We start from the raw sequence: 72,089 nt of genomic DNA, 5'->3' as shown, positions 1-72,089 counted from the left end.
TACATCAACATATATTCATGTATATTATGTAACAGATACCATAACCCCTATCACACATATATCATATCATGCACACATCATATCACAAATCATACACATATATCACATACATTGTTCTCATATCACCAAGACATATATGCACTTCTACCATGTCACGAGAAATACACATATCATTACATCAAATTATGTTCTCTTTTCAAAGCCCATGTACATATGTGAGAACTATAGATATGTGAGTCTATAGAGGTTGTGCACTATGCTGTCACCACAGCTCGTATAATTGCACCGAAGTGCCACGTAGAATTGCACCGGAGTGCCGCGTAGAATTACACCGTAGTGCCATATAATAATGTCCATAAGGACTACATATCATTCCTTAAGAATTATATACATATACTAGGGATCAAATATGTGTCTCACCAGACTTCACACATGTTCCAAAGAATACATATATGTCCCGAAGGACCACATATCATTCCTTAAGAATCATATACATATGCCAAGGATCAAGTATGTGTCTCACCAGACTTCACACATATTCCAAAGAATACATATATGTCCCGAAGGACCACATATCATTCCTTAAGAATCATATACATATGCCAAGGATCAAGTATGTGTCTCACCAGACTTCACACATGTTCCAAAGAATACATATATGTCCCGAAGGACCGCGTAGACCCTCAACTCTTGGCATGCCAACTATACCCCTAGCTCTCAAGACACATAACATGGGCATTTTCTTTTATACTTATCATTTCACATAACACATAGTTCAATTACTAATAGAACATTTTCATATGAGTCACATTTACATGTCACATAGCTTATATACTTTCTCACGTAGTTACATAGATCCATATCATATAACATATATCCCAAAGTACACATAATCACATATATCATATCATATAGCTTAGATCATTTCTCAGATATTCATATAAACATACATATCATATCTTGTTCACATATGATCATATATGCTTCATATAACACATAGAAACACCTAGAACACTTTTCATAGCTTATATCAATTTTCGGAGTCCTTTCATATTACCTGATGACATATATCATATCATATATATAATAACGGATATCATATTATCTACCTTATGCTTCATTTCTTTGTATTCCCTTAGATTATAAATTATGTCGTATTTCTAAACATATATCATTTAATAGTATTTTTATTTAGGTACTAATTTAATCTCTTTACTTAATTCAATTTCATATATTCATTATAATCTTTTCATATAGCTCCATTATACTAATTCTCATAATAAATCATACCACTATGTACTTGTCCAACTCATGTTTCTATTATGCATATACTGTTACCCATGTTTACCTAGTTCATATCACTTCTTACAAACTCACTTTCATCATATTTTCCTATTATTGCATATTTTATCTCATAACCATGTATCCACATAGTCTTATATTTCATTATCATATTACATATATTTGTTCTCCTATGACTCTTAATAAACATCTATTTCTATTTCCCTACATCTCTCGACTTATCTTCTATATTCCTATAATTTCATAACTTATTATATATCATTTTCCCTTTTCACTCACATAAACCATCTATTTATTTAGTTCAATTTCTCATGACTTCCACAATACTCATTAATAAAACTTTGTAGCTCTTCACTTTAATACATAAACCATGGTTTCCTTTAATTTATCAATCTTCTCTATATAACTTATGTATCCTTATTTATGCCCTCGAATCATACTATTCTCTTAGAGTCTCCTAACATTTCTCGTATAATCACTTATACCATATCATAAGACTTATACTTGATTATCTTATTCTCTCATGTTCATTTCATTTCTTATGACTCTATCATATAACTTATTCCATGTTCTTCCATTATTACATAATAAAGTCTTACATAAATCATATAGCATATACAAAGCATATCATTATCTCTAGTCATGCATACATACAATCCATGTAATACATATAATCACATATAGTTATAACCAACACATAATCATGTCTATGACTTCATGCATATTACTCTAGGAAATAGACTCATCGCAAGTCTTATTTCCATTAAACACTACATGTCACTAGTATGCACTCACCTTGGCCTCACTAGTCAATTCCAATCTCTTATCTTTCCCTTGATCGATCTTACTTGCCAAATGTTCCGGAATTGCTTTACGCGCAGAATCTACATAAATGTACATTTTGAGGCAATCATTAGATACCTACACCTTGTAATTGGATACTAGCAACTTAAACGAACTTATTAAACTCATATTCACAATTTTCCTTTAGGGGGAATCGGTTCCCTTCTGTGGGGGTATCGGTTCCCCCTTGACATTCTGAAATTCTGTCGTTTGAGAGGGTATCGGTACCCCTTTGAATGGGTACCGATTCCTCCTAACCCAGAAATCATTTTTCAGCACGAAAATTACTTCATTTCCTCTCAAACACTTCAAATATCATCCCCTTTTTCATTCTTAACTCTAGTACACATACTTAAACCAATCTATATTCATTTATTTCATCTTAAACCTCAAAATCCTATCTTCCATATGTAATTCAATAATTACATCAATTTTGCAATATGTTTCAAATCCAATTCTATTACTCCAAATCTCTTAATTTAACCATTGACAAGTCAAATTTAACTTCCAATTTAAGAAATAAACTTTATTCCAAGATTTCATTTGTAAACTCTAAATCTTTAATCTCTTCTAACTCCACTATCCTTTGCTTTTAAGATGATTTAAGCTTTCCTTAAGCTTAGTTATCATCTAATAATCAAAACCCAACCTTAAAATCAACAATTCAATTATAAACAAAGAAACTTACCTTTGGCTCTTGGCTTCCTCGTGAAGAAGAAGAAGAAGAAGAAAGGAGAAGAGAACTCTGGAGAATTCTCTCCCTTTCCACGTGCATTTATCCTTACCAATCCCATTTTTAATTCATTTCTTGGTCAATTGACCCTTTTGCCCTTTATTTCCTTTAATAATTACTAAATAACCTTCATCATATATATCCAATAATCATTGAACAATTTCATTCTTATACTTTAGTCACCAAATTCTGAAACTTTACAATTTGGTCACTAACCCGGTATTGCGGATGTTACAGGAGGGGAGAAACTTTTGAAGAAATCGAGGGGATGGTGTTGAAGGTAAGGGGTGTAAGGTTTGAGTTCACGCCAAGAGTAAGCAATTACATGGCCAATCACCTTGCTATAATCGGTTCGAGAAGAAATGTTATATTTAAAGCAATTTGGTAAGTTAGCATGTTGAATTTTAATGTAAGTTTGTGGTTTGGTCATTGTTTTGTGTTTGAATGTATAGCAGGAGATGCTAATTCATAATATGGCTAGTTATTTTGGGGTTAGTCAGGAAGTTCTTATGCAGAGTATTGTTGGTAGAATATGTAGAAATGTGTCGTCAAATTAGCTCCTTGTCTTGTTGTGTTTTCTACAGTTTGGTTGTATTATTCCCTAATTATGGAGTACTCTTTTTCCCATTTAGGTTTAGGGTTTTTTTAATGAGGCTCCTAGTTGGGGATGTGTATGTTATCTCTTAGAGTAATAAAGTTATGATTTTTTTGCTGATAATGTTCTTAAAATGCATTTTGAATAGATAATTTAATTGCATCATCTAAATAAAATATAGATAAAAATTTTAGGGTAAATTCTATCACATATCACTCTATTATTAGTAAATTTATAAGTAGTCGGTCATTGAATAACTATTAATAATTAGTGAGTAAGAAATAACATATGTTTTGACAAAGTTAGGATATCAATTCATGAAATACATATGATTTTATATTTTGGAACGAATTTATGAAAAAAATTGAAGAAACGAACTTATAAAATTTTAGGCGAATGAAATATATTATTAATAGAAAATATCTATAATATACAAGAATTTAAAATTTAAGAAGAATGTATGCCTTCATCCATCTTTTCGGTCCATTCCTGGATAGATAATTGTAATAATTGTTTTTTTCCCATAGAGAAAACATGAAAGAAAACCAAATTAAACCAACCGACATAGAAGGCGAAGCATGTGTTGGAATTCCTTGGGTTGGCTTTGTAAGAGCGACATGAATAGGTTATGACAGTTACAAGCCACTCTGTACTCCTCGATATATTATATGTTTTCACGATTCATTACTCCCACGAAAACAAAAACAAAAATGGTTCACTTGTTATTTGGAACTCCTTTGGTTTTTGTAATAATAATCATTGATTGAACGGCGGCAGCACCCTTGCACCACCACGAGACGGCCGAAGAAAAAGCCTCTCAACCCTTTCCCCACCACTTGTCACCCACACTCCCACCAACCATTGCTATCACTAAAAACTAACAAGTCCCTCTTATTCACCCTCCATTATTGATTACTATACATTAACGTATACAAAACATTGTTCTTCGATCATTCATCGAAAGCCCAATTATTATCGTTTGATTTTCATGGTTCCATGGCTTTTATTACTGATCAACGATCGAGCTTTAAGCATTTTTGTAAGATTTGCAAGAAAGGGTTTGGGTGTGGGAGAGCGCTCGGCGGGCATATGAGGGCACACTGTATCAATGACGAGAGTGGGAGCATCGACGACGATGACGACGTCGCGAGAGATTGGGAGGAGAAGTTCGGAGGGAATTTGGGTCATAACAACAAGCGAATGTACTCATTGAGGACGAACCCTAATCGTTTGAAGAGTTGTAGGGTTTGTGAGAACTGCGGGAAGGAGTTCTCGTCTTGGAAATCGTTCCTCGAGCACGGTAAGTGCGGCTCCGATGATGCCGAATCGCTCTTGTCGACTCTGGCCGGGTCAGTCGACGTGGCGAGAGGATGCGATAACGGTTGGTCTAAAAGAAAGAGATCGTCGAGAGCCGAGACGTGTGGTTTCAATAGCGAAGAGGAGGATCTCGCTAATTGCCTTTTGATGTTATCGAATGCGGTGGTCGGTCCGTTTGTGACCGATGCCGAGGCGGAGGAGTCTTGTTCTTCGGCCAGTAAAGAAGAGGATACCAAAAGGAATACAATGAATTTCTTTGCCCCTATTGCATGTAGGATACCAATAGAGAAACCTAAAGGCCTTGCCAAAGGGGTATTCGAGTGCAAAGCATGCAAGAAAGTGTTTAATTCACATCAAGCATTGGGCGGACATAGAGCTAGCCACAAGAAAGTTAAGGGATGCTTCGCAGCCAGGCTCGATCATATCAATAACACCCAAGTCGACGAAGACCACGAAGTAATCACACAAGAAGAAATCATCCCGAAGAAATCCACATCCACTTTCCAATTTGATCAAGGAGCCAGCACTCCATTACCTGCCTCAACGTTGAAAAAGAAATCCAAAGTACACGAATGTTCGATCTGTCGTCGGGTTTTTTGGTCCGGACAAGCATTGGGAGGACATAAAAGGTGTCATTGGGTCACGTTAAATTCACCTAATACATCATCTTTGGCCAAGTTCCATAGGTTTCAAGATCATCAAACCAAGCACATCCACCAAAAACTGAAGTTCATCGATCACAACTCTAATCAATCCTTTGATCTTAATCTTCCCGCTCCGACCAATCTTGATCTCGCACAGCAGAACCACGTGAACCCATATCGGCAGCCATGGATAAGGATCGAACCCAAAGAAAAGGCAGCCATTGGCAATGATCTTAGTAGTTCATTGCAAAATGCAGATGATGAAGCTGACAGTAAGGTGAAGTTAGCAAAACTAAGTGAACTAAAGGGTATCAATATTGTGAGTGGAAGTTCTTCATCTCCATGGCTGCAAGTTGGGATTGGTTCAACAGCTAATGTTGGTTCTAACCCTTAAAAACATTATGACAAATATTGTTATTCATATTTTTTTATTTTTTTTTTGTAGAAACCATATATAATTTGTATTTATATGTATTTAAAAGTAAATTAAATTGTAATTACAAAATAAAACATGATTTTTCATGTTAACAAGTAATAGATACCACGAATCATGTATTTATATCATGTTCATATATTATTATCGTAGTATGAATATATAAATTTATTGCTATATATGAATATATAAATTTTTTCTCTATTCATCTTCATCTTTGTGATCTGCAACGTACTGGCTTTGATATTGATTATCGATATCGGTATTCATTGTTTTTCATGTTATTTATTATAGCTTATGTTTATTTATTTTTTAATAACTCTGCCTTTATGATACGTCTTCTTTTGTCTTTATGACATATTTTTCTTTATCTTTATGGCACGTTTTCGGTCGTTTGGTCGTTGTTTTCGGTCGTTTGGTCGTTGTTTTCGTTTATCATTTTTTTAGTGTTAGATGTGACATTGCCACAACTGATCAAGATGAAATTTATATCATGTTGATCTTCTCTGTTTTGGACCCACGAATTGGATTTGGATACGCGATTTACGTTTGTTGATAGTATTTTCACATCGCTTGATTCTGATTTGTGGTTTGTCTATGATCTTTCAATAGCTTCATCCATTTTTGTGGTTTATTTGTAGATACGATCAGATATGTTCATATCTACATCTTGTTCGAGTTTAATTGGTTAGGTTTTTTAACATTTTCCTTGTATAGTCCTTATGTGATCTTAAGTGGCTAGTTTCCTTGTGTTTAAGAAAATATATTTATTATATGTTTAGTTTACGATTGTGGTTGTAAACATTCATTGTAATTTGAATATTTTCTATTTTTAATAAAATTAACGACTTCTATAAAAAAAATTATTGTTATATATGTATACAAGCAGAGATGGACCGAGGGGGTGGGTGGGGGCAGTTGTCCCTTCAAAAATGTAAAATTAACATATATTTATTACTCACCATTAAAAATTTAACGACACCAATGACGTAAAATTTACATTGCAAGATGTGTGAAATATTAAAAAAGAAAAAATAATTTCACGTCTTCCTTGCCGCTAAGGTTTTAACGACATGGTGCCAAATTGATACCTAAACTAAATATTAAGTATTGTTTTGAAAAAAATAGATATTAAAATGAAATACAAGTGAATTAGATAGATATTAAAATAGAATAAAAGTGATAATTTATGATTTGTATTTATTTAAAAAAAATCAATAAATTTAAATATAACCAGATTAAATTGCATATTAAAGTGAAAATCAGAGCCATAATGCATAAAAAATCGAGAACCAAATTGTAATTCAAAACCAAAGACTAAGCTACACAAAATAGTGAAGGACCAAATTGGAAATTAAAGCTAAAACCAGAGGCTCAAAAGTAAATAAACCCTGTATCCGAGGTGTTCTTACAATATTTTTTTTTTATTTTTACTCATAAATAATAAAACTCTATTCCATTAAACTCATCTTTGAAAGGAAATTCTAAAATATAATTATTCATAAGGTTAAAAAACGAAAGAAATCGATTATAATTAAAAGTATTTTCAAAAATATAATTTTTTAAATTAAGTGGAGTAACTTTTCAGATTAAACATTTTACGATAAAAATATTATATTTTTATAATATTTTTTAATGTAAATCCTAAACTTTCATAATATCACTTTTCAATTGCAATGAAAAATATTATAAATTTATATAATTTATTAAATTAAATATGATAATATTTTAGATTAAAATAATCTTAAATTAGATTATAGCATGACTGAACTAACTATCTTTGAAGAAACTTCAAGAAATACGGGAATATCTCAGGAAAGGTGGGTTAATATACGGTTAATATACGGCGTTACCGGATACATTAAAAGATATTTAACAAATTCGATTTAGCGTTACCGGAAATGTTGTCTAATAATAATGTAGTAGGTCTAAGTCATGAAGAAATATTAAAAAATTGTGCAACCGGCAAACTTAACTTGTCGGTTCGTGTCGATCCAAATTAAAAATGTGTCGATCCAAAACGATATAACAGGTAAAACTATGACAAAACCAGTATTGAAATGATAAAACCGGTAAAGCGCTACCGGATACATTTAAAGTGTCGGTACTTTAATATAAGGATCGACACTTCGTGAATTTAAAAGAGAATCAGTTTTAAGTCCTATAAAGTGTCGATACTTTTAAAAAATGTATCGATCCACAACGATATACCAGGTAAAAATATGATAAAACCGGTAAGAAAATGATAAAACCGGTAAAACGTTACTGGATATATTGAAAGTGTCGATACTTTATATAAGGATCGACACTTTGTGAATTTAAAAGAGAATCAGTTTTAGCGCCTATAATGTGTCGATACTTTAAAAAAATATATCGATCCACAACGATATAACAGGTAAAAATATGATAAAACATGTATCAAAATGATAAAACCGGTAAAATGATACCGGATATATTGAAAGTGTCGATACTTTCGTAAGTACGTGTAATAAATTATCGACACTTTCAAAGAAATAGGTAATTATCCTTTCGAAAGTATCGACACCTGACATAAAAGTATCGACACTTTTGTATTTGTATCGATTAAATATAAATAACATATCCGATGAAAATATAAGCTAAATATCCTCTGAAAATAGATAGAACGGACGAGTTTTTGAAATCGAAGCGTAATTGTTGCTGCATTTCAGAAGGCGTTTCTAAAGCAAAGTTTGTTTGTTTGTTGCTGCAGTCGAATCGAAAAGTATGTTGTCGAAACCCTAATTTTTTATTATTACGGTAATCGTGATAGGGTTTTTATGTGTTGTTTGGGGTTTTGGAGTAAAGAAGCATTTGGGAACGATTGCAGGTAGAAAGTGATATTCAAGGAAAAATATAAATGTCGATACTTTTATTAAATATTATAGGTAGAAAATGATATTATAGGTTGTATAAATGTGCCGACAAATTTTGGTGTGGCCATTCAAATTCTTTTTGAAGAAAACCGTTTTACCACAAGAGTAGTTATCTATATTTGTAAATTGAATAAAGTGTATGTAACAAAATAATTTGATTTGCGTAAACTGATATATGAAGGAAAAATGGAGTCAATGGGTTGGAAAATTGTTGGTGGAGCAGATGACTTTGAAATTGAGGCCGAGACTCGAAAGCAACCAAAGGGTGGATATATGTACTTCTAGTAAGTATCAATGTCTTTTTTGTTATTATTGTTGAAATGGTAATTGGATTAAAGTATCGATAAACTTTAAATTGATTACAAATTTTAAATGTTGACAGTATGGCCGAATGCAAAAGGATGAAGGAAGATGGCACACAGAGCGGTTCGGTATGTAAAATGAAATTGACATTGAGTAGTATTTAGTGTTAATGTATTGATTAAGAAACGTTTTTGTTTAATATTAGGTGACAAAAGATGTGAGGTCCAAATGGAATTCAATGAGTAATGCTGAAAAGGAACCTTACATCACACAGTCAAGGAATGATAGTAAAGAATACAAAGAACGGAGGAAAGCACATGAAAATAAGGTATTCATTAAACTTGTAAATACGTTGATACAAAATATATAAGAACTATAACATTATATATTGTTAAAAAATGTAGGAAGTGTCGACAAGATGCAGCATTAAAAGGGTGAATTTATTAATTAAACACCTTAAGGAGAAGGGTCAATTGAATGTGCTGGGAGAAATAGGTTTTGGATCGTTGGTAGGAGTAAGGGATCGACCTATTCGGAGGGAATTGTGTCGATCCTTGATGGCTCAATTTGATGTCAGACAATGTATTGCTAAGTATGGTGATTTTTCATTTCCTCTCGAGATCCCATGTGCTGCAGCCGTATTGGGGGTAGAAAATGAAGGCAAAAGTGTTGTAGAAGTCTGTAAGAGTAAGGACTGGAAAGCACTTGCCTCCAAATATAGTTTGAAGCATAAGGTGACATATGCTGAAATTGAAGAGGAAATAAAAAGTGGATCTTACGTTGGGGATGAGCTGAAAGCCAGAGTTCTATTATACCTTGTCGGTATCTTTCTTTGTCCAACGGGTAATACGTCAACGAACAAGGAACATATGAAGCTCATTTGTGATGAAGGCTTGAAGGGTGAATTCAATTGGGCTGAATATATCCATTCGAGATTGATTGAATCAATAATCACCTTTAAAAAGGGCAGCCAGAGATACCTCAAAGGGTGCATAGCAATCTTAGAGGTAAATGAGTTGAAGAACTTTTTTGTGTTTTTATATAAAATATAAATTTTATTATAAATGCAGGTTGCACTGTTCGATTTTTGGTCGGGCTGTGAGGCAGTGCCGGCTTATGAAAGAACCGGAGTGGCACACATCCGTGCATGGGGGAAGGAAGAGGTGGTTAGAGTGATGGTGAAGTTGAAGTTGGATAGAGCGAAGAAGCAAGAAAGGGTAATAAATGTAATTAAATAATATTAAGAATATAATCAATGTCTTAATATTGTAATTTAATTTTGAAGGTTATTGGCAAGGATGTAGAGGAGGCAGTGGAGGCAGAGGAGAAGAAATGAGGGATGGTTGTATTGGGGGATGACGGTGAGTGGGACGACGGTGAGGGAAAACATAGTAACTTCGACATTTTGATGTCTGAATTGGCTGATATCAAAAAAATCCAATTTGATATCATGCAAAGACAATCAAGAGTCGAAGAGAAACTTGATAGAGTCGAAGAGAAACTTGAGAGAGTCGAAGATACACTTGAGAGGCATAAGGGGGTAGTGGAAGGAAAAATAGATGGAGTGGTGAAAGAAGTAGAGGTGTTGAGGGGTGAAGTGGTGAAAGAAGTTGGGGTGTTAAGGGGTGATATTAAGATGGTGACGGGTGAAAAATTTGAGGGAGTGGTGAAGGAGGTTGTGGAATTGAGGAGTGAACTTACGGGGGTGAAGGGGGTGGTTGATAAATACTTGGATGAAGGAGATCAATTGAAGGGTGAAATGAAAGAGATGAAGAGCTATGTAGAAAAAAAATACGATGAACTGAAAAAATATGAAGAAGAAAAGAGGGAGGAGGAAGAAGAAGATATGGAAGAAATGAGGAGGAAGGAAGTCGATGTCATTTATACACCGGAGAGTGTTATAGCAGCATATTTGGATTCGGAATGTCCTGTACCCCAGAAGAAGAAGCAGAAGGTAAGTTGAATAAAAGAAAACTTAATTTGATTTTTATTATGTTGTTGTGACAAAAATTTGTATGCAAAATTGTAGGTTAAAAAGCGGATATTCCAAGCGGAATTGATGACATCGAAGCTGCAATTTGTGATTATTTATGGAATAGTGAGTTAGAATCGGAGTAAGTGAAATATATTGCTTTGTGAGTTATATTTAAATATTTCATGACAACATATTAATCCTAATGATTCATACAGATATTCTGTAATCTCAATGGGAAATCAATTCGCTAGTGTATACGACGTTGCAACGTTGAAGCCTACGGAATGGGTTGGCGGTGTGGTAAGTAGAAAGTAGAAAATGTTAAAACTTATTGAATATGTTCTGATTGTGTAATTAATTTTGTTAGGTTATTGATTTGCTCGCCTGGACAGTATGCTACGATTCTCAGAAGTCACTCCGGAGGATTGGCTACCTTCCATACCACTTAGCGGTGAGTTAAATTAATAAATGGAGATAAGTAGTGTTATAGACGGTAAATTAATAATGTTTGTTGCGTAATTGCAGCAGCAGGCGTTGGATGCCAACAGCAAAGAAAGTGTTGAGAGTATTGCTACCTTCTGGGGTCCCATACTGAATAACTATGTGAAATTCACCGACTGTGAGAAGGTAAGACACCATACCAATTGCAAATGATGTTTTCGGATATAGAATGTTGAATTTTGTCAAATTGGGTGTGAAATTTGTTGCAGATCATGATCACAATAAACTACCATAATTCACATTGGTATATGTTGGTGTTGGATATGGTAGATCGTGTTGCAACAATATATGATAGTATGTTTACAACTGAAGCAGCTAAACAGAGAGTGAAGGATGCTAAGAGATTGGTATGTATGTATGTATGAAAGGACATTATGTAAATTATAATGCATAATTTTTTTGGATCATAACTTCTTCTATTTTAATGCAGATTAAAATATTAGATTCTTATAATAAGAAACGCATTTGGGTTGAATCCTGTGGATCTCTAGGAAAGTATCCATTGAAAAATTTCAAATTTGTGGAGCATAAGAAGAATAAGCATTTGAATGGGTATGAGATGTTATCACAAATAGAAAACTTAATTTATGCAGTATTCATCATAATTGACATGTGTGGTTTTCAAATTTTGTAACAGACATGATTACAATCTCAGGCATAACGTCGACCGTGTACTTGAGAAACTACCTGTATTTTCTGAGCATTTTCTATTCGTGTGGGTAAGATGAATGTCATTACAGTTTGCTGACTTTTCGTTGTCTATGATTCCTATATATTTATGTTCGACTGTTTGTGAACAGGATCAAAAAAAATACAAAACATACGATTCTGTTACCTACTGTAAAGATCTCAATGATGTTTGGAACGCGTGTCCAGATTTTAACGAGCTAAATACACTTTTGGTCGATGATTCAGCGGGAAAAATGATTTATAATCCGGTAAGTTGCATTTATGCAATATGTTTTTCCAGTTGAACAGGTGTTCAGACATTGATTATTTTAACAACTTATGTGTTTATATAGAAATACAATTACATATGTCTACATACCTTTGACGCTGCTTCCCATTCGAACGACAATGCTCTAGGTATGACACAAATTTATTCATGCTTATGCGAATTTAGTTTATTGTTAGTAAAATTGCACCTCATTAGTTTGATAATTGAAATTATTTATGTATGTCCTCAGAAAAAGGCGGAAACATACGAGAATATTTCAAAAATTTGTTGAAGGCCTCTAATGTTTCGGACTTCGTTAGAAATAACCCTTTTTCATCAGATTAATTTTGTTTGTCGGTACATTATTTGAACATTCTTGTGTATTTATATTTTGGTGTGATTATATTGTGTGTATATTTTCATTAATTATTCCATATTTGCTTCTATGTGTACATATACATTTGAGGATTGTTGAAATATCAATACTAATGTATTTTACATCTGCTTGCAAATGTATCGAAACACATGACTATAGCATTGTTTTCGATGATATCCACAACAAAGTTTTCACACTTTTTAATATTGTGTCTGTACTTTATGTCCAGAATGGAAGAAAAATGTGTCGACACCATTTAAAAAAGTGTCGATTGAAAAAACATCGGAACCAGAATTATAATGTAATAGATAATTTTGTAATATAACCGGTATAAATATACTGGTTTTATGAGCAAATAGGTCTACAACCTATATCGACACTTTTTAATATTGTGTCGGAACTTTATGTCCAGATTGGAAGAAATATGTGTCGATACCATTTAAAAAAGTGTCGACATTTACACATCGGAACCCAGAATTATAATGTAATAGATAATTTTGTAATATAACCGGTATAAATATACCGGTTTTATTAGCGAATAAGTCTACAACCTATATCGACACTTTTTAATATTGTGTCGGAACTTTATGTCCAGATTGGAAGAAAAATGTGTCGATGCCATTTAAAAAAGTGTCGACATTTATACATCGGAACCCAGATTTATAATGTAATAGATAATTTTGTAATATAACCAGTATAAATATACCATCAAATAATTTTTTGTGCAAATGAAATTATTAAATTAATATTGTAGGTGGAAAACATGAAACACTATTAAAAAAATTGAAACATAAATTACATAACTTTAAAAAAAGTATCGATCCTTTTTATAAAAAGTATAGACACTTTCAATATAATAGGTAAAAATATGATGTAATAGGTAGCGCTTATATAATGTAATAGGTAGCGTTTATATAATGTAATAGGTAGTGCTTATATTGTAAAGTATCTATCCTTTTTATAAAAGTGTCCATACTTTTTTCACTGTGGAAAACATTCATTTAATGTTATCTTTTGAAATGAGTTTTAAGATATTAATTTAGTAATTATATGTGTCTAATGATTTATTTTTTACGTTACGGTATATATTATTATTAAATTAAAAACAATAAACATATATATTACATATTTATTATTATCTTTGGTTAATATTGTTAAATTTAAATACTAAATAATATTTTATAAAATATCAAAACAATCAAATAATTTTTTGTGCAAATGAAATTATTAAATTAATATTGTAGGTGGAAAACATGAAACACTATTAAAAAAAATTGAAACATAAATTACATAACTTTAAAAAAGTATCGATCCTTTTTATAAAAAGTATAGACACTTTCAATATAATAGGTAAAAATATGATGTAATAGGTAGCGTTAATATAATGTAATAGGTAGCGTTTATATAATGTAATAGGTAGTGCTTATATTGTAAAGTATCTATCCTTTTTATAAAAGTGTCCATACTTTTTTCACTGTGGAAAACATTCATTTAAGGTTATCTTTTGAGTGAGTTTTAAGATATTAATTTAGTAATTATAGGCGTCAAATGATTTATTTTTTACGTTACGGTATATATTATTATTAAATTAAAAACAATAAACATATATATTACATATTTATTATTATCTTTAGTTAATATTGTTAAATTTAAATACTAAATAATATTTTATAAAATATCAAAATAATCAAATAATTTTTTGTGTAAATGAAATTGTTAAATTAATATTGTAGGTGGAAAACATGAAACACTATTAAAAAATTGAAATATAAATTACATAACTTTAAAAAAAATATCGATCTTTTTTATAAAAAAGTATAGACACTTTTAACATATTATAATGTAATAGGTAAATTTATAATGCTATCGGTATAAATATACCGGTTTACTTATAAAATATGTCAATATAAACGCTACTTATTACATTATATAAGCGCTACCTAGTATGTTATTATACTTTATAATATTTCCGGTTAAATAATATAACATAACCGATCTAAATTTTAACCAATCACTTATTTAACCGACCACATCATATATTAACCGTTTTTTAAGCGCCGCACCGCAAAACAACCCGAGAAATACACCAACCCCTGCCGCTTAAAATTCAATCTTTTGTCATGGAAGGTTAAAAAGACATTTATACCCTTAATTCGAACCACATAACTGTAAAATAGGAAAATGGGAATCAACCTACAAACAAACATCACTGTCCCACGTTTTTCCTTTTCTTTTCTTTCACCTCTTTCTCTCTTTCGAAGACCGTTCACCAGAAACCTCGCCGGAACCTGTCAACCGCTAATTTCTCCGGCGTTCCTCCGACGGATCCGATCACGATGAGCACCGGAGAACTTGTCAGCATCGAGTCTCAAGAGCTCCAGTTCCCCTGTAAGCATCTGAAAAGTTTCGCTTTGCTCTCCAGATCCGTATCTTTCTTCGATTTAAGTTCAAGTTTTCGAGTTCATTCAACTCTTTTCTAATTCTGAAACGTTTATTGTTTCTGAATTAGTTGAATTGAGAAAGCAGATCCCGTGTTCCCTAAACTTGTCCAACAAGACCGATAATTATGTGGCTTTTAAGGTAATTGTTATTTCTCAAAATTATTTTGGATTTTGTGCTAACATAAGTAAGCTTTGATTCTATATTGTGTGTGTGTGTTGTTTTCATTTTTGCAGGTCAAAACGACAAATCCAAAGAAGTACTGTGTGAGGCCAAATACTGGAGTTGTGATGCCTAGGTCTACGTGCAACGTTACTGGTCTCTCTCTTCCACAAATTTGAACTTATATATCATTATTTTAGTTGGTCACGGTTGATGTTGTATCTTATTAGTTTATTTTCTTTTTTTCCCCTTCTTTTGTTGTGTTAATTTTATTGCAATCGTTTGATTTATTTTCACATTATTAGTACTTCTTATCGTTGTAACTTATTGGTCTTTTTGTTGAATCAGTTACTATGCAAGCTCAAAAGGAAGCACCTCCTGATATGCAATGCAAAGACAAGTTTTTACTTCAGAGTGTGGTTGCCAGTCCTGGAGCTACCACAAAGGATATAACTCCAGAGATGGTATCTATAGGAACTCTACTGAAGCTGATTTGACAATTGGAGGTTTGTTTTTTGGACTAATGTTTGCATTTGAATGTGTTAGTTTAATAAGGAATCCGGGCATCATGTTGAAGAGTGCAAGTTGAGGGTTGTTTATATTGCACCTCCTCGACCTCCATCCCCTGTTCGAGAAGGATCTGAGGAAGGCTCTTCACCTAGGGCTTCAGTCTCAGACAATGGTAGCTTGAATGCAGCAGAATTTTCATCCGTGAGTATTGCTTGGATTTGTTTGACATTGAATAGGGTTTCGGTGTTGATCAATTTTTTCTTTACAAATATTAATGACGTGTGTTGTGGTTGTATGATTGGGCCTGCAGGTGTCAAGAGCTCATGTTGAGCGGCATGAACCTCAAGACAAGTCATCTGATGTAATTTCTCTCTTCATCTCTTACACTTTTATTTGCACTTTTAGTCTGGTTTGAAATTTTGTCGTTCCTTAACAGGAGTGTTGACAGGTTCCATCTAAGCCGATGAAGTGAATGGCATTCATGATAGCAGTTTTTTGTAGATACATATGGACATTTTTCATTTGCATAACTGGCATAATTTAGGCATGTCACGTGATTAGTTTTTTGAGTTATAAGTTGAAGGATGCATTGATGATACTGGTAATCATTCTTGCATTATGCATCTTTGGGTGGAAATTTTATTGACTTGTGTCCATTCTCTATATCACCTGTCATCAAGCATGATTCAGCTGACCTCACCAATTGTGAGTGTTAATTTACATGGTAGTTTATCATCATCATGCAATAACTGTGGGGTTCATTTCTTTTCTCTTGGAGGGATATCTGCTTTTTAAGTTCAAATACTTTTAGTTTTCAGTATCTTCTTTCAAGATTTGAGTAATTTTTTTTAATGAAAAATACCAACTTAGCAATGAGCATTCTCAATATTATGCCTGGAAGAGGACTCGAACCTCCACACTCTTTAGCACTAGATTATGATGTATCAATCTGTATTTGCAGGCTATACATATTTGGTGTGAATAGAACAATTTATTATAACTTTTTTGCGTTAAAGACATTTCTTTTTTTTGTTTAAACCCCATGGAATTCATATTGTTTGAACTTTTGTACTTGTTTTTTAAAGCACTTGAATTGGATATAATGTTGTTCTTGTTTTTTTTTTCTGTGCTGGTGGTAATAACCATAGCTTCTCCTAGATTTCTAAAAAAAATATCTCTTCTCATCACACCTCCAACATTTGGGTACTGGATCCGAAGCAGGATTCACTAATGCCCATGAATGCCAGCCTCCTCCAGTTAAAACTTATAGAAGCTTGTTCATTTAAGCTGAATACTTATGCTGGGTCCACCTTTTAAAATTCAACTATTATGCTACGTTTGGTAGGAGTGTTTTTCCCCTTATGTTTTAGTACATTAGTTAGCAATAAACTAACTCCACTTGGTAATCGTTAGCCACTCTTATAACTTAGATTGAACAAAGAGAATGAATAAATATTACTTATTTTGAATAGGTAATTAGGTATTACTTTTTACTTTTCATCATTTTAATTTCAAGTTTAGATTTGTATTAATTCTTCTTTATGTTATGACAAATTATTTTAAAACTCATGTAACAATTAAGCTTTTTCCTTATGTTATTAATTATTTACCAAACATGGCCTTAGTCTTGTCTTTTTAAATGCATTTGATGTGAGAAAAATGTATGGATGTAACATGGTTCGCTTCAAATGTGGCATTATCACCTTGTGAGGTTATCAATGCTATATCTTTTATCAATGCTCCTTTTTCCTCTATCACTGAAGCTATTCTAAAAATTTACTATTATATGAGAGGAAAAGAAAAAGGCCTTAAAAAAACATTTATGATTTTCTGTTGCATTTTTATTCAGAAAAATAATTTAATTGCAGGTAAGGTCTATCATTTCCAAGCTAATTGAGGAGAAAAACTCCGCCATTCAGCAAAATAACAAGCTTCAGCAAGAACTGGTAAGTTGTTCCCTATTTTCTAAGAGTTTCTGGCAGTTCACTTTGGAATTAAATCTTTGGGGTCCTCAACTAGTAACTAAAAGGTTAATGGAATTAAGGATCAATTGCTATTACACTAGTTTCTTAAGTGCATATCCATTCATTCTGCAACCTTAGCAAATAAAATAAAATCATCCGTGGGCATTGTCCTGTTGTCAATAACATATCATTGTCTTTTATTATTGAAACTGAGAATGAAAGTTAAAAGGACATGACATCTAAATTACAGAGTAATAATATAGACAATGCTGCCATTATGCTAATTGCTTTATTCTGTCTCGCGTTGAAATTCGATTTGCAGGAACTCCTGAGACGCGAAGCCAAAATAAATCAGGGTGGTATTCCCTTCGTTTATGTATTTCTTGTCGGCTTGATTGGCATCATTTTGGGATACCTATTGAAAAGAACATGATCCCCTCCGAGTTTCACAATCTTCGTTGTTCTTCAGTGCAACTTTCATGACTGGGAACAAAAATGAAATTTAGAAAATTGGAAAGGTAAGTGGTAGCATATTCTGTCGGAATGTAGTATTACTTATTGTTCTGTAATGGTATACTTGAAACAAAAGAACAAACAGTGGACATGGAAGGGCATTGTTTGTTCATTGTATTGCCGTGCATTGAGAGTATAGTAGGATCTTTGATCTTTCGACTGGGAATTACTGGATTTTATAATTGTTTGGCCGACACATATATTTAGGGAACAAACTCTTTATTTATGGTGTTGATGATAATGTTAAATTCTAGGGTTTTTTTAATTTGGTTCATGCGCTTTGGTGGGTTGGCTATAGGTAGTAATTGTTAAATTATGTGAACAGGTTTCGATTATAGGGTTGATTTTTTTTTGTAATTTGGGTTTGAAACGCGGGAGTATGTGAAGGAGAAAGTTGGGGTCCGATCAGGTTCAAGTTTAGGATAGAAAATGTTTTAGCCGACCTAGGATAATTATTATAATATTTATCTCTATGTATTTTAATTATTTTTTCTATCATGTCGAAAAAAAAATATATTTATTAGGTTGGGTTGAGTTGAGGGCATGTTTTATTTCAAAAAATTGAAGGTAAGCGGAGTGAAAAACATCCAACGTTATACACTACACTACAATTGTGGTATATGTGTATTAAAAAAATGCTATCAATTTGCCTTTGTTTTTCTAGATTTATGTACCAATGATGGCATTTCCCCTGTAAAATATATCTGCAGCTTTTTTTAATGACCATGAAAGTGTATAAAAAGCACCCTTTTGCTCGTGTGATTTATCTAGTTCACTTCTTTTATTATAAAGTGCTATTTCTATTAGAATGGAAGTGCTTGATTTTGTTTAATTATATCGTTTATTTAAAATCAAATTGAAATTATAGGGTGGCGTTTGGTTGGATGGAATCCCTTGGAATTGATGGAAATTGAAATCTAATTTCATCACTTTCTCATGTTTGGTTCAAGTTTTTTAAGGGAATTGGAATCTCTTATGGAATTCAATTCCATCAAATGAGGGAAAGTGAATTCCATCAAAAAAAATGTATGGAATTCAATTCTTTTGTTGAAGAGAATTGAAATTTGACCATACTTCCCTCATCAATCTTTTGGTAACTTATTCATATATTAAATAAAAATATTTTTTATTATTTCGAGTCTTGTCGGGTTTTTAATTCATATATTCGGGTCGGGGTCGGGTTTTTTTAAGTGTGATATTTGGGCCGGGTCGAGTTCGGGTTTAGGGTAAAAAAATCGGACCGACCCGAAAATATATATAATTTTACTTTATATATTTAGGAATAATTATAATAATACCCCTCTATATATATATTTTTTTTCAATTAAGTCATTGTTTTTATTAAATAAAAATACTTTTTTATTATTTCGGGTCGATTTCTAATTCATATATTCGGGTCGGGTCGGGTGAAATTTTATTTTGTTCGGGTCGGGTCGGGTTTTTTAAGTGTGATATTAGGGACGGGTCGGGTTGGGTTTAGGGTGAAAAAAATCAGACCCGAAAATATATATAATTTTATCTTATATATTTAGAAATAATTACAATAATACCCCTCTATATATAGTTTTTTTCAATTAAGTTACTGTTTTTATTAAATAAATTTTTTTTTTATTATTTCGGGTCGGGTCGAATTTCTAATTCATGTATTCGGATTGGGTCGGGTGAAACTTTATTTTGTTCGGGTCGGGTCTGGTTTTTTAAGTGTGATATTCAGGTCGAGTCGGGTCGAGTTTTTTTAAGTGTGATATTCGGGTCGGGTCGGATTGGGTTCGGGTTTAGGGTGAAAAAAACAGGACCGATCCGAAAAAAATATATAATTTTATCTTATATATTTAGGAATAATTACAATAATACCCCTCTATATATAGTTTTTTTCAATTAAGTCAATGTTTTTATTGAATAAAAATAATTTTTTTATTATTTTGAGTCGTGTCGGGTCGGGTTTCTAATTCATATATTGAATAAAAATAGTTTTTGGTATATTTTTTTGTAACTAATTAACATACTCCGATTGGAATATATCGAAATATTGCTCTATCTTTTGGTAACTTATTAACATATTTTAATTGTGATGATTTTAACTTATAATGTTTATTAGCATGATTTTTATAATTTATTGAAATAAATAATCAATCAATAAAATGAAAATTTAATATTTTTTAATTTTTTATAATATATTACTACATGTGAGTTGTAAAATAAACTAAAATAAAGAAAAAAAAACAAGAAGGGCAATTCTATCATTTTACATTACTGAAATCAAATTCATCTGACATGTCTGCGAACCAAATAAAATATGGAATTGGATTCCAATTCCATTTCCTGCCAACTAAACAGAATATGGAATTGGATTCCAATTCCTACAGATTCCAATTCCTTCACAGATTCCAATTCCCTCATAAACATTCCAGCGAACCAAACGCCACCTACGGGTAAATAAAATTAACATATTAATGATTTTTCTTAAATAAATGAAATTTAGATTTGTGCTTACTCGAGATCTTTAGAGATAATAATAATTTTTTAACCACTAAAGTCATTAGATTTGTGCTATCAAACAAAATAGAAATACAAGAACAAATGAGCTATTAGATAGGTAGTTTACTTTTTTTTAATTGAAGTATGGTCTAGTTTCCCAAACCAAATAAAGAAACAATAAAAGAAAAATAATACCGAGTTCAAAACTTAGGAGCTCGCGTAAATTGTTCACCTAGCCACGTTAAAATATTTATAAAAAATACAGGTTTGAATCAATCTCTAAAAACTTCATTGTTTATTCCCAAATTATGGTATTTTTTTCCTTTTTGAAAAAGAATTGAGTTTAATTTATATATATGTAAAATGTCATTATATTTGATTTTACGTTTTGTATTTTTAGTAGGTGATAACCCTTAATTTTAAATTATGGTTTGTCTATATTGTTTGTAAATCAACTATTGTATTTTTTATATTGAAATTTAAGGTTATATTTTATAATTTTAGATAATGTGAACTAAACGTTGTATTAAAATTTGAAGTGATTTATACATGTATTTTTTTAATAGTTTGGGGAAGTTATAAGGTAGTATATATTTAAAATCTTTCACAATCATTGATTACACACATTAAAGACGAAATTGTTCGAACCCGAAACCTCTAAAAAAATATTAACCTTTGGGACCACGTGATAAGTTGATTTATGCTTGTAATTGGTAACAATAACTAATGTTAACTTAACATGGAGGCTGCTTGAATTGATTTTCACATATTTGATCTGTATCGATGCATGATACAAAAGAAAAGCTTATACTTTGTGATCCCCAATATTTCTTCTATTGACATTTGCGAACGTTTCTTAGGTGATCGTGGAGAAGACTACATGATATGACATTACTAACATTGACAAGAAGTAAGCAACAATTTTGTTGATGTCAATAATGAGGTTATGCATATTATAAATGATATCTCTTTTAATTTGGATGAAAAGTCGTAATCAATTGTATGACTAGTTAGTAAAAAGTTCAATAAAGAGAGAGAAAAAAATAAGAATTAGAATCTTTCTTTTTACCTGACATAAGAATTTATACATTGATCTTGTGTGTGTGCTGGTATCAGATATATGATCATGGTTGTTATCAGTAGACCTAACAAAGTAAATAAATATGACTGTCAGTCAATAGATTTAATATTGATAGATCTTCTGAGTTTACTGATAGAGCTCTTCTATTTGAAAGCACTTTCCTTATTCCTCGGGTTTCTCTTCTCTGATAAAGTTTTAAAAAAACAATGTCGAAATCAACTAAAACAACAAGAATAAAAGAAAAAATAAGAAAAATAAAATAAAAGACTTAACTTGCAAAAAATCTCTCTTATTGGCTCACCTCTTTTTTTTTTCCTCCTCAATTACAATAGAAGAGTACCTATTTATATTTATAGACTCCAAAAAACTTATAAAGAAAACCCTAGTATCTTTTACATTTATATATTATAATTCTAAAAAATATGAACTAAACGTTGTGTTAAAAATTGAGGTGATTTAACCATGTAATTTTTTTTGACTAGTCTGAGGCAATTACATGGTAGTATTTGTTCAAAATCTTTCATAACTATTAATAACGTATATACAGCTTGCAGACAAAGCTGATCAGACCCAATACCTCTAAGGGAAAGAATAACATTTGAGATCACGTGATAGGTTGATTTATGCTTGTAATTGGTAACAATAACTAATGCTAACTTAACATGGAGGCTGCTTAAATTGGTTTTCACATATTTGATTCGTCTCCATGCGTGATACAAAAGAAAAACTTATACTTTGTGACCTCCAATATTTCTTTTATTGACATTTGCGTACGTTTCTTTTATGTGATCGTAGAGAAGTGTAAACGATATGACATTCTTAACATTGAGATGAATAAGTAAGCAACAATTTTTTTTATGTCTATAACGAGGTTATCCTAACTAACTATTCATCTCTTTTAATTTGGATGAAAAGTAATAATCAATTATATGACTATGAGTAGTGAGTAAAAAGTTCAATAAAGAGAGAAGAAGAAGAATTAGAATCTCTTTTTACCTTACAAAAGGATTTATACATTGATCATGTGTGTGTGCTGGTATCAGATATATAATTATGGTTGCTATCAGTAGATCTGACAGAGTAAATAAATATGATTGTCAATCAATAGATTTAATCTTGATAGATCTTATGAGTTTATTTATAATTATATTAAAAAGAAATAATCGACTGAAGGAAATCAAATATTGAAAGTTGATTTGTAGAATAGTACATCCGAAAGCTTCATTAAAAAGAAATAGCCGACAAAAGGAGATCAAATATTGAAGACTGTATAGATATATCGCATACCACTCAACTGCTGGCATGGAGGATATATTACGATATGTAGCACTCTACCACCAAACTAATTGATTAAAAATTTAATAGTGATGTTGATGTGTTACTATATGATAATGTCACGTTATTATTGAAAAAAATAAAAATATCACGTCATCAATTCTACTATTTCTTAACGGCGGGTACTAAAAATGAAATATAAACTAAAGGCTAGATATGATTTTAGAAAAAAAAAATTTTGAATACCAAAACAAAATAAAAATAATAATTTAGATACCGAGTAATTTACCCTATATTTTATTGAATTGTTAAGTTTTATTTCAATATCTTAATGACAAAGTTTAATAATATAATTCAATATTTAATTACCAACAAGATTTTGTTCAAGTAGTAAGCATCTTGATATAGTTTAAGCAATATCTTGAGTTCAAATCATTGTGTATGCAGAAAATTTTTATTGGGAGACTCATCACTAAAGTCAAGTGTACGATACGAGTCCGTCTGGATTAGTCAAGGTGAAATTTTAGAGTCGATAAGAAATATATATATAATTCAATTGAATTGACTTTTAACAACCAAATTTAATAATGATATTAGGGATATTTTATTAATGTTTATGAATAGAGTAAATTGAATTTAGAGTGTTGTCATCGTCTCTATAATATCTAATTTAAATTAATCAATTAATAAATTAGATATCGATGATTATACTAAAAAAATAAATGGGAACGATATTAGACATTTGATATTACAACATCATTAGATGTCATTGCATAAGATTGAGGATTAATCGCAATGATGAGATTTATCATAATGGATTATTGCATAACGACAAAATAAATTCTTAAATGTTATATTATTAGCAATGATTTTAAAATATAATTATATAATATAATTTTTTCATTATTATTTACAACCACACATGTATCGTCGTTAACTTTAAATTTAATTTAATAAAAATTTACCAAATGATTTTAGTAATAGAAAAAAATGTTTTTTTTAAGGTTTTAAATTTGAGCAGTTATTTTTATAAGGTATGCGTTGTCAATGACGAAGAAAGATTCTGAATAGATAATATTTTATAATCATCGATTTTTTTTAAATCTCTTAATCCAATATGTAATAAAAATAATATATTTTATTAGATATTATAATAACAACGATTTTAAAACATCCTTGCGTAATTTAATTTTCTAAATAATAATAATAATAATATAATTTTGTTATTATAGATTTTTTTTATTGTCCTTCCAATTTTCAAAACTTTATATATATATATATATATATTTGATATTGAGTAGCTATTTTACATGTAGTAATCGATACATGCTATTGGTTGTATCAGTCGTTTTGGCATATATCATAACCAAATAATTTAATCCGGTTTCGGTAAAAGTTGTGTATTTTCACTATTTTAGTGTGTTGGTTTATTTAGGTTAATAACGATCTATACTAATATGCATCTATATGTACCAATTGATACAATATTATAACATCTTGAATTAATTTTAAAATTATTTTTTAAATAATCATCTAATTAACTTAATAAACTTAATTTATACGTTGATATATATATATATACAATTGAGGTGTGCTTGCATGTATATATAGTATATATGAATAATACTAAAAAATATTGATAAATCTAAAAAGAGGAGAAAGTATCAGAAAAAAGCAGTCCATCAATGTGAGTGTTGAATCTAAATGTGTCCTACACTAATATATTTAATATTTTAAATATTAAAAAAATCATATTCATGTATTAAATATGATTAGACATGAATATCGAACACATTTAAAAAATAAAAAGGAGTTTAAAGCAATATTGATGAGAATTATGAAATAACTATGACTTCAGGAACATACATAAGATTTTATGATAGAAGTGACAAATTTATAAAAGCTTAAGGGAGATAAGCTTATAATTTTTGAAGATGAATGAAAATAAATTTTCAATAGAAATATAAAAAAATAAAAATTTAATTTTTTTTTAGAGAATGACTCCCTATGTCCATCTTTGACTATGAGGCCTAAACGAGAAAAAGAAACATATTTACCATATGGTCCCTCCGATTTGGCCAAGAGTCAGCACGCCTGAAGCAAAAATGGACCAACTGAGGAGCTGAGCATATCACTAAGAGCTACCTGGACTTCATTCGAGCCATGCTCACAACTTATCAAGCTCGAAAGAAGAGGGAAGAACTTAGCTAAGTTCTTCTCGAACAAAGCGTCTCCCACACTACATATGGTCTGGAGAGTCGCTACGACGAGCGGTGCACGCGTGGCCAGTTCTTTCCGTTTCCCCGAATCCAAAGGGATCGACCATTGGGTTTGGCAGTCAGGAGATGTTTCGGAAATCTGGTCCGAGCTTGCGGTTTCGATGTAAAACCGTAACACCTCCCTGCAAAGACGGACAAGATGGGACTCTACCTCATCCTCCTCGAAACTTGTTGGCCTATCTGTTATCAGATTATGCAAGAATGTAAGGCAATATTGATATGACTCGTTCTCGAGACGCAACAACGGGGGATCTTGCATCTGTGTCATCCGACTGAACTCTTGAAGCTTGGTACGTAATGTGGTATCGTTGTTGATCGCAAGAGCATGGGACGCTGCATCATGCATTGCATCAAAGAGGACTAAGATGTTCTTAGCCGAAAGGCGAGTCCGAAACATGTTATAAATTTCCATAGATGCCTGTCAAGAGAAAAAAGCACACCCAATATTTCAATTATCTTAATGACAATAGATTTCTAATTATATTTCAATATTAAGATGAGAAGTCTACCTGAACCAATAAAAGTTGAACGGCAGCTCGGCACTTCGCATCGGACAAAGAAGCACGAAGGTGCTGCATTCTCGGGCTCTCTGAATCGTCACAAGATGTGCTGGAACCATGAGAAGCCTCTTTACTTTAGGCGCTCGATGCATGTTCATTGCCTTCGAGTATGCTATCCCCATTAACAAAGTAGGAGAAATCAGGAAGTGTTGCATTAACTGCTTCTTTTAATGAAGAAACTACTTCCAGCCACTGCTCTTGGAGGAAATGATCACCGGCACTGCTCGTCAAGCGTACAAATGCAGCAATTCCGATACCAGCTAAGCTTTGGTGAGGACGCTTGATAAAACTTAAGAGTAAAGAGAGAACCTTCCTTAAAAGTGGATTGACGGTATGATAAAAACTCGCAAAAAGATCTACAAGTAATTGAAGTGCCAATGTACAAGTCTCGTACAGCCAAGCATCTCGATCCATCTCGCTCATGCCACCATCGATTCCCTGCTCAGGTAGGTCATCGCCTGATGGATTAATAGCATGGCGCACGTATTCGAATATTGGAAAAAGGACAGATTCGAACACTTTTTCCCATAAAGGTAGTGAGAAGAGGTGACTATGGTTGCGCAGAGTTTCGAACAGCACTTGTAAAGCACTCTCCCTGATTTCAGGTCTAGGGTCAAAGCCAAGTTTCGATAAACCTGCACAACGAAATGCAATGTACAGAATTAAGTGCATTTCTAGAGTATGAAGATAGCATCAAAACAACCAGTTCATTTTTCCTTACCGGCCAACAACGGTAACCAAAAATAGAGATGATCATCCTTATCCATCGGCTCTCCGTTTTCTTGCCTTCCATTATTTCCCTTGCTAGGTGAAGATTGAGAAGTATCCCCGGATTCCTTATCCTGATTCATAGATGAGGAGCCAAGATCTCCTTCAGCAAGTTTCATGGCGCAGAATCGAAGAAAAGCGATTGCATTGAGACTAATGTCTTTGCTGAACTTGGTGAATGCAATTAGGCAATTCACACAATCTGTGAAGGTGGTTGTTTCGGTTTCGGTTATGCATGGAAAATTGTCTCGAATAATCTTTTCTGTTATTTCAAAGGCTAGCAGTACAATGTTTTTGTGGTTGTCATAAGCTGCAGTAGTGAGAACCTGAAAAAAGATTCATCAGTTCAATGATAAATTTAATAAAGATTAAGGTATCGAAATTTAAAACTATGAATGTATATGATAGTTATAAACAAATTAAATACCATGAACATGCTCCTCCACCCTGATTTGACATGACGGACTCGAGATGATACCATCTGCGAGACACATCTGATGATTAATTCTAGGATTTCAACAGCACTACTCTTCTGCATGGCAATAACAAAAGGCTTCATAAACTCATTATGGAAATTGTAATTAGCCAACTCTTCTCGCTCCAAAAATTTCATTGATAGCTGCCGCAAAGAGTCCGTTGCAAATATTGCAATTGACAGGTTTTCGAAACAGCCAATGGTCACAAAAAAATCAGAGAGTACAAGCCAGATGCTTGACCATGCAAGTCGGATCCGGCTCATGTTGTAGTGCCTGTCAGTAGATCAACAATTTGGAGTCAAGAAACATAAAACGAATTAACTGCATTAAGATTAAGGCAAAGGAAGAGAAGTTGAATGATTCTTACGCGATCTCAACAATTTTTGTAAGGCTGAAAACCCGAGGATCAGATGTAGATCGCAACTCCTCCATGGACACCTTGCAAAGAGCCTTAACAAAGTCTATGATAGCCTCACTATTCAATTTTTGACTACATGTAAAAATCCGATTCATTTCAGAGCTTCCAACTTGTTCCAACATGTTGAGATTAGAGACTAAATTGTTCATCTCTTCAGATGTGATTGTCCAAGTTGTACCTCCGATACCAGCACAGTCATACGAGCCCCTCATCATGGCAGAAGAAACATACTTAATTCTTCCTGAACCCTTCTTCTTTAAAACAGGAAGGACGGCGGACTTGGCTTGCTTAGATTTTTCTGATTCATTCTGAGTAAAGGCAAAGAAAGTGGCATCTAGAGGAGCACCCTCTCCCAAGAGATGCAAATGTTCAAACCGTGACACGCATGTCAGAATATGCTCCCAGGCTTCTTGTAAATAATCTCCATCTTCATCTGCGATCGTAACTATTGCCTATTAACAATGTAAAAGGAAAATTCTATGTTAGGTCCACGAGCAAATGGAAATTTTAGCAGAGTTCAAATAATGGGTCTCACTAACAAAAATATTCACCGTAGAAGAAGCAGAATACTAACCTTGATTGCATCGATATTTTTCTGCTTTATATCTGCAGGAGAGTGAAGTGAACTTAGCAAATGAAGTCATAAATGCGTCTCTATGAGTCTTCATGGACATCACAGCAGTAACATGTATTGCACGGCGGAAGCCTTCAATACACAAAGCTATCACTACTTCATCATTGCTTTGGTCTAGAGGCACACTGAATGCAGCCAACATAGGAGCCCAGCATGCCTCAACCATGAATCTCAGAATCACCACATCTGTGGCTGCATAATAAACTGACCTACAAAATTACAGTACAATGGAAATCAAACGGTAATAAAAAACAAAGTTTCTATTTCAAACGTTAAATGCCACCAGAACAAGATTTTAAAAAAATGATCTAGTAAGATGGTTCAGCCATATACAGTCAAATAGGAATCTCTCCATGGTAGAGCACCAACATAAAAGCTCAAAAGCCGGTTGATCTTACTCGGATTTGCGAGCTTTCTCTTTAAATTGTTCTTGCATGTGCCTGATAAGATCATCACTGGTCTCCATATGCCGGTCTTCATCATGCTTGCGTATAACAAGATTCAAGATATTGTCTAGACCTAAACTTCTGTTGGAGTTCACCGACTGTTTCTGTTGCACAGACAAATCATCGTCTTTCATTTTTATCTCATTTCTTGAGATCCGTCCAAATAATGATCTTAAGTACTCTTCTGGCAAATCTTTTCCATCATCTATGCCACGATTGTTTGTTATGAAATCATCTGCTGACATCTGCACATGTCAATTTTGGAAAAGGGAGAACTTCATCAATTTTTAAGCACTAAATCGAAACAAGATCAGATAGAGAATGTATATACACCTTGTTCTTAACCATAGGGTTATGAGCATCAGTATTGAGCATTATGACCGAGTAAGCTAGGACATATGCTGTATCAGCGCTGATGAAAGCCTTTGGGTTACATTTGCAATAACGCCCAGCAAACTTTTCCATGATTCGATCAATCTTTTGTGCCTCACCTGGCAATCTGAAACCTTGCAAAAAGGCTCGGATTGCCTCATCAAACTCCATGGCTTGAAAGTCAAAGGAGTCAACATAGGCATGCATCACTTTCAGTGGTAAATCTTCCCTTTCTCCAAGATAATCGCCAATCAACGTTTTCTTCAGACCAGATGTATTTTTAAGAAAAGCAGCTATCTCCTCTGGGGAGTCACCAACCTTTTTTGCTTTGATAAGAAATTCAATTCCTCTTTCAGGCTTCCGATTAAAAAGAGATATACCTTCCTGCCAGGAATTTTATATTAGATTTCAAGAACCATGATCAGATAAAATGAAGACAGTCAGACCAGTTTACTAGACATCATCTGAAGACATACCAGAAGTTCAAGCTTGTTAGCTCGGCGTTGCTCGATTGTTAAGATGCCAGAAGTTTCATTTAGGGTTTCAGAATGAGAATCTGACCCTTCAACGGGCTCATCCACATTTCCATTTTCCATGGGGGCAGTTCCAGGTTCAAGACTGTTCTCAGCTGCTTCAAATCTCTTGGTAGAATAAGAATCTGGAATGCGCAACTGTCTGTTCATCCAGTCTCCCATTGATTTCAAAATAGCCACTAAACACTTTATAGCTTCAAGTTTCATGGTTTCTTGCTGGGGAGGCAATAGTGTCGTCTCTGTACCAGGAGGAACCCCTTGAGTTGTTTTCAGAAGTCCATTGACCATTCTGGAAACAACAATAATGAAAAAAATTGGGAAATATTCAAAAGGAATTAAATTCTGACAGAAGTAGTTTCTTAAGTTTGATAAAATTATAAAGGTAGGGAAAATACCTCTCAATTATGTTTGACGAGTTGACATCACAATCATAGTTAATAAAGATATCTACCAAGATCTGTGAATCAACACAAAGTTTATCCAGAAAGCGTAGAACTATCATCTTTTGCTTAAAATTAGGTTGAGCGACATTTTCCAGTACCCTCAGAACAATCATAGGAAAAAATACTCCAATCTCAGCTTTCAGACCAGTTCGAAACCTGGACACCAGACTAATGAAAATGGAGCAAGAAAGCTGGAAAACAAGCATAAGAGTTGAAGCACTGTTCTTCAAAAGTGACAGACACAAGTACTGCTTTATGGCACCTAAAAACCTGTACCACCAGAAGCATTTTCACTAGTAGGAAAAAATTAAATTCAGGACAGGAAATGTGAGCAAAAAAAAAAATTGGAAATGTGAGATAAAATAGAGTCAATTTTAATCAAGGAAATTGAAGATATTATATAGACTGTCTACTACCACCACCACCACCATGTTAAGGCATAAACAAAAAGTGATATTCTCGGTATAAACATAAAATGAAATCTCAAAGACAAAAAAAGAACTGAAGGTGGTACTGAATATGAATGCGAACAACAATGTTGAATGTTATTGAAATCAACAAGCAAATGCACCACCGTTTTCCAAAGGACATCACTATAACACCTAGAACAAGCTGCTAAATGCACAAAGGGTCCACACCGACAAAACAACTACGGCACAATATGGTTTAAAATATCAAGCAGAGTTTTACACCACCAAGATTTACTTCAATGCCACCTCGACAGAAAAAGACACCTCAGATGTTTCAAAATCTAAAAATATGTTATAATGATTTTGTCAATCCTTTGAGACTCATCATCTAACTGCCTACAACTCACTGTTATTTCTGAATATAACCTAAATTGAGCACATACTAAATCCTATTCAGCAAACTAATATTAAGAGGGCATATAAAAAATTACACATCATTTCCATGAACTTAAGAAAATACAGAACTAAAGCCCTACACCTAAGAAACTATTGGAAATGCAAATTAGATGATCAAATAACATCAAATGAATATGTAAAAATATGGAACACAAAAGATACCTTTCACTTGTTCTAAAAGCAGCTCCAGCATTCTCCAGAAAAATCTTCAACAACTCCAGGGCCAAAATCTTCCCTCTCAGCAACTGGGGATCCGCCAAAGCCTCTTTAGGTGGTGTCTTCATTGACAACTTACAAAGTGCTCTAAACACCAAAAATGCATCCCGTCTTTACTTATTCCCAATTTGAACCTCCAAATCATCATCTCTCTCCGTTTCATCATCCGCCAATTCCCCTTTCCTCCCTTCTAATGCCATCTTATACATACTAATCTCCCAATATTTTGCATCCAACATATCCTTATCAGTAGAATCCAGCAAATCAGCAGGATTCGTGGTTTCAACAGTAGTAGTGTCAAATGCGCCATCATGGACACCTAAAGAAACCTTACTTGGTGTCACTGGATTAAACACTCCATCAATGTCCTGCATAATTTTAGTTATAAAACCTTGAACAAAGTTAGTCGTTGATCCATCAACATCTGATTTCTCAACTGGTCCCATCAATTCAGCTACTACAATTGGCTGAACCGGAACTGTTGAAGAATCTGCCTCCATTCTCCTAAACACAACGACTAACATTTGAATCAAAGTAGCTTTCGCAGTCGTTTGATTAACGGAATTTTTGGTTTCTAAGTAAATATCATAACAAGTTCTCACAGTTTGCAACAAACAATCACCATGAATTCGCAATGAGAAGGAAGTTACCGCGGTTAAAAGCGTTTTCAATACCAGTAATTCAATGGCGTCATCGCCTAAAACGTGGCATTTGCATACCGAATCAATTAATTTGGCCAACAGCTTAGCCTCAGGGCCTCCAGTGGGGTCCGCTTCGCCACGCAGATACCCGTGTGCGATTAACTTCTGAATGCAATCAATGGAGGGATCGACGATCTTGTTGAAGGAGGTGGTACAACCGTTGATCAGAGGGCTGAGAAAGGACTCCGATTCAGCGAGGGAATACTCCACATGGTCTCCGTCGTTGATAGGGCCAGGGATCAAGTTTTCCGGCTCCGAATCAGACGGAGATAACGGAGTCTTCGACGGAGAAGTGAGTTCCTTGAGAAGAGATTTTCATTGGTGAGACAGTTACGAGTGCTTCCGCCACGAAGCGCTCTTGATGATCTTCTCTAAGGCCGGGACTAGCAATTTGCTAACGCGGGAATCGGCTTCCGCAGAAGTCATTCCCTAGTCGAATATAACTCGTCAATCACCAACTCAGAAGATCTAGGAAACGGTTAACAAGATGCTTCTACGTTTCATCTGATCTCCCTCTTTAGCTGTGGTGATTATCCGAGTGAGAAATGGAGTCGGGTTGACTCACTGAGCCTACACTACACCACCATTGTCATTGCTCTGATTGCATAAGAATTACAAAGAAATTACAATGCGAAGAGTTGAAGAGTGAGCTGATTTTTTTTTTTTTTGGCTAAACAGATTCAAAAGGATTGAGATTTAGATCGCATATTTATCAATCAAAATTTAAAGTTTGAAAACCAAAGTACTGAAATGCCCTTGCTTAGTAACGGCTTAACGAACGGACGGGAGGAGCAATAAAGTGGAAGGCTGGAAGCTAACAAGTAGAATGGTGAGGTGTAATTTTGTGATATTAATGAGGGCAATCAGGGCATTTCAAATTAAGTCTGGCGATCGGCGGGGAACTAGCGTCCCGGCTACTTCCAAGTTCCAACAAGATATAATTTGAATATTTATCTCAGTTCTTAGTTAAATTCTTGGGGAGTGAAATGTATTGGTAAAATTGTGCCATTAGTTCTTATATTACGTACAATTTTTAATTTAGTCTCTGCATTTTAATTTTGTTCATTTTAGTCCATATATTTTGAAATTTTAATCTTACCTTATAAATTACAAAAACATTAAGAGTAGAAATTGGATCTTACAAATTAGGTGGAGATCCAAATCAACATGTTTCGTCTTCGTATGTACTACGAGAGTAGTAGCATTACGATGGTATTAATATTATCGCACCATATTTTAGGATATCATTATGAAGTGATAATTACATATGTTAAATTTCTATACTCAATTTATGTGATAGAAAGAGATATTTGTTATTTTTAAAATTATTCTGATAACAAATGAGATCTTTTAAAGATATAATAATCAATCATAAATCGTCAATCATTTATATCACTTCTCTAGTAAGCATTGAAAAAAGTAATCCGCTCAAGAGTTGAGTGTTGTGGGAAAAACCAAAGTCCAAAATCAAATGTACCATGCAAATATCTGAGATTTCGTTGGATAGACGACTAGTGTAATAATGTGTAGTGGCGGATGCACAACTTTCTAAGAATGAATATTGAAATTCAAATTTTCTTCAATTAATTATATATTTTATTGATGATACATATTTTAAAATCTAATTTTTTTCTGATTATTTATTATTTGATTTATTTAAAAATAAAAATACAATCTTACTACTTTTCATAGGATCGAATAGTAAAAAAATTAATATACTTACGTAAGATCCTGAGTTTTGTGGACAGAAAAACAATACTTAGAAAATGTTCTCTCTACTTAAAATTTTGGTCCAACTTAAATACAAACATAATCGGAACACACAGAATCATCGGACAGTAGAAGTCTTAAAAGAAACATCATCTTTAAAAAAATACTTGTTACTCTTAATTTGCTTAGATGTAAATCATGATATTTTATTATGCTTTTAAGTGTAATTTTAATAAAAATTAGTACTTAATTAATTTTTACTTGATCAAAGTTTGATTTGTATTTATTATGAAAAATTATTTTAATTGAATTAAATTATGACCAAATTAATAGAATGTATAAATATTGAAGACTAAATATACAATTTTATCAATTTTTTTAAGAGAAAATAACCTCAGTGACCAAAAATCCCATATAATATACGATTTTAACCAACTTTTTCCGGATTTGCCAAAATGACCAACAAAATCGCAATGCGATCGCTAATTCGCAACGCGATCTCCATTATCGCAAATCAGTTTCCAGATTCGCAACGCGATTATGACTATCGCAATGCGATTTTCCAATTTCGCGTTGCGATACTGACTATCGCAACGCGATAATACAAAATCGCAACGCGATACTGACTTTCGCAACGCGATTCTGACTTTCGCAACGAGATTCTGACTATCGCAATGAGATAATACAAAATCGCAATGCGATTTTCAAAGTTCGCAACAGGTTTTAGTTTCGCAACACAAATTTTTTGTATATATATCTACGCAGCAGCAACAACTCATAACCTAAATCCCTAAATCGCAACTCATTCCATCTCCATCTATCACTCTCTCCGGCGACATCCGTTCCTATATTCGTTCATACATCCTTCCCCATCCGGCAACAGGTCTTAGTTTCGCAGCTCGTTTGTTTAGTAAATTAATTTACAACCATGAAATCATCTAATGTTGATCATGTTTGGATAGATTTGTGTTTTGGAGGGTCATGGGAGAATGTTCATGGTGTTTTACAATATATGTCTTTACCCATGAATCTTCAACTAAAATTGTCATTAAAAAAATTAACTTATGAAACTCTAATGTTACGTGTTTCAAAGAAATTGAATTTAGAGCCCCTAAGTGGATTTAGGCTATCTTATCAGATAAATGGTAAAGTTTATTTGTTAATCGACAATGAAGATGTTGAACGATTCATTGCTTACATTAGTGTTTCAAGTGATGATGTTACATTGTATGTTGTTGAACCTAGAAGTAGTATTGTTGGGTCAGTAGCGGGTAGTAATCAACTAAGTTTTTCTCAAAACCCACAACCTTTCTCTAATCCAAATCCCAATCAACTTTTAGCACCAAATTCTGGATTTCGTATTGACCAATTAGACTATGATGAGCCAACAGAAACAATTGTGAGTACTAGTCAGTATTCGAAATTTGATCTTGGTCAATACCCGGACTTTGATATTGGTCAATACTCGGATTTTGATGATGTTTCAGAAGAAGAAACAGACCCTGCGTGTAATGATTTTGATATTGGTCAATACCCGAATTTTGATGATGAAACAGCCATTGCCGAGGAAGATGTTGTTGATGATAATGAGGAGGAAGTTACGACTGTGAATGAACATGTTGAACATCCATTTTGTAATTCATATAATCCTGAAGAAGAAAAAGAAGAAGAAAAAGTCCCCGAAGAAAAGAAAATGCCACGGGAGTATAACTGGAATATGCCAGAATTACTTCAGATACCGGAAGAAGAGTTGGTAAAGAAAGCAGTTGATTGTTACACAAAAGTTATTCGTATCAAGAAAGATGATTGTTTTGATACAAAGGAAGACTTGAAGATAGCTTTGTATACGAAATGTGTGGAAGATGGCTATCAACTAAAAGTTAACAAATCAAGCAAAGATCGTTTCGAAACAAGGTGTATGATTGACAAAAATTGTACGTGGCGTATGATTGCAAAGAGGATAAAAGATTGCGAAATGTTTCAAGTTAGGACTTTTATTGATAAACATACATGTTCAAGAACCCAAGTTTTTCCTCACCATAGACAGGCAAACAAAAAGGTGTTGGGTGGTTTTCTGGCTGAGTTAATGTTTTTGAATGGCAGGGTATATCGGGGACATGAAATTATGACTGACATGAATGCTCGGTTCAAGATTAGTATATCATATTATCAAGCTTGGAGAGCCAAATGTTATGCCTTGAAATTGTTGAGGGGGTCGCCAGAAGCATCGTTTGCCCAACTGTCGGCTTATTGTCACAATTTAAAGCTGAAAAATCCTGGGTCGGTAACTCATATCAAAACAGATAGAGATAGACGCTTTGAGTTGCTGTTTATCGCCATTGGTGCTGCGATTAGTAAATCAATATAATTATGTTGACTCATTTTTGTTAGTTACATGCATTTCACATTTAAATGATTATATTTCTTGTGCATATTATTTTGTAGATTCATTCGTTTATTACTTGCATGCGCCCAGTTATTATAGTTGACGGAGCACATTTGAAAGGTCGATACCTTGGAGTAAACTTATTAGCAGTAGCCATGGATGCTAACAATGGGATATTGCCAATAGCTTACGGGGTTGGCAAATCTGAAACCTTTGATTCATGGACATGGTTTATGGGGCATCTTAGGGATTGCATAGGTCCTATTAACAATCTGACAATCATATCCGATAGGGCAAACTCAATTGACAACGCTGTTAGAAGGTGTTTCCCAGATGCTTTTCATGGACTTTGTGGTGTTCATTTGTATAGAAATCTAAAATCAAGGTCTGCTGGTATAAAAAATCACAAATGGACATACTAGAAGGCTGTAAAAGCTTATTGGGAAGTGGATTTTAATAAGCATATAAACTGTTTAAGACGTGTTTTGCCTCAGTGTGCTCAAACACTAGAAGATGTCGGGTTTGAAAGATGGTCAAGAGTACATCAACTTGGAGCAAGATATGGTTTCATGACGTCTAATAGTGCAGAATCAATCAACGCTCTAAGTCGTCATTCCCGGAAATTACCCATTACTATGTTAATGGAGTTTTTTCGAGCCTCTATTCAACAGTGGTACTACAAGAAAAGAAACCATGCAGGTATTATTTCTTTAAATTCGTAACTTATCATATATTTTACTAAGTATTATTTATTTAAATTTACAGGAACATTGGAACATCGTGTTACACCATGGACAGAAAAAAAGATAACGAAACGTGTTGTGAAGTCAACGTCATGGAGAGTTGAACCATGTTCAAACACTTTGTTTGAAGTACTGGATAATAACTTAAATGGGCTTGTCGATCTAAATGCAAAGACGTGTAGTTGTATGAAATGGCAAACATCTGGTTATCCGTGTGGCCATGTTATAAAAGTTTCTCTTCATCTAAACCAAGATGATTCAAGCGCATACGCTATGGATTGCTACACTACAGAAATATATCGACAGACTTATGGCGAGATTGTCTACCCTATTCCACATCCTTCTGAGTGGGACATACCAGATGACTTACAAATGGTTTTGCCACCAGCCATGGACAGAAGGCTACCTGGCCGACCAAAAAGTCACGATCGTATACCGTCTAAGGGTGAAGAGAAGAAGAGATCGACATGTAATCGGTGCAAGGAAAGTGGTCATACAAGGTTGACATGTGGATCACCAGTGCCATCACAATCATCTTTTCCTCTACCAAAATATGGATCCTCATCAAAATCCAAAGCTCATATGGTGTCAAGCAAAAGGCAATCAAAATCGCAATCATCTTTAAAATCCCAATCACAACTGGCTTCACCTTTTGGGACTGTTAACTTAGGTGATTTTTAAATGCAAACGTTGTATTATGTAGATTTTATGTGTGAACTTTTAACATTTTTAGTTAGGCATGTATTAGTAACTTGAGTTTGAAAATTGCTATGATATGTTCAGTTGTTATCACTTATTAGGCAATCATTTGACTATCGCAACACGGAAATGACGTTCGCAATAATCTTAATGTCTATCGCAACGCGGAAATGACTATCGCAATGCGAAATGAAAATCGCAACGAGAGAATCGTAATGCGAAATGAAAATCGCAACGAGGGAATCGCAAAGCGAAATGAAAATCGCAACGCGAATTTAGTTTCGCGTTGCGATTTTAGTTTCGCATTGTGATTTTGTCGTTGCGATTTTCATTTCGCGTTGCGATTCTCTCGTTGCGATTTTCATTTCGCATTGCGATAGCCATTTTTGCCTTCAACATAATGCAGATTGAAATCAACAAAATCAACCATTACATTTCAATTAATTAAACAAGCACAAATAAGAATTATGTTCACATCAATTAAACAAATCAACTTTTACAAATCATCTTTTACAAATCAATTAAACAATAAAAAAATAAGCAATAATTCTTATTTCCTCATCTACTATTGAATCAACTTTTGCAGCCATACATCATTTTCACGCAGCTCACTTCTGAGATTAACCTGCAGAAACCAAACATTTGCTCAAACAACACTTTCTATACATCTAAAACCTACAAACAACAAATTATTGAATTCTAGGTACTTAACCAAACATTTTCAAACCACAAGCCTATAAACTTACCAATTGTTTATGGACATTTTTATAACGCGGATGCAGGTAGGCAGCGTCTCGTATATATTGATCTAGCCATATAATACCGAAACCACAAGCCTACTGCAGCTCTATCTCTATCGGTGGGAGGTAGATACTTTATACTTCCTGTGATCAAACGCTCCAACGCCAAGCATACGAGAGGACCACAATCCCCTCTGGGTCCTTTCGTTTGTTGTGGTGCGGTCTCGTCTCTGCTAACTGTAATATTGAGCTTATTTGGCTTCTTATTTCCATAACGAGTCCAATAATTTATCGCATCCAAGAATTTAGCCAAATGAGAGCTCCATCCCTTAATAATATCTCTTAAATCAGCCAATGATATGTAATTTATCATGCTGTCATATACTATTGCCTTAAGGGATGGGAGCTGAAGCTCGACGAGAAGCCAATGTTTACGTTCCAAAACAGGGATAAACACCTGCAATCATAAGTAATAATTCATTCATTTGCGCACATATTTATGAATACCTTTAAACTCAATCTAAAATAAATACTAACCTTATCGACCTCCCACCATGCAGGATAAAGTTTAGCTTGTCCATTGCCCAACGCAAATGATTCATCTCGTTGATTCTTCAAGTGAACGGCGTTAAAAGACGTCAGCATAATTGTATATCGTGTATTTCTTTTATTTTCCTTAAGTTTCCTAATTATTAGAAAACGTGACACCCACGCATCGATATGCTGTTTTACAAAAAAAGACATATATTAGTAACTTACATAAATTTAAAAAAAAATCAAATTGAAATATAAGAAAAATATAAGACTTACCCCTCCATCGAAATAGCCATTGTCTTCGACCCCTAATAATACGCCCCACCAAGACCGATCAAGCAACAAATAGATATCATCGTTGAGCTTGCATATGTCAGTGAAACACCCTTGGCTCCGCTCATGTAGATAAAAATCAACTGCGGTCTTAGCCCAAAGGGTGTTATCCAGAATTGTGTCCGGTAGTTGTCTCCTCTCCACTTCAGATACCGGTATGGTACTGGCCGGTACGAGAGCCAACTTGAATCCATCATGTCCGGCACGTCAGAGGGTTTCTCAAGAATCCTACATATGACGCCATGTGAATCGGGCTCTTGAATGGTGGGAGGGACCTCTTCAAAGATGACAGTGGCCTCTTGAACGGTGGGAGGGGACTCTCGAGGAATGATAGGGGCCTCTTCAACGATAGGAGTGGACTCTTGAGGGATGACAGGCGATTCGGGCTTCTTCTTGCGGTGTCTTCGCACTATTGGGGTGTACGGAGACTTAATAGCACGTGCACGCCGTCTGATGCGTGAACTCTGTCGTGCAAGAAAAACCCGACGTAAAGCATCCACCTTATCGGTCCGCTAAATAATTAAATACAAATATCAATAAATAAACAAACATGATATTTAAACAGTGAAAACAAAGACAAATATGTTTCAAACTTGCATTGAATTCACCCAAGTCATTATTCTATCATAGTTCACAAAATGCATCAGATAACAAAGGCAAATATGTTTCAAACTTGCAATACTGTCAACTTAGTATTTGTCTTTGTCTATTGGTTGAAGTAATGCAATTCATTCAAGTTTCAATTTGCAGAAGAAGAATAGTTTCTGGAACTTAAAATCGCAACGTGAAAAATGACTATCGCAACGCGAAATGAAAATCGCAACACGAAACCAAAAGACAAAACAGTGTTACTAAATTAGTTTCAAGAATAAACTATTTCTTCTTATTCTGCAAATTGAAACTTGAATGGATTGCATTACTTCAACCAAAAGACAAAACAAAGACAAATACTAACTTCAGAGTATTAAAGAATACACAGTTTAGCAGAATTGGCAGTAAACGAACAAATTTACTTTCAACCAAAAGACAAAACAAAGATAAATACTAACTTCACAGTGTTAAAGAATACACAGTTTAGCAGAATTGGCAGCAACCGAACAAATTTACTTTCAACCAAAAGACAAAACAAAGACAAATACTAACTTCACAGTGTTAAAGAATACACAGTTTAGCAGAATTGGCAGCAACCGAATAAATTTACTTCAACCAAAAGACAAAACAAAAGACAAATACTAACTTCACAGTGTTAATAAACAGTTTAGCAGTATTGGCAGCAACCGAATAAATTTACTAAGCAATCTAAGTGAAATGGTTAATCTAAGTGAAATTACGAGTAAATTTATCATCAAGTTAAATATGGAAAATCTTAAACTTACCTCGTTACGTAGAGTATGAACCTCATTCTACAACGATACTACCATCTCACGTAGAGCGGCAACTTCACCACGTAAAGTAGACACCTCTACACGCCATGCACCATCGTTATCGCGTAGAGTACCGATCTCCTCACGCAAGGCATTGACCTCATCACGTAACTCCCTTGACTCATCCCGTGGAGGTGGAGAACAGGGAGATAGAAGTCGTGGCATCTTTGCCGGTCGCCTATCATGAGGTGATGGTGGAGAAGAGACTCGATGATGTGACGGGATAGGTGATGGCTCTCGTTGTAGAGGTGTATAGTCGGGTCGATCAGGTGATGGCTCTGGGTGAGGTGATGGCTCTCGAAGTGGAGGAAGTGGAGGCTGCTCATCATTCGTGCCATCAAGAAAACGCTGACTAGCTTGCCACCAATCAGTGGCAAGCTCAGCCTCCGTGGGTGTCAGTCTCATTAATAGAGTGTTGGCCTCCTAAAAATATAAAAACTCAAACAAAGTTAAACGTATACTATTAATAACTTGTTTATATATGATAATATTTGTGTTAACTTACATTATTTATTATCGCATATGGTATTAAGTCTTCCCAATCCAATAGACGTTTCCTCTTCCAGGAAATAGCCCTAGGAATATCATTTGAGGTTTTTAATGCATATGTCTGCATGCTGGGGAAAGCCTCGAATATCCAAATCTACAAACAATATAATAACAAACATTAGTAATTGTTAAATAATTAATTATAATTTTGAACATTATATAGAAATTCTTACCTTAAAGGCTCAAACAAAGCTTGACAAAGTGTATTTCGACCCATCGCCCCGCAAACTTTTGCGGTCATCAAAGGCAGACGACAACTTAGTCCAAGTAGCTTTCCATATATACGAACCCCACGGAAACAGATTCCATGCATTTAGGTCCTCTACCAATAATATTAGCTCCTGAGGAATAGGTTGTCTGGCTTTTCTGCCTAAAAAGCCGGCATACAAAAGTAGTAGAAGACATACTCGGATAACATCGACGTCATTCATCCGAGTAAAACCATCTTTCTTATTAAATAATTTCTTCAGGTCGTCGACGTGTAAGTTCGGCTTCTCTATTGACTCATCAGGAAAAACCCTGGATAACCATGATGGGCGGGTGATATGACGAGTGTACCGGCCTACATCATCGTGTCCGAATCGTAGACCAGTGATTAAGCAGAACTCCTTCCGCTCAAAACAAGTATACGCCGGTAGAAAATGAAACCATATCTCTTCCTCACCACGTTGTATACTGTCGGGTAGATCGCTAGTCATGGTCTGAAGCCACAAATGGGTCAAATTAGCATCTCCACCCGGATGCTGTACTCTCAGCCATGGCCCGAAGCATGTTTCCTCAAACAATTTTCTTTGTGCAGGTGAAAGCTTCGAAGCAATTGTAGTGGCTAGGCTAACTTTATTCCTTAATGTCAATAAAGCCGAAAAAAATTTCTACAAAAACAATAAACATACCAAGTTAGATATACCAAAAACTACACTGTGAAGATATACCAAAAACAATAAACATAAATAGTAGTTTATTCTTGAAACTAAAATTTGCAACACTGTTTTGTCTTTTGGTTGAAATGAAAATCGCATTGAGATAATGAAAATCGCAACGCGGAAATGACTATCGCAACGAGAGAATCGCAACGCGAAATGACTATCGCAACGCGAAATGAAAATCGCAACGAGAGAATCGCAACGCGAAATGAAAATTGCAATGCGATTTTGGTTTCGCGTTGCGATTCTCTCGTTGCGATAGTCATTTCTGCGTTGCGATTTTCATTCTCGAAACTATTCTTCTTCTGCATTACTTCAACCAAAAGACAAAACAAAGACAAATACTAACTTCACAGGGTTAAATACTAAACAGTTTAGCAGTATTGGCAGCAATCAAATGAATTTAATAAGAAATCTAAGTGAAATGGTTAATCTATTATTGAAATTACCAGTAACCTTATCATCAATTTCAATATGAAAAACCTAAAATAATGCAAAATTTTCAAAATAAAAATAATTAAAAAAAACTAACCCTCGGAGGTTGATTTTCCATTTCTGAATGATTGTGAGGGATTTCTGACCGTGAATGGTTGTGAGGGATTTCGCCGGCAATGGGGACGGAAATCTTCGGAGATGGGGACGGATTTCGCCGTAGAGAGTGAGAGATGGAGATGAGACTGAGTGTTGTGATTTTAGGTTTGAGGTTATGAGTTGCGATTACTATGGACGGTTCAGTTTCCGATATATTAAGAAAAAATTCGTGTTTGAAATTTGAAAAAAAAATACGCGTTAATACGAATGGCACTATGTAAATCGCATTGCGATAGTCAGATTCGCATTGCGATTTACGTATTCGTATTACGATTTTCCTAATTCGCATTGCGATTTACTTAATCGCGTTTCGATTTACATATTCGCATTGCGAATTATGAAAATCGCAACGCGAATTATGAAAATCGCAACGCGAATACATAAATCGCAATGCGAATTAGGAAAATTGTATTGCGATAGTCAGTATCGCATTGCGATTTTCCAAATTCGCATTGCGATTTTCCAATTTCGCATTGCGATTTACTTATTCGCATTGCGAATTGTGAAAAACGTAACGCGAAATTGGAAAATCGCATTGCGATAATCATAATCGCTTTGCGAATCTGAAAACTGATTTGCGATAATGGAGATCGCTTTGCGAATTAACGATCGCATTGCAATTTTGTTGGTCATTTTGACAAATCACGAAAAAGTTAGTTAAAATCGTATATTATATGAGATTTTTGGTCACTGAGGTTATTTTCTCTTTTTTAATTGTCATGTCACCTCATCCGTTAAAAATTAACGAACAATGACTGGATTAAAACGTTTAAATAATTGAATGATCTAATTAATTAAATCGAAACATCGGTTGTCATAATTAAATCCGACAATAATTAAGTGGTCAACAATGTAGTTTACCCTTTAAAATATTACAAAAGTTAAATTAACCCTTCTTTTTTAGATTTTGAACAGCATTTCACTATATACTTCGCCGAAACCTGATCAAAAATGAAAACAAGTTGGCACAACCAAGATTAGTCAATCCATGAAACAGTATCCGAAACCTATGTTTGCCACTCCAAAGATAAATTAAACTGCAATTCATGATTTCAGTATCCGAATACAATAACAGAAATTCGAGACAAGCATCGAGCACAATATAACAGTTCTTCCATTAATCTGAGAACTCACATCAATAAGAGGTGTAACCCAGTTCAGAATGGAAATTCGATCAATCTTTCCTAAGTTCCATGTATTCCCGGCGGATACCAGCGGCATTTACGACAACGATTTCGAGTTTGTCTCCCTGTTAAGAATCAGAGACAAATAAAAAAACAAAAAAAAAGGTGTTAGAGATGGAATTTTTGGTCTCCCTGTTAAGAATCAGAGACGAATAAAAAAACAAAAAAAAAAGGTGTTAGAGATGGAATTGAAAAATTAGCAAGATTTCACCATGACCTAGTGCAAAGCTCCGAGCACAACTGGTGCCAGGGAGGATAAATCTGTTATTACCAGTTCGTAAGATATATGAGATTGAAGTTTCATGCCCCAGACCCTGACGATATCCCGATAAAGCCAAGACCACAACAACTAGGAAGGAAACTGATCTATTTCAAGGGGACTCAAGTTTTTCATTTATCTAAATGATCTTCGGAGGATCATACCATGTTAGTCAAATTCGAGTTTTTTCCATGTTAGTTGAACTCAAGAAGGGAAACATAAGTGTGAATACTTTCCATGTTATTCGAACTCAAGAAGGAAATAGAAGGGAACAATAAATTAATAGCAGACCTAGTTTGTCATTGAGAGATAGCAGTAGCTAACACCTTAGCTCCATCTATGTTCTTTGAACTCAAGTGTGAGTGTCGGTTACAAGTACATATGCAGCATGGGATGTTCAATATTTCTAACTTTTTTCAATGTATTTGGAGGGTCATACCTCATACCCATGGCAAAAAATGTGTCCGACACTGATACTAAAAGAAAAATGAAAACCCGGAGCAATACCACTGTAACAGCCTTCCTATGTTACCAAATTATAGAAACTAAATGAATTAGAACTTACGGTGTATATATCTCTCTCGGAAGCTGATGCAAAAACAGTTTTTACCAAATCGACAGCTTCAGCTTCCACAAGTGGTGTAACAGCATCCTGCAAGAGCAATGGGTTTGAGATGAAAAAAATGCAAAGTCTAGATGATACAAGACATAAAATAATTAAACTCGAAGCCATACCTGGACAGGCAATAGGAGAGGACTGGGAGATTTCAGTTGGTTATCCAAGAAAGGCATGATGAGTGTCGAACCATAACCTTGGGAACTGTATCCAACCTTCTCATAGGAGCCAACAGCATCATATGTGAACACGCAACCCTTTCCTAATGGTTGAAGATAAGAAATATTAATTCATGTTCATGATAGAAAGATAGGCTTAAAACTAGAAACTAAGGCTCAAAGCAGAATACATACCTTCATTATCTAGGCCGCCTAAGACATTAAAAGAATAATAAGGAAAGAAGCGCTTGTAATAAAGGGTGTTGGACAGCAGTTGAGCCATTGCAGGGCAACTCATTTGCTTGTTGTGCTGGTGCTGATAAATCTGTATTTTGAGAAGAACCATTAAAATATCATATATATAAAGACACATACATGTATATAATATTAGCTGCAGCATACGTTTACAAGTACTTTGGTTCTTAATTGTCTATGCTACATCTTTTGAAATTATTGCAATACAGTTAATCCGAAAATTCAAATGCAACCAACATTCCAGTTCAAAATAAGTATGTCCTCGTATCATTCAAAGATGAAAGCTTACCAAATGCCTAGCCGCAAGTTGCTTTTGTAAAGCTTTGACATCGGCTTGAAATCCTGAGGATGCCATAACACATTTATCTGCACTGCAAATGTCAAAGAGACACTAATGAGAAGCTCCCAAAAATAAAGAAAGAGTAAAGATATAACATAAATAAGTAAAATCAATCATTAAAGATCATCATTCCAACACCTTTCCATATCCGTTAAAACTAGTTTTAAAACATTAAGATGCACCAAAATTCTCATTATCTACATACGAACCATCTGTCTTCCAAACACACACCACATATCATGATTTTTTTTTTTTTGGGGGGGGGGGGGAGGTAATAAACTATCCATATCTTTTCCTTTACCTTCTGAACTATTTGGTTATATAAACATTGGCATTGCTGTCCTCTAGTTTTCCAATAACAATAACAATATGACTCGAACGGCTACCACCAAAGATACGAGGAATGTTTGTAGGAAGACTTACCGATTTCTGTTCTGTTCTGTTATCTTAACCGGAAATGGAATCAAGTGTCGGGATCCTCTCAACCATTATAGCAAAAAAACTACTTCAAATATTACCAACAATCTTCTACAGTAAACTTTAACAAAATTTTTTAATTTCCCCCATAAAGTATCAATTGCCAAATTCATTATGCTTGAGATTAGGTAGCCAGTTTTACAACACTAAAACTTGATAATACTGTTAATAGCGGCGAAAAGGAAAATAAAAACCTTCTACTCCAAATTTCTATTATTTTCAATCAGTTCTCGTTAGCCTAAGAACAAAAGGGACTGAATAAAAGAACATACAGTTTACAGATTTTGGAGTATTCGCGGGTCAGTATGTTGTAACCGGTAGACATTCTAGTATCGGCCGCGATAACACAGTAATCGGCTCCGGCGATCGCAACGCAAGATCTGTAATTTCCCAAAACAATCACATCAACAAACAACGAAATCGAGAATTAGGAACAAGTAATAAGCGTGGTTCTTTTAAGGTTGGTGCAAAAGAAAACTGTACCCTCCATTGTTGTCGTAAGGAGACCAGTTAGCTTGCTGCTTGGTCATGGTGAAAATAGCAGATAAATATTGAAGAAGACTGATTTTGGTTTTGGGACACTTTTAATTTCCTCAGATGTAATAAGTATAGCTTTGCCAACAAGAAAGTGAGGCATTTTTTATATCAGTATGGGTCTGGATTTAGGCCCACACCGGCCCAAACATAATACCTGCATAAGTCTATTTTTGGTAACTAGAGATAATTACCGTCGAATTGGATTTTTGATTAATTCGAATTCGATCCGATTATTATAATCCTTATTCGATATTTGATTCGATTCAAGTTTTAATTTTTTTACCTAATATAAAATTTAATTTGAATTTTTATGTAAAATCCGCATCTAATCTAATCCAACTAAAACATATAAATATATATATTTTTTATTCGTGAAAATAAAGACCTAATTGAATAAGATAACATATAGAAAGAGTGATATCATAGCAATTACCCTAAATATATGAAAGAAAATTAGACGAGTAAAAGAAAAGCATTTTTTACCTTAAATTCAAACTTGATCTCATCCTTCATAAAATCTTACTCAACTTGATCTAAAATCGAACTAAAAAAAGAGCCTATAAAATTAGGTCCGATTGATACTCGTTGAATTCAAATAAAATTATCACTCCTATTGATAAGGTTTTATGACCTAACCAAATCTAAGGGTGACAAATTTTGATATTTATAAATATTTAATTTATTTTTTAAAATGATTCTTACTTAGAGAGAGAAAAGAAAATTTTGCTTCTAATTGATATTGAATCCACAATTTAAAGAAGAGAGAATATGTCAACTGAGAGCTTATAATTACTTACTCTAAAGAATATTGATATTTAATTTATTTTTTTAAATTTTAGATGTTGTTAATTTAGATAAGTTACGAATTCATATGCTAAAATTATTATCTATTGCAACTATAGGTAGACATTATTGAATGCTCATTATTCGAATCCATATTTTTAATGCTAATATATATTTAGATATTTGAATACATCTTCGGATTATATGATAAATATTAAATAATATGTTTGTTTTTTAAAATGATTTAAGTCTTGATCATTCAGATTTTAATAGGTTGAAATTTTTTAAATTTAAATATTCTGACATATAATTTAAAACTTTTTGAATTCTTATTATATACAAAATTAGTTTGAAAAATAATTATATTTAGTCTTAATTCAGATAAAGATATTAAGATAATTTACAAACAGAAAACATTGACTTGCATCGAGTTTGTCCTAAAAAAATATATCATGAAAAATAATTCTAAAAAACTTTATGATGATTCTTAAAATTAATTTTAAAATATGATTTATATTTCCTAAGCTATTAGTGTGTATGTGGATATATATTTTTTATTTTATTATATTATATTTAGTAATTTATAATTTTATAATTTTTATTAATAGATATTTTTTTAAATGAAATTGTTTTAATTTTAACGTATTTTCATAAAACATATATAATCCTTAAAATAGTCATTTATCTCATCAAATATTTTTTATTTTCATAATAAAAAATATTTTTTATATTTTATTATAATTTAAATTGATATTTTATATATTATAATATTAAAAAATAAATATTATTTAAATATATTTGTAAATTTACGACATAATACTTAAAATAATCATTTATCTCATCAAATATATTAACAATAACATAAAACAAAAAATAAAAATACTCTTACAATATTTATCCATCGTCTTTTTAAAAAAATAACATTAAATTAATTATTAATATTGTAAATCGTGGATTCGTGCATGTGGATGGGTTTATTTAATCAATTAATATGAATCTTGATCTGCCATTTCCATCGGCCCGTCTAGCTCAGTTGATAGAACGTAAGGTTCTTAATCTTGTGGTCGTGGGTTTGAGTCCCACGGTGGGTGATTCAATTTTTTCTTATATATGCCTTCATTTTATTACTCAATTATTTGCCAACTGTTAAAGACCGAACCATTCAGCAGCTCAACAGTTCATAAAGTATCTTTCAATTTTAATCATGATTTGACCATGTTGTTCTTATACCATAATGTAGGTTCTTAGAGATGGTTGATGGAGTGAGCAAGAAGCAGCAATTCTGGTTCTTTGAGATGGCTCACTCTCCCCTGTTAAACTTGATTCATTGATTAGCACCGAAAATCCCAAGACGAAAAGACCATCAACAGGGACTTGATTACCAATATTAAGGTGTACAATATCACTAGGAAGCAAATCATATATAGACAATTTTTGCCTACAATCATCTTGTTATCTGAATGGTGATTTTCTTTTTCTCCTTGTCCAAATCCTTGAACTGCATATTAGTGATAATTGCTCATCGCCGTGACAATGACGCGTCCATCATGAGCTCTGTCCGGCCAACGACACTATAGCGCATACCCCGAGGATCGTAAGGGTCATGTCCTAAAGAGCTTTCCAAACAAATACAAAATAATCTCAGTGACAAAAAATACATTATAATATGCGATTTTAATTATTTTTTTTTGGATTTATCAAAATGACCAACTAAATCGCAATGCGATCGATAATTCGCAATGCGATCTCCGGTATCGTAAATCAGTTTCCAGATTCGCAACGCGATTCTGACTATCGCATTGCGATTTTCCAAATTCGCGTTGCGATTTTCCGACTATCGCAATGCGAATATGTAAATCGCAATGCGAGTATGACTATCGCAACGCGAATATGTAAATCGCAATGCGATTATGACTATTGCAATGCGATTATGACTATTGCAATGCGATTATGACTATCGCAATGCGATTCTGACTATCGCAACGTAATTCTGACTGTCGCAATGCGATTTTCAAAGCGCCATTATTATCGCAACGCGTATTTTTTTTCAAATTCCAAACACGAATATTAATATATCGGAACACTGAACCGTCCACAGTATATCCCGTAATCGCAACTCATAACCTAAAACCCTAAATCACAACTCAGTCTCATCTCCATCTCTCACTCTCTAAGGCGACATCCGTCCCCATCTCCGACGAAATCAGTCCCCATCTCCGGCGAAATCCATCTATCTCAATCTCTCAGAGCCACCCTTACAATCATTCACGGTCATAAATGGAAAATCAACCAAATCAACCACCGATGGTTAGTTTTTTTAATTATTTTTATTTTGAAATTTTTGCATTATTATTATGTTTTTCATATTGAAATTGATGATAAGTTTACTGGTAATTTCAATAATAGATTAACCATTTCATTTAGATTGCTTATTAAATTCATTCGATTGCTGCCAATACTGCTAAACTGTTTAGTCTTTAAACCCTGTGAATTTAGTATTTGTCTTTGTTTTGTCTTTTGGTTGAAGTAATGCAATCCATTCAAGTTTCAATTTTAGTATTTGAAACCGAGAATCGCAATGCGAAATGAAAATCGCAACGATAGAATCACAATGTGATTTTAGTTTCGCGTTGCGATAGTCATTTTCGTGTTGCGATTTTCATTTTCATGTTGCGATTTTAAGTTTCAGAAACTATTCTTCTTCTGCAAATTGAAACTTGAATGAATTGCATTACTTCAACAAAAAAACAAAGACAAATACTAAATTCACAGTGTTGCAAATTTAAGTTTGAAGAATAAACTACTACTCTTTATGTTTATTGTTCTTGGTATATCTTCACAGTGTAGTTTTTGGTATATCTAACTTGGTATGTTTATTGTTTTTGTAGAACTTTTATTCGGCTCAATTGACCTTAAGAAATAAATTAAGCCTGGCCAAAACAATTGCGTCGAAGCTTTCACCTGCACAAAGAAAAATATTTGAGGATACTTGCTTCGGGCCATGGCTGAAAGTACAACATCCGGGTGGAGATGCTATGTTGACCCATCTGTTTCTTCAAACCATGACTAGTGATCTACCAGAGACTATACAACGTTGTGATGAAGAGATATGGTTTGATTTTTCACCGGTGTATACGTGTTTTGGGCGGGAGGAGTTTTGCTTAATCACTGGTCTACGCTTCGAACACGATGATGTAGGTCGGTACACTAGACATATTACCCGCCTATCATGGTTATCCCAGGTTTTTCCTGAGCTGTCAATGGAGAAGCCGAATTTACACGTGGAAGACTTGACGAGATTATTGAATAAGAAAGATGGTTTTACTCGGATGGATGACGTCGATGTTGTCCGAGTATGCCTTCTAATACTTTTGCATGCCGGCTTTTTAGGCAGAGAGGCCAGACAACCTATTCCTAATGATCTAATTAAATTGGTAGAGGACCTAAATGCATGGAACCTGTTTCCGTGGGGTTCGTATCTATGGAAAGCTACATGGAATAAGTTATCGTCTGCCTTTGATGATCGAAAAAGTTTGTGTGGCGATGGTTCCAAATACACTTTGTCAGGCTTTATTTGGGCCTTTAAGGTAAGAATTTTTATATAATGTTTCCAAAATTATAATTAATTATTATTTAACAATTACTAATGTTTGTTATTATATTGTTTGTAGATTTGGATATTTGAGGCCTTTCCCGCCATGTAGATATATGCATTAAAAACTGCTAATGATATTCCTAGAGCTATTTCCTGGAAGAGGAAACGGACCTTGTAGCAATGGGAAGATTTACTACCGTATACGACAATAAATAATGTAAGTTAACACAAATACTACCATATGTTTATAAACAAGTTATTACTAGTACACGTTTAACTTTGTTTAAGCTTTTATATTGTTAGGAGTCCAACACTCCATTACAGAGGCTGACACCCACGGAAGCTGAGCTTGCCACTGATTGGTGGCAAGCTAGTAAGCGTTTTTTTGATGGCACGGATGATGAGAAGCCTCCACTTCGAGAGCCATCACCTCACCCAGAGCCATCACCTATTCTGTCACATCATCGAGCCTCTTCTCCACCATCACCTCATGATAGGCGACCGTCAAAGATGCCATAACGTTTATCTCTCTGTTCTCCACCTCTACGGGATGAGTTAGGGGAGTTACGTGATGAGGTCAATGCCTTGCGTGAGGAGGTCGGTACTTTAAGCGATGACAATGGTGCATGGCGTGTTGAGGTGTCTACTTTACGTGGTGAGGTAGCCACTCTACGTGAGATGGTAGCATCGTTGCAGAATGAGGTTCATACTCTACGCAACGAGGTAAGTTTAATATTTTTCATATTTAACTTGATGATAAATTTACTCGTAATTTCACTTAGATTAACCATTTCACTTAGATTAACCATTTCACTTAGATTGCTTAGTAAATTCATTCGGTTGCTGCCAATACTGCTAAACTATTTATTCTTTAACCCTGTGAAGTTAGTATTTGTTTTTGGTTATCTTTTGGTTGAAGTAATGTAATCCATTAAAGTTTCAATTTGTAGAAGAAGAATAGTTTACTTTCGCAACGTGGAAATGACTATGGCAACGCGAAAATGACTATCGCAACGAAAAAATCGCAATGCGAAATGAAAATCGCATTGCGATTCTCTCGTTGCGATAGTCATTTTCGCGTTGCGATAGTCATTCGTGTTGCAATTTTAAGTTTCAGATTTTATTCTTCTTCTGCAAATTGAAACTTGAATGAATTGCATTACTTCAACCAAAAGACAAAGACAAATACTAACTTCACAGTGTTGAAAATTTAAGTTTCAAGAATAAACTACTACTCTTTATGTTGTCATTGAACCTACACTAAACCTATATGTTGTCCTTGTAAATGTTTATATAAGTGATTACTTCTGGAATGTTATCTGATGCATTTTGTGAACAATGATAGAATAATGACTTGGGTGAATATCGTGCAAGTTTGAAATATATTTGTCTTTGTTTTCACTGTTTAATATCATGTCTGTTTATTTACTGATTTATATATTAATTTATTTTTAGCGGCCCGCTAAGGTGGATGCTCTACGTCGGGTTTTTCTTGCAAGACGGAGTTCATGCATCAAATGGCGTGCACATGCCATTAAGTCTCCGATCACCCCAATAGTGCGAAGAATCCGTAAGAAAAAGCCCGACTCACCTATCATCGTTCAAGAGGCCTCCCCTATCGTTCAAGAGGCCTCCCCTATCGTTCAAGAGGCCTCTATCATCCCTCAAGAGTCCCCTACCACCGTTTAAGAGGCCACTGTCATCGTTGAAGAGGTCCCTCCCAACATTCTAGAGCCCGATTCACATGGCATAATATATCGAATTATTGAGAAACCCCCTCACGTGCCGGACATGATGGATGACTGTTGGCTTTCGTATAAGTTACCGGCCAGTACCATTCCGGCAGATGAAGTGGAGAGAAAACAACTACCAGAAACAATTATGGATAATACCCTTTGGGCTAAGGCCGCAGTTGATTTTTATCTACATGAGCTGAGCCAAGGGTGTTATGCTGACATATACAAACTCAACGATGATATGCATTTGTTGATTGAACGGTCTTGGAGGGGTGTGTTATAGGGGTTGAAGACAATGGTTATTTCGATGGGGGGTAAGTCTTATATTTATTCTTATATTTCATTTTGATTAATTTTTTTTTAAATTTATGTAATTCACTAATATATGTCTTTTTTAGTAAAACAGCATATTGATGCATGGGTGTCACGTCTTCTAATAGTAAGGGCTTTGAAGAAAGAAAAAAAAATACGCGATATACAATTATGCCGACGTCTTTTCACGTAGTTCACTTGAAGAATCAACGACAGGAATCATATGTGTTGGCTAATGGACAAGCTAAACTTTATCCTGCATGGTGGGAGGTCGATAAGGTTAGTATTTATTTTTTTCAAATATTTTAAAGGTGTTCATAATTAAGTGCGCAATTTGAATTATTACTTATGATTGCATGTGTTTATCCCTGTTTTGGAACGTACTCATTGGCTTCTCATCGAGCTTCAGTTCCCATCCCTGAAGACAATAGTATATGACAGCATGATAAATTACATATCATTGTCTGATTTGAGAGATATTATTAAGGGATGGAGCTCTCATTTGGCTAAATTATTGGATGTGATTAATTATTGGACTTATTCTAGAAACAAGAAGCCAAAGAAGTTCAATGTTACAGTTATCAGAGACGAGACCGTGCCACAACAAACGCTGGAAGCCAGAGGGGATTGTGGTCCTCTTGTATGCATGTGCTTGGAGCGTTTGACGACAGAAAGTACACAGTTTCTACCTCCCATCGATAGAGATAGAGGTGCAGTAGGCTTGTGGTTTCGGTATTTTATGGCTAGAGCGATATATTCGAGACGCTGCCTACCTGCATCTGCGTTATGAAAGTGTCCATAAACAATTTGTAAGTCAAATGCAAGTGTTGTTAAGTACCTAGAATTCAATAATAATTTGCTGTTTGTTGGTTTTAGATGTGTAGAAAGTGTTATTTGAGCAAATGTTTGGTTTCTGCAGGTTAATCATGAAGTGAGCTGCGTGAAATTGACGTGCATAAACAACTGTCTGGGGTACACTTTTTTTTATTGTAATTGATTCTTAAAAGTCTGACTTGTTTAATTGATGAGAAAAATAATATAATAAGAGTTGATTTGTTTAATTTATGTGTAAATAATTCTTATTTGTTTAATTGATGTGTAAATAATTCTTATTTGTGCTTGTTTAATTGATTAAAAGTTGATTATTGATTTGTAAATAATTCTTATTTGTGCTTGTTTAATTGATTGAAATGTAAAAGTTGATTTGTTTATTTCAATCTGCATCATATTCGCGTTGCGATTGTATAATACACTTTACGATTTTCTCGTTGCGATAGTCAAATTCCCGTTGCGATAATCAAATTCGCGTTGCGATAGTCATTTCGCGTTGCGATTATCTCGTTGCGATAGTCAAATTCGCGTTGCGATAGTTAAATTCGCGTTGCGATAGTCATATTCGCGTTGCGATAGTCATTTTCTCGTTGCGATAGTCATTTTTGCATTGCGATTATCCCGTTGCGATAGTCAAATTTGCGTTGCGATAGTCATTTTCGCATTGCGATTATCCCGTTGTGATATTCAAATTCACGTTGCGATAGTCATATTCGCGTTGCGATAGTCAAATGAATGTGTAATAAGTGATAACAACTGAACAAATCATAGCAATGTTCAAACTCAAGTTACTAATATACATGGGCCTAACTGAAAATGTTAAAAGTTTACACATAAAATACACATAATACAACGTTTGCATTTAAAAATCACCTAAGTTAATAGTCCCAAAAGGTGAAGCCAGTTGTGATTGGGATTTTGATTTTGATTGCGATTTTGATTGCCTTTTGCTTGACACCATATGAGCTTTGGATTTTGATGATGATCCATATTTTGGTAGAGAAAAAGATGATTGTGATGGCACTGGTGATTCACATGTCAACCTTGTATGACCACTTTCCTTGCACCGACTACATGTCGATCTCTTCTTCTCTTCACCCTTAGACGGTATACGATCGTGACTTTTTGGTCGGCCAAGTAGCCTTCTGTCCATGGCTGGTGGCAAAACTGTTTGTAAGTCATCTGGTATGTCCTACTCAGAAGGATGTGGAATATGGTAGATAATCTCGGCATAAGTCTGTCGATATACTTCTGTAGTGTAGCAATCTATAGCATATGCGCTTGAATCATCTTGGTTTAGATGAAGAGCAACTTTTATAACATGACCACACGGATAACCAGATGTTTTCCATTTCATACAACTACACGTTTTTGCATTTAGATCGACAAGCCCATTTAAGTTATTATTCATTACTTCAAACAAAGTGTTTGAACATAGTTCAACTCTCCATGACGTTGACTTCACAACACGTTTCATTATCTTTTTTTCAGTCCATGGTGTAACACGATGTTCCAATGTTCATGTAAATTTAAATAAATAATACTTAGTAAAATATATGATAAGTTACGAATTTAAAGAAATAATACCTGCATGGTTTCTTTTCTTGTAGTACCACTGTTGAATAGAGGCTCGAAAAAACTCCATTAACATAATAATGGGTAATTTCTGGGAATGACGACTTAGAGCGTTGATTGATTTTGCACTATTAGACGTCATAAAACCATATCTTGCTCCAAGTTGATGTACTCTTGACCATCTTTCAAACCCGAAATCTTCTAGTGTTTGAGCACACTGAGGCAAAACACGTCTTAAACAATTTATATACTTATTAAAATCCACTTCCCGATAAGCTTTTACAGCCTTCCAGTATGTCTATTTGTGATTTTTTATACCAGCAGACCTTGATTTTAGATTTCTATATAAATAAACACCACAAAGTCCATGAAAAGCATCTGGGAAACACCTTCTAACAGCGTTGTCAATTGAGTTTGCCCTATCGGATATGATTGTTGAAGATATTAATTTTTTATCCATATTATTATTATTATTATTATTATTATTATTATTACTATTATTATTATTATTACTATTATTATTATTATTATTATTATTATTATTATTATTATTAAATATATATTAAACATATATATATAAATAATAATTACAGACCAATTACATCTGGACCGGCCCAGTTACAAACAAACCAGAACCGGTCCAAATCAAACCAGAAACCCTAAACATTTGGGTTTCCAGTTAGGGTTTCCTAACCCTAATCTAAACCAGCCGCCTCAGCTTGCTGCCGTTGGATCTGGCAAGATCCAACGGTCCAGATGGCTCCAGAGGGAAACCCTAGGGTTTGATACCCTAGGGCCACGCGGCGCCGCCCCCGTTTCCACACGGCTGCCGACACTTTCTCGCCGTCTCCGTAGCCGCACACGTCTCCCCCAAACGGTGAGTCACCACTGGGAGTCCGGTGACTCACCAAAGAGCATTCTTCGGACCGGTCTGAGACGAACACCGGTGATGGCTATAAAGCCATCACCCCATCTGCAAGCAGAAGAACCAGAGAGACAGAGACGGAGAAGGAAGACAGAAAAAAAAACAGAGAAAGAAAAAAAAACTAATATACCAACGATCTCAGTCAACATCAACGCAGCAAGGAAAAAAAAGAGAGAAGAGAGGAAAAAGCTTACCCTGTCATCGGAGAACCCCAACCGTCACCGGATCTCACCAAAACCTTCGAAAAACCGAAGGTATTCTTTTTAGATTTGCTCCGATTGGGAGCCGTTTAACGGAAAAGAGCATCGGAACCGTCATTAGGACGGTCCGATCTACGTTTAGATAAAAAAAAAAATTTTCCGGCCACCGAAGACGGTGGCTGGCGGCGGTGGTTAACGGCGGACGAACGCCGACTGGCTTCTCTCTGTTCTAGAGAGAAGCGAGAGAAAATTGTTTTCTCTCAAAGAAGAGAGAGAGAGAGGAGAAGTAAAAATGAAGGCTGGCCCTTCGGGCCAGTCGGTTTTGGACCATATATAGTCCTTCCCGAACGACGTCGTTTCGGGAAGGACTATGCGTGTAATTATAGAATAGTTAAACCACGTCCGCAGTCATCCCAATTTGTAAACTTTACATTTTAGTCACTAAATCAAATTTATAATCCTTTTAATTTGGTTCTTTAATTTTAATTTTATTCATTTTAGTCCTTTATATTAAAATAATATATTTAGGATAAATAGCAGATTTAATCCCTTAATTTTAATAGATAATATTTTAATCCTTAGTTTATATTTTTAATTTATTTTATTATAATATCCGAATTTTAGATAATTTTATTTTTGTCACTAAATAAATAAAATAAAGAAATAGCATATTTAATCCTTATAACTTTGATTAATATTGAATTAAGTTTTTAATTTCATTTTTACTATAATTTAGTCATTTAATTTATAAGTTTTCATTTATTTTATTGTTTTTAAAATATATTGTTTTAGTGGTATTTTTTAATTTTATTTGTTTATATCTTTTAATATTTTTATGTATTCATAAATATATATATATATAATAAATCTGGAATAAATTTTAATGTTTATTTTTAATATCGAAGAAAAGGACAGTCTTAATACAACTGGATGTCTTATTCTGATATTTTTTAAACAATATTATTTAAATTAATATTTATCAATATCAAAGAAAAGAGCTGTCTTAAGGCACCTAGAAGTTCTTTTCTGATATTTTTAAATAAATAAATATTTTTTATATAATTTTGAAATAATAGAATTATAAATTAAATATTTTTTTTTTGAATTTTTAAATTTTAATAATAGAGACAATTTATAATTAAAAAGTACCAATTTTGGGCGTTGTAGGGGTGCTAATCCTCCCCTAAACGTAACCGACCACGAATCCCTTTTTATTATTAAAAAGAACGAATTTTTGGTTAAAACGCAGATCAGTTTATCTTTTAATTGATGTTTTCTTAAAAAACTCTTTCAAAAGATATTTTTTAGGTATTCGACCTACCTGACCCAAAAGGCCGATGGCGACTCACAAATTATTTTCAAAATTATTTATTCACATCAATTTCCCCGCCAAATTTAATATTTCGTGCCCGGACGAAAACCGGTTACGACAGCTTGGCGACTCTGCTGGGGACCCTGGTCAAACTTTTAAAAAATCAATTATAAATTGTCTCTATTAATTAAAAATTAAAAGTTCATATATTTAATTTTTAATTCTTTCTTTTCAAATTCTTTATTTATTTATTATTTTTATAATATTTATATGTTTTATTTTATTTGCAAGTATTTTATTTCAGTATTTATTTTTCTGTCAAAGGTTTGAACATTTCTCCTCACACACAACACTTGCATTGCATTACATAAAGCTCTATAATTGAGTTGTCCCTTTTAAGTGGGAGTGAAAGCGACGTCTTCGTGAGAATTTATTCTCCGTGTCAGACCTAGCAAGTAACTTTCGGGGTTCATATGCTCTATGTCTTCGTGAGAATTTATTCTCCGTGTCAGGCATAGAGAAATGTATCCCCTCGAATTGAACTCGATCCACTTTAGTCTGTGATGGACTAGGATTGAGGGTTAGCAACCCAAGGGGCACTAACAAGGACAATTCGGGTACCTTTATTCTTAGATCTGAAACCTTGCATATAAAAAACCTTAGAAACTCTTCCGATCAGAAGTCATGCCGAAATTTTGTCCAAAATAGGTGTACACACAGGAGAAATGAATTCTGACTTTCCTGTTAATTTATTTATTGTTTAAATTACATGTTTATTTAAATTATTTAAATTCATAAAAGCATGTTTAAATAAAGAATATTTATGTAAATGTTACTATTGAATTTTTTATTATGTAAACTAATTTATTTTCTTTTTGTGTGTTCTTTATTTTTCTGTTTGCATAGCATCATACAGGATAAAAGACATTGATCCTTGTGTTAATTGTCTCATTGGAAAGCCTTCATCTATGGATAAAAAGTGTTCAAGTCAAGTAATTCTAAACTCAGAAGTAAGACAGTGGGCTGAGGATTTACAAAGACAAGAAGGAGACAGTCTGCAGGATGATTATGTGTCTGACTTGGCCAGTTATGCTTCAGTTTCACTAAAAAGAAATGATATGCAAGATTTTCGAAGCATTTGGGAAAGTTGGGATTCAAACAAAAAATTGCAGTTTTATCAGACTTACGGAGACATCCCATATTTGCTCTATGTAGAAGTTGATGATGAATTATTCCGAGCCCTAATTCAATTCTGGAATCCAGGGTATAATTGCTTCACTCTCAATAAGGAAGACTTGGTCCCTACTATTGAAGAATACACAACTTTGCTACATATCGAAGGGGCTTTGGATAATCGAATCTATTCAAAGTCAATTAAAACTCAACCCTTTCGAGTTAAATTAGCAAAGATTGTCGGGGTACGAGAAGAATGGGTAGCAGCCCGTACAAAACAAAAAGGCGAAAGCGAAGGCATTGCTTGGACCAACATTAGAGAACTTATTCAGAGCCATCCAGACTCTAAAGTACGATTTGATTTATTTGCTCTGGGTATATATGGTATGGTCATCTTCCCAAAAGTATTGGGATATGTTGAAGCTGCAGTGGTAGATTTGTTTGAGCAGCTATCGAAAAAGATTAATCCTGTTTCTGCAATTCTAGCCGAGACCTTCAGATCGTTAAATGCTTGTAGAAGGCTAGGAGGTGGACGATTCTCAGGGTGTACCCAGTTGTTATATGTTTGGATCCGTAGTCATTTCTGGAGGACAGAAAAGGTTTCATACCGACGTTTTAATACGGATTATTCACCATTAAAAGAATTTCTGGAGCAAGAATGGCCGAAAGAAATTAAGAAGGATATGTGGATTAATGCCTTTAGAAATCTGCAAAGCAATGACATTGTTTGGCGAGCCCCGTGGCAAATACAAAGGGAATTCATTTACAGATGTGGTGATTACAATTGGATAATACTGCTTGGATTATGGGGAGGAATTGGATATGCACCACTTCTGGTTATAAGACAGTATGAAGGTCGTCAATTTGTACCTGTCACTGCTGGATTACAATCATCTGAGTTCGCATTCCACAGCAAAAATTATAAAAGAAGTATCATGGAAGCCGTTACAGCTTGGAAAACAACTTTTTGTATCCGAGCTAAAGCAGCAAAAGAAATGCTAACTCCTGATTATGAAGAATGGAGATCTGTCAGAAAAAATGAAAATATTCCTCTACCAGATCAAAATGAGGATATTTCTATGGAAGATCGCATTAAGGTGGTTCCATCAGAGATTGAAATCTTGAGAGCTGAGTTTGAAGCAGAAAGAGATGGCTGGTCGAAAGAGTTAGAGCAAATGAGACAAGATAAAGCTATGTTGGGGGTTGACATTGACTTTCATTCATCACAATGTGCAATGTTGAGAAAAGATAAAGAAAAAGGTGAGGATGAGTACAGAGCCTTACAGAAAAATTACCAGGAGTTATATAAATCCCGAAAAGCATCAGGACCCAGCCAATCGACGGTACAGATGACCAGAGAATTGAACATTGAGAAAAAGACGAGTTGAAGATCTGAAAGGAAAGAATAGCCGTCTACTCAAAAGCCTGGAAAAAGGAAAGCAAAAAAATGGAAGATTTCGAGGTTGACAGAAGAGAGCGAATTATAAAACACAAGGCTGAACACCGCGAGATCATGAATGAAATGCAAAGAGAAAGGGATCGAGCCAAAGATTTAGAAGAGATGAAGAATGACATCTTTGATAAATTTGAAGGCGAGAAAAATATCATGTTCAAGGGATTTGAATCTGAAATGAACCATTTGATTGCTGAACTTGAAGTCAGAGGCCAAAAGATGGAAGAATCCAATGTTGAAAAAGAAAAATGGGAGCTAGAAAGAAAAAATTTCAACACCAGACTTGAGGTAGAGCAGGAGGTGGCTAGCAATTGGATGCAAAGATGCAGAAACAAAGATGTTCAAATCCAGAAGCTTAATCAAAGAACGCAAGAAGCACGAACAAAACTGGAAGAAGATCTGGATCAGTCTAGAAACAAAAACTCAGAGTTTAATGCTTACATTTTGCAACTTGAAGAATCATTGTTCCAATAAAAGGTTCGTCTAGGACCTAATGATCTCAAAGGAAGTAATGAAGAAAATGCTTCATTGCGAAGACGCATTAGAGATCTTGAAAAAATTCTGCACAATTGTCAAGTCAGAATCACTGAGTTAGAGCAAACTCTTGAAGGGACGAATGAACAATGGCAAAAGTCAACTGAGTTCTATGTCGAAAGAAGTGAAGAAAGAAGCAATATGGTGTTCGAGGCCATGGTACAAATGAGCGAAGTTGCTAGATATGTTGGGGAACTAGCTGTTGAAGCCAAAATAATTGAGCATCATGTTGATCCAGTTTCTAAGTGCGGAAAGAAGGTGTCATGGTTAATGAAAGAAATTATAGAGCTTAATAGGAAAGCTACGCCTTATCTGTAGTTATGAACTATTATAAAGAAACTTTTGTATGCCGATGAAAGTTGTTCTATGACAGTTAACTTTTTGGGATCAATGTTTTTTACATACATGCATTTTGCATACATTCATCATTCATTTCATAATTTTCGCTATGAATTATTATTTTATTAAGTTAAAATTCATTAATTAAAATTTGGAAAAATAATATTAAAAGATTTTTCAATCGCAGTTACTCTGGCCAAAAGAGAAATACTACATCACTACGGTACTAGACAAGCTACTAAGAGAATTATGGAGGATAAAATACAGCGTATTGAGGAACAGCATCATAAAGAACAAGAAGAAATGAGAATGAAGTTGGAAAAAATTGAAGCCAGTATTGCAAATTCACAAGACAGTATGATGAAGAAAATAGAGGATATGTTTAAAAGGCAGGCTATCAGTGGAAAAATGCATGAAAATCCTGTATCTTTTGACCAAGATCCTATGTATCCTCTAGGTTTTCCACCAGAACCAATTTATCATTCTGGTACTACACCTATACAAATCAATGCTCGTACATCTGCATTACAAGAAGTCAAACCACATGAAGATCAACAAGTGGATCCTGCATCTTCAAGCAAAAATCCGCTTATATCAGATGTGAAAATAGGGGATCTTAATACTGATCATTTGATCCCGGATTTGAATGAGCTGAATGAGAAACAAAAAGTAAATGAAGAGCTGACCAGACAGATCAAAAGCTTAGAAGAACGAATGAAATCTGTGGAAATAACTGAATCATTCTATGGGTTTGATGCTAGTGAGTTGAGTTTGGTTCCAGACCTAATCCTTCCCATCAAGTTCAAGGCTCCTGAATTTGATAAATATGATGGTACTACATGCCCTTCATCCCACATTACTATGTTTTGTCGCAGAATGGCAGGATATGTGAAGGACGAGAAATTGTTAATTCACTGCTTCCAGGATTGTTTGACAGGACCGGCTTTAAAATGGTATACTCAATTGACCAAAGCCAACATTAGATCCTGGAAAGATTTGGCTAAAGCATTTTTAGAGCAGTATCGCCATGTAACAGACATGGTTCCTGATAGATGGACTCTCCAAAATTTGGAGAAAAAGAATAATGAAACATTCAGACAGTATGCCCAGAGATGGCGTGACACTGCGGCCCAAGTTCAACCACCTTTGTCAGAAAAAGAGGCCACAGTAATGTTTGTCCATACATTAAAGGCTCCTTATTTAAACCATCTAATGGGGAATGCAACCAAAAATTTTGCAGATTTGGTTATTTCTGGAGAACTTATTGAAAATGTCTTGAAAAGTGGCAAGATTGAATCAAATGATGGGTCTAGTTCCAAAAGACCTACTTACCGGAAAAAGGAGAATGAAGTCAACAATGCCAATTCTTACAGCAAGGATTCATCGAAAAGTGTTACAATAACCCAGCCAAGGGTTAAGAAAGAGGAAACAAACACTAATCGAGCAGAGTCCAGAGGATCTCGAAAGGAAAATGAAAGGTTGTCTTTTACACCTTTACCAGTACCGTATGTAGAGATCTATGATTCGCTGTTAAAAGCAGATGTTATACGACCTTATCCTTTGGTTCCCATGCAACCACCATTCCCTCCTTGGTATGATACAAAGGCACACTGTGTTTACCATGAAGGAATTACGGGTCATTCCATTGAAAACTGTTTAGCATTCAAAAGGGTGGTTCAAAATTTGATCAACACTGGGAAGTTGGAATTCAATACACCATCTGCATCAAATCATCCATTGCCAAATCATGGAGATAAAAACGTGAATTTAATTCAGGAAGAGAACAGAAAGAAAGCAAAAACTGACATTTCTGAAATTAAATCTCCGTTTGTTTGGGTATTCCAACAACTCTCTTTAGCCGGTATAATTCCACAACAATTCAGGCCAAAGCAGAATGAAGGCAAGAATTATTGTGAATATCATCAGGAGCAAGGGCATAAAATTCAACTATGTCCTGAGTTTAGGGATTTGGTGCAAAAATTGATGAACAACAGAGAAATAGAATTCTTTGAAGAAGAACCGGAAAAAAAAGAAGATGATGTTTGCTCATCAGAGGATTCTAAACCAAGTCAAAGAATAAATGATCCTGTGATCATTAATGTAAAATCATCTACGGTGATTCCTGCACCAATAAAGCCGAAAGTAGTTATCACCACTCCTCTACCATTTCCATACAAAGATACCCGCAGAGTACCTTGGAATTATACTACCAATGTTTCAATGGTAGGAGGATCTGTTTCTCTAGAAAAAACAGAAGAGAAAATACAAAGTCTGAGTACAACATCGGCATCTGAAGCAGTGAGCGAGGTCGGTTTCTTTACAAGAAGTGGGAGATGTTACTCTCCCGAAACATCCAATGCTTCAGAACAAGTGAAAGCCAAAGGAAAAGCCATGGCAATACCTCAGAAGGTATTTGAGGATGAATCCCTTCCAGCATTTAATGAGCCTGTGACAGAAAAACAAGCTCAAGAATTTTTGAAATTCTTGAAACATAGTGAGTATAGTGTGGTTGAACAACTACACAAACAACAAGCGAGAATTTCTATTCTTGATCTATTGATGAATTCAGAAGCGCATAGAAATGCTTTGATGAAAATCCTCAATCAAACATTTATCCCCGAAGATATATCCCTCAATAAACTTGACAGAATTGTGGGACATATAGCCGCTGACAATTACATAACGTTCACGGATGATGAAATACCGGAAGGCGGAATGGGGTCAGTAAAGGCTTTGAACATCACGACACATTGTCATGGTCATGTGTTGCCAGGAGTATTGATTGACAATGGATCCGCTCTCAACTTGATGCCTCTAGTCACACTTCAAAGAATGCCTATGGATCAATCACACATGAAGAGTTATCAGAATGTAGTGCGAGCATTTGATGGAACTCAAAAAGAAGTGCTTGGGAAAATGGAAATACCTTTGTTAATTGGCCCAGTCGTGTACAATATTGACTTTGTGGTGATGGACATACACCCCACATATAATTGTCTATTAGGGAGGCCATGGATTCATTCAGCAGGAGCCGTTCCTTCTTCATTACATCAAAAATTGAAATTTGTTGTTGATGGACAATTAATATGCGTCGGTGCTGAAGAAGAAATCATTGCGTCTGTAACAAGCGATGTTCCATATATCGACACCAATGATGAGGCTCTTGAATGCTCTTTTCGAGCTCTTGAATTTGTAAATGCAACCTTTATTGTAGAAGGAAGCAAAATTCCATATCCCAGATTGTCTGATTGCACCAAGATGACGGTACAACAAACTTTAGGCATCGGAGCTAAAGCTGGGAGAGGTCTAGGAAAGAATCTTCAAGGGATTTCAGTTCCTATCAGTATAAAGATGAAAAAAGACCGTTTTGGGCTTGGATTTAAGCCCAATTTTCAGCAAAAGAACAAAGAGATGAAAAGAAGATGTGAAGACAGAAAGGCAAAATTGAAAGGGGGAGAAATCCTTTGGAAACACATGTCTTTCCCACAGTTGAAGACCACATTCAGATCAGGGGGAACAATTAATGTAGAGCAGCAGCTTGTTGAATCCTTTAAAGAAGAAAAGTTGACGAAAGATCAAGACATAGTTGAAAAAGCTATGAATGGATTATTTATCAACATGATCATGAATGACAACAAGACTGACAAGTACTTGGATAGGATTCGCCCATGTTTTCCTGGAGAAACACTCACCAATTGGACCGCTGAAGATCTTCCTATAGTTTTTAATATTAATACAGAGTAATATTCAGAACTAATCTTTATGTTTAGCTCAAAAATATGAAAACTTTTTGTTATCTTGTAAAAGAAATTATGTTAAATATAAGAATTTTTCTTTAAAATTTTCAGATGGCAATCATTCTTTACATTTTATTACATTTTTACATTTCATAAATTTACTATATTCTTTCGGAAATATGCCCGACTTAAATTTGCAGGTGTCACCGTGTTAATAGCATGTGTATTCCTAAATTTAATCCAGTGATAAATTTAGAGCATCCTATATGTCTGGAAGAAATCAATGGTTGTGAGGATGAACTGGAATGTGATATTCCTACTGAACTATTAAGATTGGTAGAAAAAGAAGACAAACAAATTCTACCCCACAAAGAAGAGGTTGAGACTGTGAATTTGGGAACAGATGAAGAAATAAAAGAGGTGAAAATTGGTACTACTCTGACAATCCAGATAAAACAAAAATTGATAAATCTCCTTCAAGAGTTCAAAGATATCTTTGCCTGGTCTTATCAAGATATGCCTGGTTTAAGCACAGATATAGTGATACACAAACTTCCAATCAATCCAGAATATAAACCGGTCCAACAAAAGCTCAGACGAATGAGGCCAGAAATGTTGTTGCAAATCAAAGAAGAAGTGATGAAACAGATCAATGCAGGTTTCCTACAGGCATCTAAATACCCAGAATGGGTAGCCAACATTGTTCCCGTACCAAAGAAAAATGGGAAAGTTCGAATGTGTGTGGATTACAGAGATCTCAACAAAGCTAGTCCGAAAGATAGCTTTCCCTTACCCCACATAGACACATTGGTGGATAATACTGCAGGGCATGCATGGTTTTCATTTATGGATGGATTTTCAGGATATAATCAGATAAAAATGAATCCTGAAGACATGGAAAAAACAACATTCATAACCATGTGGGGCACATTCTGTTATAAAGTGATGCCATTTGGATTGAAAAATGCAGGGGCAACGTATCAAAGAGCCATGGTAACTTTGTTTCATGACATGATGCACAAAGAGATTGAAGTATATGTAGATGACATGATTGCCAAATCCCGAACTGAAGAAGAACATATTCAAAATCTGAGAAAGCTTTTCCAGAGATTGAGGAGATATCAATTAAAGCTCAACCCCGCAAAATGCACTTTTGGGGTAACTTCTGGGAAACTTTTGGGATTTGTGGTCAGCAAAAAAAGGAATCGAGATTGATCCAGATAAAGTCAAAGCAATTCAAGATCTTCCACCACCCAATACAAAAAAAGAAGTTCGAGGCTTTTTAGGAAGATTAAATTATATATCTCGGTTCATTTCTCAATTAACTGACAAATGTGATCCAATGTTCAAATTACTTCGAAAGAACAATCCTGAAGTCTGGAATGAAGAATGTCAAGAAACTTTGGATATTATTAAGAAATATTTATCCAATGCCCCCATTTTAGTATCACCAATGCCTGATAGACCATTAATTCTCTACTTGACGGTCTTCGAAAATTCGATGGGATGTGTACTAGGACAGCATGATGAATCTGGAAGAAAAGAAAAAAGCTATTTATTATCTGAGCAAGAAATTTACTGATTGTGAAGTTCGATATCCACCAATACAAAAATTATGTTGTGCTTTGGTGTGGACTACTCGAAGACTCAGACAATATATGTTATACCATACTACTTGGTTAATATCAAAACTTGATCCTTTGAAATTCTTAATGGAATCACCAGCCTTGACAGGCAGAATGGCTAGATGGCAGATGTTATTATCTGAGTTTGATATTGTATATGTCAACCAAAAAGCAATAAAAGGAAGTGTAATAGCTGATTTTCTGGCCAGTCGTGTATCAAATGATTATCAGCCTTTGAACTTTAATTTTCCCGATGAAGATCTGTTGTGCATATCCATGAATGAAGAAGTCAGAACAAATGATGAATTTGCAACTTGGAAGCTTTATTTTGACGGAGCATCTAATGCTTTGGGACGAGGAATTGGGGCAGTGTTAATTTCTCCAGAAAATGTTTATTATCCCTTTACAAGTAGACTGGAGTTCTTTTGCACCAATAACATGGCGGAATATGAAGCTTGTGTCATGGGATTGAAAGCAGCTATAGAAAGAAAAATCAAATTTCTCAAGATATATGGAGATTCATCGTTAGTGGTGTATCAATTGCGAGGAGAATGGGAAACAAAAGATCCCAAATTGTTGGAATACCGAAATTTTACCCTCGAATTAGTGAAAGAATTTGAGAAAGTTACCTTCAATTATCTCCCTCGAGAAGAAAATCAAATGGCAGATGCTTTGGCTACATTAGCTGCTATGTTTCAAGCAACTAAGAAGGTTGATATGATGCCAATCAAAATGCAAGTATATGAAATTCCTGCACATTGTTATAGTGTGGAAGAAGAAGTAGATGGTAAACCATGGTATCATGATATCCTGCAATATATCAAAAATCAAAGTTATCCACCAAATGCATCGGAAATTGATAAAAAGAACTTTGAGAAGAATGGCTGCTGGATATTTTCTTGATGGAGAGATTATGTATAGAAGAAGCAGTGATCAAATGCTATTGAGATGTTTAAATACCAGTGAAGCTCGAAACGTCATGGAAGAAGTACACAGTGGAATATGTGGAACACATGCAAATGGTCTTTCCATGGCCAGAAAAATAATGAGATATGGATACTATTGGGCTACTATGTACACAGATTGCATTGATTATGCAAGAAAATGTCATAAATGCCAGATATATGCAGACAAGATTCATGTACCCCCATCTCCTTTACATGTAATGACAGCACCATGGCCATTTTCTATGTGGGGAATAGATGTCATTGGAGCAATCACACCAAAAGCATCGAATGGACATTGTTTGATCATTGTGGCAATTGATTATTTTACTAAATGGGTTGAAGCTGCTTCATACACCAATATTAAGAGGTCCACAGTTTGTAAATTCATAAAGAAAGAGATAGTTTGCCGGTATGGCTTACCAGAAAGGATCATTACAGATAATGCTCTGAACCTGAACAACAAAATGATGACCGAACTTTGTGCACAGTTTAAGATCAAACATGCAAACTTAGTGGCATATCGTCCGAAGATGAATGGGGCAGTTGAAGCAGCAAATAAGAACATCAAGAGAATCATTACAAAGACTACTGAAACTTACAAAGATTGGCACGAGAAGTTACATTTTGCTCTATACGCATACCGAACTACTGTTCGAACATCTACTGGGGCAACGCCTTTTTCTTTAGTCTATGGGATGGAAGCAGTCTTACCAATTGAAGTTGAGATTCCATCGCTTCGAATATTGAGAGAAACAAAATTGGATGAATCTGAATGGATCCAAGCTAGATTTGATCAATTGAACCTTATTGAGGAGAAAAGATTGAAAGTTATTTGCCATGGACAGATGTATCAAAAACGGATGATGAAGTCTCATGACAAAAAAGTACATCCAAGAGAATTCCAAAAGGGTGATCTAGTACTAAAAAAGATCTTGCCTATACATAAAGATTTCCGTGGGAAATGGATGCCTAATTGGGAAGGGCCATACGTTGTGAAAAAGTCCTTTTCCGGAGGAGCATTGATCTTGGCAGAAATGGATGGAAAAATTCTGAGAAATCCAATAAACTCAGATTCTGTCAAGAAGTATTATGCTTGAAAGAAAATAAAAAAAAAGAAAAGAAAAAAAATAGAAAATGAAAAAGAAAAAAAAGAGAAGAAAAAGAAAGGGGGTCAAGGTGAAAACCCGCAAAGGGCATCTTGTAACCAAAGGAAGGATTTGAGTTGAAAACCTGAAAAGGCGGCTCAAATGCAGGTTGATATTAGGCATCTGGCAATTGAACCCTCTTAAGATTTTGACAGTTTGGGAGAAACTTCACATCTACAAGCATTTTGATAACGTTTGAGATCTTCCAGACAAAAGCTTACATCATTACTCTAAATTGTATCAACTTGATTAATTTAGAAATACTTATGCTTATAATTTGTTGAGACATTTGAATTTTTATCATTCTTATGTTTGCCATAACTTTGAATACAATTCTATTTATTTCAAGTTCAATTTATTTGAGATTCAATTTATTTTTGGAAATTCAATTTATTCTTTTCTATTGAATTAACATAATTTTGAAATAATTTAAAGATTTATGAATATCACTTTATGTTAATACTTTTGAATACATGGAATACAAAGTAAGCAAATCATCACTAGCTTAAAGCCATGAACATCAAGATTATTACACGGGATCCTACCGACAACAAAGTCGAATCCGCCAAATCTACTCATCAATTGCTCCAACCGATCACCATTCAGTTCTTGCACATCTGTTTTCAAAAATATACTAAGACAATAGAAGGTGATCTTTGCAGCACTGATTCCAACAAAAGGAAACAAGACATTGATATCACAGGGAAATATGTCTCTATACAGATCCTTGTGTATGGTTTTTAAAGAAAACTAGAAGCATTTCCACCTCATCAGGTTCAAGTGGAGCAACTTTATTCCTTCCAACCCATACTAGATTCCATTTTCAGCATTCATCAAGAAAATACTTCTGGACACTCAAAGGAAGGCCATCATTTCTTTGTCAATGGAAAAGCATCAGCACATGGAGGAAGCAGAATAAAGAGAAAATCTGTTCTTAATTGGCAGAATTATGAATATAGCCCTTTTCAGTGTAGTAGCATGGAAATGCTTCGAATCTACAAATTCTGGCTCTACATCGAATAAGCATTGTGATATCCTAGTCCAAACATTAAATAAAAGATGAATTTGTTAATAGCATCTTCTGGAAGTGTTTTTTGAGTTATCTGATCTGGTTTAGCAGAACCTATCATTGAATTGGGAAGATGAATGTGCTCATAGCATCTTCTGGAAGTGTTCTTTGAGTTATTTGATCTGGTAAGAACTACAGAACCAATCATTGGAATTAAAAGATGAACTGCATGATTATCTTCATTAAGAAGCTTCTTTTCAAGCTTCCTCTGCTTCTTCCTTTTCAAAAATCATAGCCCAAGTTTCACCTTTGCTTGTAATTGGGATCATTGCATAATGGCTTCCCATCTTTTACCAGAAGAAGTGCATCAGCAGCCTTAGTCATTTGAGCAGCACATATAAAATTTGCCAATTCTGCAGTTGATGAATCTGGACCACATTTCTCCAGGGCTATTGAAGTTTCAGCCCATGAGAATCCCATTTTTGTCAAGTATAACAGTTTATTCTCCTCATCAGAATCAGAAGTCAAGATTTCTCGGTATTAGAAGAACTATCGATATCTGTGAAATCATCTTGAAAGGTCACTTCATAATCAGATGAATTGTTATCAGAATCAACATGTTGCCTGAATGCAAGCTTTTCAAGAGCCTATACTATTGAGTTTTATTCTCAAGAGGTTTTGTGACATTATATCTACATCTACATTTGTCAAAGATGATAGATTCTTTGTTTTGAAGAAGAAAGATCTATTGGGTTTTTCCAATTGAATAAATATTCAATTCATCAATCTGAAATCAAATAACTTAACATTCATGCATCATATTTTAGGTGTTTACAAAAATAGGTGCATTTTCATTCATTTTTATTCTTGTTGAATTTTTAACAGGAATTTCAAAGATTTTAGCAAAGACCTGAATCCATCATTTGAGGGATCAGCTTTTCCAGAGAAAGTTCATAATGAGAAGAACTCATCTGAAGAAGGAAGAAGAAGTTCATAATGAGAAGAATTTGTTCAACCTTTTACCTGAATCCATCATTTGATGGATCAGCTTTTCCAGAGAAAGTTCATAATGAGAAGAACTCATCTGAAGAAGGAAGAAGAAGTTCATAATGAGAAGAATTTGTTCAACCTTTTACCTGAATCCATCATTTGAGGGATCAACTTTTCCAGAGAAAGTTCATAATGAGAAGAACTCATCTGAAGAAGGAAGAAGAAGTTCATAATGAGAAGAATTTGTTCAACCTTTTACCTGAATCCATCATTTGAGGGATCAACTTTTCCAGAGAAAGTTCATAATGAGAAGAACTCATCTGAAGAAGGAAGAAGAAGTTCATAATGAGAAGAATTTGTTCAACCTTTTACCTGAATCCATCATTTGAGGGATCATCTTTTCCAGAGAAAGTTCATAATGAGAAGAACTCATCTGAAGAAGGAAGAAGAAGTTCATAATTAGAAGAATTTGTTCAACCTTTTACCTGAATTCATCAATTGATGGATTATCTTTTCCGGAGAAGTTCATAATGAGAAGAACTCATCTGAAGAAGAAAGAAGAAGTTCATAATAAGAAGAACTTGTTCAACTTTTTGCATAATTCTATCGCAGAAGGAGATAGATTAGCATCAGCCTTTCTAGAAAAAGTTCATAATGAGAAGAACTCATCAAGAACTTATTCAACCTTTTTAATGACTCTATCACAGAAAGGAGGTCATCATCATCCCCAGCAGAAAGTTCATAATAAGAAGAACTTATCTGGAGAGAGAGAAGAATTTATTCAATATCTCCATTATGATCAAAGTAAAGTCAAAATGGATAAAAAATTTTATCATCTTTTCATCTTTGCCCTATTCTTGTTAACACAAGAATGAGCAAAGAGGGGCAGCTGAAGATATTAATTTTTTATCCATATTATTATTATTAATATTATTATTATTATTATTATTATTATTACTATTATTATTATTATTATTATTATTACTATTATTATTATTATTATTATTATCATTATTATTATTATTATTAAATATATATTAAACATATATATATAAATAATAATTACAGACCAATTACAACTGGACCGGCCCAGTTACAAACAAACCAGAATCGGTCCAAATCAAACCAGAAACCCTAAACATTTGAGTTTCCAGTTAAGGTTTCCTAACCCTAATCTAAACCAGCCGCCTCAGCTTGCTGCCGTTGGATCTGGCAAGATCCAACGGTCCAGATGGCTCCAGAGGGAAACCCTAGGGTTTGATACCCTAGGGCCACGCGGCGCCGCCCCCGTTTCCACACGGCTGCCGACACTTTCTCGCCGCCTCCGTAGCTGCACACGTCTCCCCCAAACGGTGAGTCACCACTGGGAGTCCGGTGACTCACCAAAGAGCATTCTTCGGACCGGTCTGAGACGAACACCGGT

At 34.3% G+C, this 72,089-nt stretch overlaps 3 protein-coding genes and 1 pseudogene across 3 annotated transcripts; 2 read left to right on the top strand and 2 right to left on the bottom strand.

Moving 5' to 3' along the window:
• The first annotated feature begins 4,448 nt into the window (after window positions 1–4,448).
• Window positions 4,449–5,873, top strand: LOC120170311 (zinc finger protein ZAT9-like). Its single transcript, XM_039178275.1, has one exon. It carries the CDS (start codon window positions 4,470–4,472, stop codon window positions 5,826–5,828), a length of 1,359 nt encoding a protein of 452 aa, XP_039034206.1. The 5' UTR covers window positions 4,449–4,469; the 3' UTR covers window positions 5,829–5,873.
• Window positions 5,874–15,055: 9,182 nt separating this feature from the next.
• Window positions 15,056–18,519, top strand: LOC120170269 (vesicle-associated protein 1-2-like). The gene is made up of 8 exons (XM_039178247.1): window positions 15,056–15,241; window positions 15,363–15,433; window positions 15,529–15,610; window positions 15,803–15,918; window positions 16,001–16,165; window positions 16,275–16,325; window positions 17,833–17,910; window positions 18,251–18,519. Exons 1-8 carry the CDS (start codon window positions 15,190–15,192, stop codon window positions 18,359–18,361), a joined length of 726 nt encoding a protein of 241 aa, XP_039034178.1. The 5' UTR covers window positions 15,056–15,189; the 3' UTR covers window positions 18,362–18,519.
• A 6,795-nt stretch (window positions 18,520–25,314) lies between these two features.
• Window positions 25,315–32,647, bottom strand: LOC120170286 (annotated as a pseudogene).
• Window positions 32,648–43,631: 10,984 nt separating this feature from the next.
• LOC120170333 (proteasome subunit beta type-1-like) lies at window positions 43,632–64,738 on the bottom strand. The gene is made up of 9 exons (XM_039178293.1): window positions 64,732–64,738; window positions 59,205–59,210; window positions 46,392–46,453; window positions 46,181–46,288; window positions 45,381–45,462; window positions 45,032–45,161; window positions 44,798–44,940; window positions 44,628–44,714; window positions 43,632–43,868 (listed from the first exon to the last, which is right to left on the bottom strand). The coding sequence occupies exons 3-9, from the start codon at window positions 46,436–46,438 to the stop codon at window positions 43,794–43,796; spliced, it is 672 nt and encodes a 223-aa protein (XP_039034224.1). The 5' UTR covers window positions 46,439–46,453; window positions 59,205–59,210; window positions 64,732–64,738; the 3' UTR covers window positions 43,632–43,793.
• Between the last annotated feature and the right edge of the window lie 7,351 nt (window positions 64,739–72,089).

The sequence above is a fragment of the Hibiscus syriacus genome, unplaced genomic scaffold (assembly GCF_006381635.1).
Source record: "Hibiscus syriacus cultivar Baekdansim isolate YM2019G1 unplaced genomic scaffold, ASM638163v2 tig00111779_pilon, whole genome shotgun sequence".
In the NCBI taxonomy this organism is placed as follows: domain Eukaryota; kingdom Viridiplantae; phylum Streptophyta; class Magnoliopsida; order Malvales; family Malvaceae; genus Hibiscus; species Hibiscus syriacus.
This window is presented reverse-complemented; position numbering and strand designations above follow the sequence as displayed.

Excerpts from the sequence above, each read along its gene's own strand:
- LOC120170269 (XM_039178247.1), top strand. The coding sequence starts at position 15,190 with ATGAGCACCGGAGAACTTGTCAGCATCGAGTCTCAAGAGCTCCAGTTC. Across the intron at positions 15,434-15,528 it reads ATAATTATGTGGCTTTTAAG|GTCAAAACGACAAATCCAAA; the intron begins GTAATTGTTATT and ends TCATTTTTGCAG. Across the intron at positions 16,326-17,832 it reads CTCAAGACAAGTCATCTGAT|GTAAGGTCTATCATTTCCAA; the intron begins GTAATTTCTCTC and ends ATTTAATTGCAG.
- LOC120170333 (XM_039178293.1), bottom strand. The coding sequence starts at position 46,438 with ATGACCAAGCAGCAAGCTAACTGGTCTCCTTACGACAACAATGGAGG. Across the intron at positions 44,715-44,797 it reads CTCTCCTATTGCCTGTCCAG|GATGCTGTTACACCACTTGT; the intron begins GTATGGCTTCGA and ends TTGCTCTTGCAG. Across the intron at positions 43,869-44,627 it reads CCGAGAGAGATATATACACC|GGAGACAAACTCGAAATCGT; the intron begins GTAAGTTCTAAT and ends GATTCTTAACAG.
- LOC120170311 (XM_039178275.1), top strand. The coding sequence starts at position 4,470 with ATGGCTTTTATTACTGATCAACGATCGAGCTTTAAGCATTTTTGTAAG.